This window comes from Mustela nivalis (genome assembly GCF_964662115.1).
Source record: "Mustela nivalis genome assembly, chromosome: 6".
Lineage (NCBI taxonomy): Eukaryota > Metazoa > Chordata > Mammalia > Carnivora > Mustelidae > Mustela > Mustela nivalis.
In genome coordinates, this window is record NC_139025.1 from 24,750,445 (window position 1) to 24,822,533 (window position 72,089).

The window sequence follows — 72,089 nt, forward strand, 5'->3', positions numbered from 1 at the left end:
AGGAAGCTCTAAAGATCTAAACAAAGCCATTTTATAAAAACTGTGTTAAAAATTTCAAAACAATTAGCCTTATTTTTCTTCTGGTTTCTTATGGCTTTGAATTATTTCTTCTTTCTACCATCTGTTAATTCATATCAAAGCATCTAAAACACTCAGACATATGTAGCAGTAGCCTTCTAACAAAGATGAATTAAACAAAATTTCTTTTGCAGAGGTAAAAATCTTTCCCTTGTGGACCTTATGATTGAGTATAATTATTGTCAGGTAGTTTCCATCTCACTAATTCCCTATCTTTCACATGTCATCTAAAACCAACCTTTAGCGCACAACTTATTACTTTTAATTTATATTTCCCCCAAGTAATATATTTCGCTTCACTTGTGATTTGAGTTTTATATTTGATTCTAATTTATTGAACTCAGTGTTATAAATAATATTGCCAAATAAAATGTAACCCCACTTATTTTGTTGGAATTCAAGGTGTTTGCTATTTTAGGTCATGTATGTGCAGGATTTCCTTCAAAATTTCTGTGTTTCTAGACTTTAATTTGCATTGGTCTGCTATCTCATTTAAACTTTAAATTACCTTGATAACCTTACAGTAGCTAAACATCAATTAAATTTAGCAATTTTATTTATTTATGTATTTATGTATAAATTTAAGAATTTTAATTGATAATTATCTACATTGATAAGGAGAATAGATACCTAAGGCTATATTACCTCTCAAAGAACCTGCACTCTAGATGACAAGATATTGAACTAAGGATATGTAGAAGTTAAATATTTAAATAAGAGCATTCATTGAAGTGATTTAATGTCAAGTTACTACCACTCACCAAAAGTGGGAGGAGATGGCTATAAGCTGGCAGAATTAAGGATGGAACCATGACTTTCCTGGTTGTAATTTGAGTACAAGAGCATCAGAAGAAAAAATATATGAGACATTCATTTATTGAAAAAATGGGAGATACTGAAATATACTGACTGGAAGTATTGAAAGATACTGAAATATACTGATTGCAGTCAAGTAATTGACATTATGGTCTAATAGAAAAAGAGCATTACTGGTGTTAGGCAAACCTGGATACAACAAAGAATTCTGCTCTTATTCACTATGTGACATGAAAAAAAAAACTTTTTAAAATTTTTAATGTCAGTTTTTTACATGCAACAAAAAGGAGATTTAAAAACATATATTTGGATATGGGGTCCCCGTATACTTCTGGGGGGAGCATAAATCATCACAACCATTTTAGAAAATCATTTGGCAACATCTGCGAAAGCTGATATATGCATATCACCTGAGTTATCTATATTTCCCATCAGAATACACTCAGAAGATATGCTTTTAGGGGTGCCTGTGTGGATCAGTCATTTGGGCTCTGACTTTATTTTGGCTCAGGTATGATCTCAGGATCCTGGGATCCAGCCCTGCCTTGGGCTCAGGGAGTCTGCTATGGGATTCTCTCTCTCTCTATCAAAAAAAAAAAAAAAAAAATTACTAAATCTTTATTAAGAAAAAGAAGGGCACCTGGGTGGCTCAGTGGGTTAAACCTCTGCCTTCAGCTTGGGTCATGATCCCAGGGTCTTGGGATTGAGCCCTGCATCAGGCTCTCTGTTCAGCGGGGAGCCTGCTTCCTCTTCTCTCTCTGCCTACTTGTGATCTCTCTCTGTCAAATAAATTTAAAAAAATCTTAAAAAAAAAAAGAAAAAGAAATACTTCTATATCTTCACAATGAAACACATCCAAGAATGACAATACTAGTACTATTCATAATAGCTAAAACTGGGGAACAACTGAAAGGTAACTGACAATAGAATAGGTAACTAAATTGTGATAGAGTCATACAATGATATAGTACGCAGCATTGAGAATGGATGAAATCTGTCACGAGCCACAATGTAACTGAACCATGGATTCATCTCACAAATACAATATTAAACAAAGGAAGCCAGATGCAGAAGTATGTACAATATTAAACAAAGTATGTCAATTTTAAGAGTAGACAAAAGCCCTGTGCGGTGTTTGAAATCAGGACTGTGTTTACCCCAGAAGTGTGGATTATAGGTGCAACTGGTAGGGACTTGAGGAATCCTCTAAGATTCAAGAAATACTCTGATCCCTGTTCTGGGTGCTGAAAACATGTTCATCTTGTAAATGCACATTTAACTATACTTAACGATCATGAGTATTTCAGGTTGCATTCTAATCTTCAGTAAAATTTACATTAAAGGCAATTACATCAAAATCTATTCTGACCGTGTGTAACAAGAATTTAGCTATTGTCATTTTTTTACGTCTTCCTTTTTTTTTAAAGATTCATTTATTTATTGAAAGAGAGGGAGAGAGTGAATGGAGAACATGGCAGAGGGAGACAATCTTTCAAGTAGACTCCTTGCTGTGAGCACGGAGCTTGACATGACATGATGCTTGGTACCATGACCCATGGGATCATGACCACAGTGCCACATGGCACTAAACTGACTTAGCCACCCAGCCCCCCCCCCATTTTTTAAAATATCTTTCCTAATAGGATATGTGGGTAGGATAGGATTAGTTAAAGGCAAACAGTTTGGCAAATCCTTGAAAACTAATCATGCAACCAAGCATTCTTTGGTATTTATCCCAGAAAAAATAAAGAATAAGGTTCACACCAAAACCTGTATAGAGTGTTAATGGTAGCCATATTTATTAGAGCCCAAAACAGCAAACAGAGACAATCCAGCTATCTTCTAATGGGCAAATAGGCAAGCAGTGAATAAGTAAGCAGTGGTCCAATCATTCCGTGAAATACCACCCAGCAATAAAAAGGAGAGAATCGTTGATATACACAACAACTTGGATGAAATTCAAGGGCACTATATGCTCATGGAGGTGGGGAACCAATCTCAAAAGGGCAACTACAATATGAATCTATTTATAGAACATCCTTAAAATGACAGAATTCTAAAAATAAACAGATTAATGGTTTCCAAGATTTAAAGAAGGGGGAAAGAGGTCAAAAGGGAGGTGGATGTTGTGACAGAAGGTGAATGTGAAGGATCTTTGGAGTATTAGAACCATTTCTTATTTTGATGACTGAGGTAGGTACATGAATCTATACATGTGATAAAATTGCTTAGAACCAAATACACACGCACCAATGAGTACTAGGAGAACCGACAAAATCTGAATTAGATCAGTGGATTGGATCAAAGCTGAATCTTGATTGCTGTATTATACAAGGGGGATGTTATCATTGATGTAAACTTAGTAAAGGGTACTTGAGAGCTCTTTATATTCTTTCTGAGGACAGCCTGTGGATTGGCATTTTTCACAAAGTAAAAATTTAATTAACTTGTTGATAGTAAGAGAATGACCCCAAACTTGATAATATGCTAGATCTTGTCAAAAAACAAAAAAAACAAAAACAAAAACAAAAAACAAAAACAAACAAAAAACAAAAAAAATAAATTTTAAATGGGGAAGATCCCTCATTCAATGCAAGTCTGTAAATGGGTAGCCAGTCAGGACATTGGAGAATGTATGAACATTAATATTGTACTTGCATGTTACAAGCAAACTTAAAGGAAAAATATGTGTTATTTGTGTGAGTATGGGTGTGTGTGCATTGGAGTGTCAGTTATGAAGTAAGCAGAACAGAATAAAGAATGTTTGGTGGGCTTGAAGCCTGGCCTGGGGTACACTCTTCTGCCAACATAAATCTGTCCAGGCCACCTGGTACACATATTCTTTTAGTGGGAAAATCATCTTAAAATAGTATTTCTGATTATAAAGCAATAATTACTTGTAGAGAATTTGGAAAATCAGAAGCATGAGGAAAAATGTTTAATTAGCTTTAAAAACATTTTTCCTGCAATATTTTATTATATGCTTATATTCTTTGCAATACTTCTTTCATTTTTCCTATCATGAGTACTTTCTCCCTGACACACAGTTTTGTTTTGTTTTGTTTTGTTTTTTAATGTCATTTGTAATGTTTGCATAATGACTCGTCTTACAGAAGCACCCGTGTAACCAGTTTTATATTTCTGAAAATAAGGCTATTAATTTTTTACAGAAGTTACATTCCTGATTCCATTAGCATCCTAGAGCTGCACGTTATGACTTTGGAGAAAGAGTACAGTAAATAAAAGGAGTAAATAATGTAAAAAGTGGAGAAACCTGACAAACACTGTCTCAGCCAGGTGGTCAAAGTTGACAACCAGGGGTACCTGGGTGGCTCAGTGGGTTAAGCCTCTGACTTCATCTCAGGTCATGATCTCAGGGTCCTAGGATCCAGTCCCACATTGGGCTCTCTCAGTGAGGGGCTTGCTTCCCCCCTCTCTCTCTGCCCGCTGTTCTGCCTACTTGTGATCTCTTTCTTTCTATCAAATAAATAAATAAAAACCTTTTAAAAAAAAGTTGACATCCATAGTGATAAGACATGTTAATAGTATCTGCCTTTGATATGATGAGGTGAAACTGACACTTCACTTCTGTGGTCTTCCTTACAAAACCAATAAACCCAGTATAATACTTACAAAAGCATCACACAAATCTAGTTGAGCTTCATTCTCCAAAACACCTGATCAATATTTCTCAAAACTGCGCAGGTCATCAAAAATCAAGAGGAGGCTAAGGAAGAATGAAACTATCTGTCCTGTGGCATCATGGATAGGATTCTAGACAACACAGTTCATTCACTGTGATAAATACAGAGTACTAAGTTCAGATACTAATAGGGGAATTGAACAAAGGATATATGCAAATTCTCCGTACGATCCATGGCCATTGCTATGCAAGTCTAAAGCTGTTCTAAAATCCAGAGCTTGAGTAAAAAATAATGTGATGAAAACCTTTTTTTAAAAATAAATATTTTTCAAGATTTTCATTTCCTTAATAAAATTTGTTAGAAAGAATATCGCTTGTTCTAGAGCTCTCAACTTCTCACGTCACTAGATTACACATTAACAATTAATATTAATCATGAATATTTTCTTTAGAAGTATCAACAGCAATTTTATTTTTTTCTCCCAAGTTTTTATTATTTTTCCCCCAAGTTTTTCTATTTTTCTATTTTTTTTCTCCCGTTTTTATTACTTTATTTTAAAATCTCTCCGAGTGTATTAAGGCTATTAACCTTTATTATATTTGTTGCAAATGTTTCCACATTTCACTTCTAATTTATGATAATTTTAGAAGCCCAATAATCTTAGATTTGTATATGAAGTAACTTCTCTTTTTTGACTTCTGATATTCTAATAAAACCATACTTCATCCTTGAATTGGGTAAATTTCCACCTATCTTTTTCTAGTTATTTTAATGTTGTTTCTCTGCAATTTATTTATATTTGTGTATGGCTTGTAGAACTTGTAATTAAAGGAGTTAGCAAATTAGTGTTATTTTTAAATAATGTTTTCTTACTGATTCTACCTCTTGGTTTGTTATAAGCTCATATGTTTGTCTATTTTGTGAATATTTTTTGTAGATATGTGTTTTTGTTCTAATACTAAAACACTTTAATTGTTATAGTTTATTAAAAATGTATTTAACTGATTACAAATAATGTAACTGAATACAAATTAGTTGTTATACTTAAAATGTTTCTTTGCAACCCTCAATGATTATTTTTTTCTAAATGAGTCACAAACTCATATTGTCAAGTTCAGAGAAAGTCACACTATGATTTTTCCTGGATTTGCATAAAATCTAAAAAGGGAAGAACTGGCTTATCATATTCAATTTTCCCATCTGTGGACTTGGTATTTCTCTCCACTTTTAAATCTTCTTTTGCATCTCTCAGCAAAAAAATATTCAGATTTGTTCAGTTCAGAAGAGTTCTTGTTATGAGGGCTTCCAAACATTTTTGTTTTTGTTCCTATCATGAATGGAAACTTTTCCCACATCATGTTGACTATCTGATTGTTAGTTACATAGGACATCCATCAAGTTTTATATGTTTGTTCCTTATGCGGATAAAACCAAATTTATATCTTAGGTCTAATAGTATGTTTCTGTTGGATTTTTCAGGAAGAAGTTTTTGTTAAATACAAATAATGATAGTCTTATATTTTCCCTGATATTAACCATAAATATGATTTCCATTCCCTGCTTTATTGTATTACTAGGCAGGCCATAGAAATATTAAATAATAGTGGGGATCCTTTGTTTGATTTTAATGGGATTGTTTCTATATTTTCAAAATAATGAATGATCTGTGTATTGACTTTAATTATTATAATGAAATACTTTCTGCTTTTTTCTCTGTCCTGGAAAAATGGCAAAGCATGGGAATCCCATGTGATGTTAAAATTTGGAAGTCTGTATTTCTGAAACTATCAATCTAGTGGCATCAAGGACTTTTATTTCTTGGTCGCATTTTACCTGCCTCAGTACCATTGTTCAGCTTTTTTTTTTTTTTTCCTATCTAAGATACTCTTCCCTGATTAGTTTCTGCACTTCCTTCAAAACTATCCTGTGGCTTAACTCCTCCAAATATCTCTAATAGATAGATTGTTTCCCTTACTTAACTTGAGACTGTAGCACTCCCTCCATGGGCTGAATCACCTTACAGATAGATCTAACACTACAGTTAGTACACAAGTCTGAAATTGTTTGTGCATCTGCTTCTAAACCATAGCCTCTTCAAAGGAAGACATTTCATATTATTAATGCACATATATCCAGGCAAAATATTTCTAAATTGTTCTAGAGAAAAATGGAATCCTGATATCTTCATATTTTGAGGGCAAGCCATAGATATTATGGTCCATTTGTTACGCATTTCCACTTTAATAATCAAAATTCATCACTATTTAGAACTTGTTTCCAAGTTCTCACCATAATGAAACAAGTTTCTATTAGATTAGTATTTATAACATGCTAAGAGTTTTGGAAAAACTAAAACCTCATGACAAAGCAAGCAATATGAAATTTTTATACATACATGAGATCATAATGTATTTGTCTTTCTTTGTCCAACTTATTTAACTTAGCATAACGCCCTTAAGGTCCATTCATTCTGTCACAAGTGGCAGGATTTTCTTCTTTCTTAAGGATGAATTGTATTCCACTGTGTGTGTGTGTGTGTGTGTGTGTGTGTGTGTGTAACATTTTCTTTATCCATTCATTTATCAATGGACACTTAGGTTGCATCCTTGCCTTGTGTATTGTAAATAATGTCACACTAAACATGAAGGTGCCAATACGTTTCCAAGTTAGCATTTCCATTTCCTTCGGGTAAATACCCAGAACTGGAATTACTGGATCATATGAAAGTTCAGTTTTCAATTCTTTGAGGAACTTCATAATATTTTCCATAATGGCTGCAATAATTTACATTCCTACCAACAATGAATAAGAGTTCCCTTTTTTCCACATTTTTATCAACACTTCCATTTCTTGTCTTTTTGATAACAGCCAATCAGACAGGTGATCTCTTATGGTGGTTTTGATGTGGCATTTCTGTGATGATTAGTGATTTCAATCATCCTTTCATGTACCTGTTGGTCATCTGCATGTCTTCTTTGGGAAAAAAAAAATCTATTCAGCTCTTCTGTTAAATTTTTAATCAGATTGTTTTGTTGTTGAAAAACATTATGATTTTGGTTTTATAGATATTGAAACCAGGCTCAGAAGGTATTTGTATATTAGAAAGCTTGGAGTTTAAGCCAATTTTCTTTCTGACTTCGAGGATGGTTGTAGAACCATTCTCCACTTCGGTGTACATTCTTCAACTGTAGTAGGCAGATTTTATTACCAAGAAATTAACTCTTTGGGGTTCAGAGATATCACCCCAGAGTGAAGTCTAGAGAACACCTCTTCAGGCATTGGAATCTGAGATTATACAAGTCAAGGGGGGAAAATAATCATGTTACAGATATTCTTTGAAATTGTATAAAAATTGTCATTTACTGGACTTCAAGCAAAAAGCAGAAATAACATTAAGTTGGGTTCATTTGAGATTTACTTACACAAAGACTCATTTATAAGGCTAAAATAACTTCTATTTTTAAAATTTATCTTTTTGCCTTTTTTTTTTTAAGACTATTTATTTATTTGAGAAAGAAAGAGAGAGAACATGATTGGGGGAGAGGGCAGAGGCAGAAGGACAAAGAGACTTCCCACTGAGCAAGGAGCCTGATGTGGGCCTTGATCCCAGAACTGGAGATCACAATATGAGCCAAAGTCAGATGCTTAACTGACTGAGCCACCCAGGTGCCCCTATCCTTTAACCTTATATAAAATGCATGATTATTGAAATAAATTTAATTTTATTGTCTTTCTACATGTACACTAGAAATACTTATTGGACCTTGTAAAACCACTACTCTAACTGTGAGAGATCACAAAATTGCCCTGAAGATTTTAGCATTGACATAATATTGGAGTTTGGGACTGTCATACGAAGGAAACTTGTCCCCCTAACCAATCACGCTTTGGTTTTGGTTTAAATTCTGATCTTCATATTTTTGTATTCTCAATTTAATCTCTTTTCTTTCCTGTAGCCTGTTTTCAGAACAAATTGGATTGTCTGTTGGTAAATTGATTAACTTAAGGGTCCTAAAATACCACTATTTTCCAAATTAGTTTCATCTTACTATTTTATTTTGCTACTGAATAATTTTTCCCCCTTACTCCCTCTAGCACTTCCTAAGGAAAGGACAGAACTTTGTTCAAATTTTAAATCTTTGCTCAGCAATTTTATTCCACCTACTCTTTATTTTTAAAAAAAATGCAAATAATACTGCTCATGAGACACTTCACAACATCTTAACTCTAGCATAGGATGTTCTTCTTCTGTGTTGTGGTGAGCTATCTTTTCTATACTTCCCTTCTACACTCCAAGAGTACCAAAGATTCTGTCTACGTTGTTTGTTATCCTTGACCTGGCAAAGAATCCTCACGGGAGCAAAGGATCTGTCCTGCTGGACCAGATCCCTGCTCAGTCGCAAAAACCTTTGTCTCTCTTAGTGGAGCTGAGTGATGAAGTTTATCTTGAGGGAAACAAGGCTCAGGAAATGCAGGATATCTTTAAATACGTAAAAGGCTGTCATATCATAGATAGATGGTTCATTCCATGATTCTGGAAAGTTGATCAAAATGTAACTTACAGGGAGGAAATTTTTGTTTGGTAACATGGAAGAACAATAGGAACCATAAAAATTGCCATGTGCTGCCTCTGGAAATACTGTTTGTCATCCCTGACGTTTTAAGCCCACTTGCAAAGACTGCTTTTTCAGAGATCCTTTAATTTAAGGAACAGATGAGCCTGAACATTGCTTCTGCCCAGATCTTACTTCTGTTTGTTTCTGCTTCTCTCTCATTCTCTTTAACTGCAGATCCGATCTCTCCATGTGCTAGAGAATATGGCAGCTGTATGTCCAGCGTGATAATCCTAGGGATGGAGTGTTTCTTTTGTCCCCGTCTCCCTATGTCTTTTCAGATAAAGGCCTCAGGCCCTGCTTTGTTCTTGAGCTCACTTCTTGAACCAGCTGATATTGTTAGTGAATAGGGTAGTAATGTTGGTTGAGACTGGTCCATACCTGTCACTGGGGAGGAGGGGTGAGGTCATGATTAAGAGGCTCCCAGAAGCATAGTTCATGGAAGGAGAATGCCACACAGATGAAAACACCATAGACCAAAACAGAGAGAGCAGAATCATAATACTTCCACAGAGATCTGAAAGATTGCCATTAAAAATAATGTCTACCTAAGCACTGTCCAGTACTCAATCGTTCCCTGGGATGGTCATAATAATTCAAGAGCACTATTAGCATCTGATTTCAAATTATTATAAATTTGCCCTAAACATTTCAGTCTGAGAATGAATTCTTATCTTTGTTTTATCTAAACTTCTTTTAAAAATGTTTCAAGTTTTTACTCCTGTGTGCCATGCACATGCTCTTTGCAGACCTAAAACTGAGAGTTTTTCCTCAAAACTAGGAGTTTCTGCTTTGTTCACTGCCATCAGCCCTGGACCAAAATGGGGAAAACAATATGCGAGCCATCTGATTATTTTGGTTTCCTTCACTAGGAAATATAGCACTTTGCTTTCAAATTAACGAATGATTAATCAAGACAAAACAGTATGTGTGAGAGTGTAGGATTTGGCTAACATTTACTGGATTGAAAATTGGACATGTTACAGTGTGAGAAATCTTGACTTGTAGGTCTCAGGGTTTCTGGTAAGTGGCCAGGTTGAGACAAGGGCAAAGTGGCTGAGAAAACTAGAAAGAAAACTGTGAGAAGTATCCAGCATGGCAGTTCTTGATGGATGAGGGATTTTTTTTTTTTAAATTTTAATCTAAAGGAGACTGTTAAAGGCAGGCTTTTTAATAAAGTTTCTATTAGCATTTGTTGAAATGTGCCAACGGTTGTATTTAAGGAATACAAGAGAGCTATCAAATCTGTTAATAGTTTCAAAGGTATCAAGGAAATATTAGCCATATGGAACGGGGGTGGGTTTCTTTATTTCTAATGGTTGATAATAATGTCAGCAAAACACAGAAATTTTTGTGAATATAGAAAGCCAGTTACACAAGAAACATAATTTGTTTACTGCTTTTGGATCAGTGTCCTGGTATAAGAAACTGTTACCCATTAAAATACTATCTTTTACTTGGCAATAATTAAATACATAAACCCTCTTAGTTTTTTTCTTATCTTTTCTTGCTCTTCACTAATATTTTTATATTCCTGGGTTTGTTGAAGTGGGGCCTGGATGGAATAGAATGGAATAAGTATAATGTCCATGGAGATAAACATCATTATTTATTTGTTTAACTAAAAAAAAAAAAAATCCAACAATTAGTATTTTAACATTAAAGAAAAGTAGAAATTGCAAGATGCAACTGTAATTTTGATGGAAATCATTTGGATTGTTATTATAGAAGGCACAAAAAAAATCATCTAGGATTCTGTCTATCTAAGCAATATTTTTGTAAAATTCTATTTTTTCCAAGTGAAAGAGTCAGTATCCATCAGGTACGATGAGAATCCCACAGGGGTGTCAGTGCTCCACTTTCTCGTAGAGGTGAGCCATGAAAAATGACTTTGTAATGCTTCCAAGAGAAGGCCTTACACAAAACACTATACATGGTTTGTCTCTTGATGTTTTTACTGATGTGACCTGGGTTACACAAAGCTTGGCCCTTCTATTGCAGGATAACTTGTAAATTTCTAGAGATGTGCTTTTTTAAAAAATTCGGAATATACTTTATGCCAAAGCAGCAAAACATAGTTTCAGTGATTCTAGGATTTCACTCATTTCACTCTACTGACATGCTTGTGAAGAAAAGCTTGACTCATGCCCTCTGAAATATGGAGGGTTCAGGAGTACCAATTGGCTCATGCCAGACCCTCTGACCTACAGCTGACCTTAGCTTGGGCACACAGACTGTGTATAACCAAAGGTATGATATTTGTGGATGAATGATCATGACAGGAAAATCTACATTGTTGTTGTTGTTTTATATATTCCATTGTATGTCAAGAGTTTCGATAGCCTCTACCATTATAAGGAGGCATAAAGTCACCCTTTACTGGAAATTCCTGAAAAGCTGAAAAAATATCCTTAATACTGATATACAACTTAAATGCACCTGAATATATTTTTGTGGTTTGTATAGCATACTGATTTCAGATTAGTAAACTGAGTATTTACAGCACCTTGAAAGTCTTTCTAATTTCTTAGGGTAAATACAGACACATAGACACAGAGTTTTATAGTATCTAATTTTTCGCTCTAACCTATTTCACTCAACATTATATTGGTGCATGTTGTTCATATTATTGTACGTAAATGTTAGTTCATTCTTTGTGCTGTATGTTGTGGTCCGCCAACGCTCGCCCGCGAGGAAGGAAGACCACCGACACAGGATTCTTCTCTATCACGCTTTATTGAAGTGCACTTGGTTGAGGTTTGTAGGGTGATGGAAGCAGGAAGCGCCTGGGTAGAGCCAGGGCTGCACATATATACAGGCTAGCTGGGGCGTGTCTCATTCTGGGGTACGTGGCTCACTATGGTAGGTCAGCCTTGTTGCTGGGCAGAATAAGCTTAAGGCCACGCGTCCAACCACTTGTTTACGAGGCTCTCCGGCGCCATCTTGTAATGGCGGCAACGGGTTGCCACATCTCCCCCTTTTTCTTTTATTTTGCAGTCATGGCTAAAATCAGAGGAGTGTCCCCTAGTAAACATGTCCTCCTTTGCCTAGGGACGGGAGAGAAACGGAGGTACCCGTATGCAGACACTCATGACTTTCAGGGTGGCTCACCCTGTGCACTCCTAGGTGCAAACCACCCGCGGAAAATGCAAGGTTGTCTCTATTCGGGTGCAATGGGCTACTCAAAGCCCTCCGAGTGCAAGAGCACAACCTATGTTTCATTTAACATGCTGAGCCAAGCTTGGGGAGATGTTCCAGCCTCTATAGCGGCAAAGGCACGCGCTATGGCCACCTTCTCTCTTCTGCGAGCCCTCATTACCCTCAGAATTAAGAACAAAGCCACCAGTAGTCCTGCAAACATTAGCATGCCCATGACTCCTACTCTGAGAGTGGTAAAGCACAAGGTGCCTTGAAGGTTGAAATTTGTAGTGTTATAACGCTGTACCTTATTATTGATTTGTTTACAGGGTAAATCAAAAACACATTCTGGAACATACAGATGGGGTAATGTTTTTGTCGCGTTTGTGACTGGCATGGGGATGGGCCATGTTCTTGAAACGGCCCAAAAGGTAGCTCCCTCAACTCTGGTCAGGCAGATCATCAGCACTATCAGCATCTCCAGGGTTGGAGTCCATGTCTGCTTCTTTGGTGTTGTCATCGGTTCTTTCATCCAACTTTCGCGTCAGTCGTGATGGCACCCACACCGGATCCGAGCGGTCCTGTGGAAAAACACAAACAGCTCCCCTGGATCTCCTAATCACGGGATCCGGTCCATACCATTTGTTATCCAGGATATCTTTCCACATTACACGTTCCTTTATGGCCTCAGCCTCTTCTGCGTGTCTATCTGCCGCACTTTTGCCATTGGCATCCAGAATTAAAAAATTGATAGTAAAGATTGCTAGGGATAGGCGATCTCGAGGGGTCATAACCGCCTCTATTCCCCCTTTTTGTTTTTGTATTAGTTCTTTAAGCGTGCGGTTAGCGCGCTCAAACCCAATCCCTTTCTATCATTTTTCAAGCTAGGACTGACTAGCTCTGATTCTCCCTGCAAGTATTTACCTAGGCCTTTGCCTGGCATATAGCCTTGTTTCATCATCAAATCTTTGCTCTGTTTGGAATACGTTCCCTCATTAGTCAGAATTAGATTTAATTGACTCTGGACATCTCTTCCCCAGAGATTGATGGGAAGGTCCAGTACGAACGGCTGAAAAGTCCCTTTGTTCCCTTCCATCCTCCAATGTAGAGTTTTTGCACTAATCTCAGGTGTGTTTTGATAGCCTAGCCCCTGTAATGTTTGAGAGGCCTTTTGCAGCGGCCAATTCCTTGGCCAGAATCGTTGGCTCATGACGCTTCGGTCAGCCCCCGTATCTATTAGACCGGTGAAGGCCTTTCCTTCTATCTCCAAACTACACATGGGGCGACCTGTTAGCTCCAAAGATAAGTAGGCCATATCGACTCCAGAGGATCCAAAGCCCTTATCTCCTCTGACCTTATTTTGGGCGGGGAAACGGTCATGCAAGGATGAGAGAACTACCAGCTGGGCTATTCTGTCCCCAGGGGCAATGGAGACAATGCCAAAAGGTGAGTGACACATAACCCTAATTGTACCCTGATAGTCTGGGTCAATGATCCCGGGGAGGACCAATAAGCCCCTCATGGTGCTGGATGATCGGCCTAAAACCAGCCCAGCCGAGCCTACAGGAAGAGGTCCTGACATGTCAGTAGGAACCGCTTGTATACCCATAGGAGGGGTTAAAACCAGTCCGGCGGTGGCGCAGAGGTCCAGCCCCGCGGAGCCTGTCGTGGCTCGTTGGGTGCTCTCGGCGGCTGAAGGATCCCCTCCTGAAACGCCCCATATATTTTCGGGCCCTGAGGGCGTGGGCCCTTCTGCATGTTTTTTGACTCCGGGACATATGGGTTATTTATAGGTTGTCCATTAATGTCTTTTGTGGATCTACACTCATTGGCCCAATGTTTCCTTTTCTTGCATCTTGGGCATGTCCCTGGCTGCTTGGTATTTGGTCCCTTTGCCCTGAAGCCTTCCTTGTTAGGACAGTTTCTCTTTACGTGTCCCGGCTGTCCGCAAATGAAGCAGCCATCACGTCTCCCGTGCTTAGTAGCCGCTATCATAGCTCTGGCCAGTCCTTCATTGGTGAGTGGTCCTCCTATCTCTCTGCAGGCCTTTAGCCACGCATCTAAACCTTTTCCTTTCCATGGTGTGATTGCTCGCTGGCAATCCTTAGTGCATTGCTCATAAACAAGCTGTTGCACTAGAGGCATGGCCTCCTGAGCGTCTCCAAAAATTTTTCCAGCTACCTCTATCATTCTAGCCACAAAATCTGAAAAAGGCTCATTCGGTCCTTGGATTATCTTAGTCAGGTTTCCTGATACCTCTCCCCGTTTAGGTATCATCCTCCATGCTCTTTTAAATATTTCTACGATCTGCTGATAAACAGGCACCGGGAAGGCCGTCTGGTTATCAGCCCACTGTCCCTGCCCCAGTAGCATATCAGCAGTCCAGGGTGCTGTGTTTGGTGTACGAGCATTCACTCGCGCCTGATTATGCGCGGCTTCTGTAACCACTGCTCTATAGTCTAGATACTGTCCTGTGTTTAGGCACGCTCGAGCTATCTCCCACCAATCATTTGGTGTCAGGGCTGCGGTAGTGATCCTATCCAGTAAAATTAACGTATACTGTGCATTGGGCCCCCAAGTACGGGCGGCCTCTACTAAGTCCTTCAACTGTTTGTAGGGTATGGGCTCATGATATCTTTGCTGGTTTTGGTTTTCAAAGACAGGGAACGCAACAGCGTCCAGCGGGGTGAACTCGGCAAGGCATCTGAGCGTTTTTCGAGAGAGCCTATGGGCCCCTCCGTTCTGCTTGCCTGGATAAGGCGGAGGCGGAGCTCTTGCCGGAGGCGGCAGTCCGTATCGCTCCTCCTCATATCTAGCCGCCTCTTCCTCTAACTCCTCCTCCTCGTCCTCCGTTAGTGAGTCATCTCCCGAGTCCCTCTCTTGCTTTACACTGAGAGCGGCGAATTCCTCATAGAACTCATCTAAACTCGGGTAGATGGGTGCACTGGGAGCGGTTGCCTGTTTTTTGTGCTTACTTTTATCATCTGTTTCCTTTTGTTTTTCACTTCCTCTTTTATATCCCTTTTCTGACTTCTTCATTTGTTTTTTGTTTCCCCCTTCCTTTATACTACTTGATTCCGAAAGGCTGTCCTGATGTTCCGCTAAAGCACGCCTGCCCTTTTTCAGATGCTCTACGTGTTTTCCGTCCCGTAAGCACGCATGTACAACTCTCCATAAGGGTAGGGTGCCTGATTTAAGCTGCTGATTGGCCTTGGCTGCATCCAGATCTCTTCCTAACTTTTCCCAGCAGGGAAGGTTTAAGTCCCCCGACACGGCAAACCACGGGGCACACTCATCTATGTCTTTAAGAACGGATTTGACTGTCCTCTCTGAGATCCTTAACCCCCTCTCTTTTAATAGTGCCTGTATGGGGCTCACGAAGTCTGGATATTTGCACTCACGTATCCAAAAGCAAAAAAGCAAGGCTATAACTGCAAGGACAATTATAGCTATAGCAGCTACCCAAGGCTCAAGTGTCCAAAATAACATACCGGGGAATACTTACCGGCGCCGACCACTTCGCATGTAGAGTTCTGAATCCTTTCTAGGCTCCCCGCGGTGTCCGCCGAACTATTCCCGGGTTTCGGCTCCAGCTGTGGTCCGCCAACGCTCGCCTGCGAGGAAGGAAGACCACCGACACAGGATTCTTCTCTATCACGCTTTATTGAAGTGCACTTGGTTGAGGTTTGTAGGGTGATGGAAGCAGGAAGCGCCTGGGTAGAGCCAGGGCTGCACATATATACAGGCTAGCAGGGGCGTGTCTCATTCTGGGGTACGTGGCTCACTATGGTAGGTCAGCCTTGTTGCTGGGCAGAATAAGCTTAAGGCCACGCGTCCAACCACTTGTTTACGAGGCTCTCCGGCGCCATCTTGTAATGGCGGCAACGGGTTGCCACAGTATGTTATGTCATTTTATGAAAATATACAAAAATACACATATCACATTTTACTGTTGAAGAACGTTTGAGGATTTTGTGCTCCCCATACATTTCTTTGGTGAGCATCTGTACACCTCTCTGTTGGGCATGTACTTCAGGGCAGAATTCCTGGATTGTAGCACGCAATCAGTTTGAACAGTAATGAATCTTCTGTAAACAGGCCACCAGGACCAGGCAAACTTCTGTATCAGATGGTGTCACAGAAGTCCCAGGGTAGCTAAATTATTACAGCTCCATTCCCAGTAACATACATGTCTGACAATTCCCAAAAGAGTCCCACCATCAAGAGTCACATGTTCTACTGACTGACTGGCTAGGTGTCCAGGGTTTGCTTGTGTCTTTATTATCTATTCCTCCCTATAGAAATTATTCACACACCAGTGTTTTCCCAGCACTTGCAAGTGTGCCAGGCACATAGTAGGCTCTCAGCAAACAATTTAATGAATAAATAATAAGCATTTACATATTATTGAAGTTCAGTTGAGAAACAATGTTCTATTAGTTTTAGGTGTACAACATAGTGATTCAACGAGTTTATGTCCATGCCATGCTCACCACACGTGTAGCTATCACATAACACTATGGTAATAAAATTGCCTATATTTCCTGTGCTGTACCTTTTATCACCAGAACATTTATTCCATAACTGGAAACCTGTATTTCCACTTTTCTTCACCCATTTTGCTCATCTCCCACTCCCTCTCCCCTGGCAAGCATCGAATGAGTAAATGTATGATATACCTTCATGCTTGTATTCTTGTATTCCTTACAAAGCCCTGGATTTCATCTTCAAACAAAGTTTAGGTAGGAAGGAATAAGATTTATATAGTTGACTTTTTCTAAAATAAAATGAGCAGTAGTTCCTTTCCTCCGATGGCCCTACTAAATGCTTATATTTTGATCTGATATAGGAGAGTCTTGTTTAACATTAAAATATTGATTATTAAATTGATTCTTTTTGCACAGTAGTTATTGGCATACTATTAAAGTCTATCAGGCATTCCAACTCTGATGAAATCCCTCCTTCTTATGCTGGGCATGGGCATTTCATGTGAAGACTTTGTCCTGAGGCATTAGAAGGACGAGTCAATGTAGAAAAAAACTCCATCAGCATTAACTGCTTCATGTCCTACTGTGTGTCTGCCTATTGCCCCAAATCACTGGGTAATATGAGAGGTAGAATGTGTGGCCTTCGATGAAGAGATTGAATAGACCCTAAAGGATTGACTATTTCCCCCAGGTTACCAAGGAAAGTGATGGAATAACCATTTCTTTCTTTCTTCCTTTTTTTCCCCCCCAAGTGTGTTCTACTCCTAGTGTGGGGATTGAACTCACAACCCAAGATCAAGAGTCCCATGCTCTATCAACTGAGCCATCCAGGTGTCCTCAGATAACCATTTCTTGATGGCATGGTATAATTGATCTCTCTATTGCTGGTCAACAAGCTTGATAAACAACAATAAAGAAAAGGGAGTAGACCATTAGTTTAGGGAGGATGCTGAAATCATCTGTCTGTTAAGCATTATGTAACTAGTCTGGTCTTCTTTAGAACATGGAGGGTTGCAGATAACATTTATAAATACCAATTTCAACCATATAATATTCCATTAAAATCATCTTCATTTTATAATAGAACTATATATCTTTGCGTGGCTCAGTCCTTAAGTGTCTGTCTTTGGCTCGGGTCATGATCCCAGTATCCTGGAGTGAGCCCCACATTGGGCTCCTTGCTCAATGGGAGGCCTGCTTCTCCCTCTTCCACTCTCCTGCTTGTGTTCCCTCTCTTGCTCTCTCTCTCTCTCTGTCAAATAAATAAATAAATAAATAAATAAAATCTAAAGAAAAATAAAAAAGACTATGTATCTTCAACTTCACATTCCAACCAATAAAGGCAAAATAATTTCACTTTGTTGTGTTTCTCTGAATAAAAGAACAATAAAACAAGATAAATATAGTATGAATATAATAATTCACCAAATCAACATTTGGTTGTCAAATTATTTTCAGTTTAACTTTAACATAAAATTACTTTAAATAAGTTGCCTTATTATGGTAAAGTGTTTACTCATTCTTTTTTATTTTTTTAAAATTTTATTTATGTATTTGACAGACAGAGATCACAAGTCAGCAGAGAGGCAGGCAGAGAGAGAGAGGTGTAGGCAGGCTCCCTGCTGAGCAGAGAGCAGGATACGGGGCTTAATCCCAGGACCCTAATCCCATGGGTCCTACCTGTGGCCTGAGCTAAAGGCAGAGTTTTAACCCACTAAGCCACTCAGGTGCCCCAAAGAGTTTATTCATTCTACTTCTCATCGGATTAATAATCCTTTCTCTTTTGTATTTTGAGTAATACTAAATTTGTAAGGCATCTAAATGTTTGATGGTAATACAATCTTCCATACATACTGGAAACGTTGAATATTCAAGATTTATTCAAGCATTTAACTGTCACCAAACACCTGTTAAGTGCTTGGTAATGTATTGAGATTAACAGAGATAATATCTGATTTCTACACTAAAGTGGCAAGAAAAAGACACCACATAACTTACAAGACAGTGAGAGAGACTCATGTTGAGGCGTTTATAAAGGAACATTCAAATAATTATAATGAACTGAAATGACAGAGAAGCCGTCACAAATGAGGTAATATTTGAGTGGATTCTAAAGAAAGAATATAATTTTTCTATATGATAAATGTTTAGAAGGATATTTCAAGTTGAGGGTTAAGACATGGATTCTTAAAACAGAAAGGCTTGTACTGGGAACCAAAAGTGGCCACTGTGGCTGAAAACACGTGGGTACGTAGTGGCAGATGAATGTCAAACATTAAGTAGTGACCAGGCTAGGAAGGGTCCTAAATACCACATCAATGAATTTAAATTTTGTTCAGTAGACAAGGAGAGATAGCTGATGAATTTTCAAGTAGGGGTTATATATCATTTTTCAGAGCAAAAATAAAACTTTGGGTATTAAATGAAGACTGACTTGTAGGAAGGGGAAATAACACAAAGAGAAAATTCAGTAGCTGAGTGTGGCTCTTCAGATGAGAGAGAATGAAGACCAGCCATTCTAGATGTGGGTCATATATAGGCCACAAACGTCCTTCCAGAAAACTTGCTGTCTACAGAATTAGCTGAATTTAAATTCTGAGGCAAACAGCTGAATTTTCCTGGAAAATCTACATTCTTATCTTCCCATCTCAACATTGTGGTGGGACGGACATTGCACAGGCTCATGCTGTCAGATGGACCCCCTAACCTGAGAGTTGTCTCCGACCACTGAATACCTTAGACCAACAGTGCTCACACATTACCATGTATTAGAGTCTCATGGAGGAGTTGGTATATCCTGACCACACCCACAGAATTTCTGATTCGGTAGGTCTGGAGTAGGGGCTAAGAATTTGTCTTATTAGCAATTATCCTGGTGATGGTAATTCTGGTAGTAGTCTAGAGACCAAACCTTGAGAACCACTCATTGACAAAATTTTGAAAAATGGGGAGGTATATATTAAAAAAAGAAAGAAAAAAATCATATACTTCAGCAAAAATATAGAGATGTGTTAGAAGGATATTCTTTACAGACTTTTTAATAGGAGAGCAAATAATGACCACATAAAATCCAAAAATAGAGGCTAAATTAGTAGCATAATATAGCTATAACTGGGTAATATATAATCATCAAAATTAATGTACAATGATATTTAAAGAAGGAGAAAACGATAGATTATAAACTAGGAGAGAAACCATGGTTCTTCTGAATAAAAATCTGTCTCTGCTTATATACATGTACATATATAGATACATGAACAAAAGACAAGAAAGATATCCCAAAATGTTATCAGTGGCGGTCCTCTCTGAGTGGAGGAATTTATGAATTATATTTATCTTCTTTTGATTTCATATGTATTTTCTTAGTATGTCAATAAATACAAGTCATCTTCAGCTCACACAGCTATCTTTAATATTGATGCAGCGTATGAATTTGGGTTGATAAAAACGATAAACAACTAACATTATCATCACTAACCCAGCAGGAAATAGAAAAGGCATTGTGTTGATCAAATTTTGCCCCAAATGAGAAGCTATATAGCTGTGTGCTTAGGGGCACAGAAAGACCTGATATAACATGGAACCCTTGAGTTTAACTGACCTTCCATCCAGGCAGCAGGATGAAATCCCAAGGAAAGACTTTGGACAGACTTTTATAACCGAGTATGTCCTGACCATGAGTAGCTTGCATTATTGTCCAGAGAAAATGGAAACATTCCAGGACAGGGTCGAGGCCACAGGAAACAGGAAACTAATCTCCTTGAAGGAAAAGAGATAGAGGATGGGGCAAGCAAAGAAATCCTGGGGGAGATTTAAGGTTCTTACGGCATTTCAAATTATGTTATCTTTACTTTCACACAGAATTGAATTTAGCTGCCAAAAATGAATCTACTCTTTCTTTCTTTTTTTTTTCCTTTCAAAATAGTATTAAATTTATTTCAACAGGCTGTCTGAGCTATTCAGTTTTGTTATGAGCTGATGAAAATCCATCATCAGCCAATGACAGACCCTGCCTTTCCCTCACTCCAATTTAAGGCCTGAGCACAAGCAGCTAAAACATTCATGTCAAAAGTCAAGCATGTCAAAGGCAAGTCCTCTTCCACTAAGATTAAAACTCGGTCTCCCTTCCTACAGCCCAAAGTCACCCATCAAGAAATTCACTTTCTTGTCATCTTTCCGAGCGAAGAGCCATTCATTCTATCCGAAAGGTGTATTAATGCCCCCAAAGCCAGACACACTCCAGCTCTGATCTCATCTGTCCCCACAGGCTAATCAGAGCCAGACTTGATTCGAACTTGACCAGAAGGCCACAGGGAGGAGTGATTGTTGCTGTGGCTCATCCCCTGAACAGTGCCTTTCCTTCTGTGCAGTCAAGACTTCAGCAGGGATTTTTCCCCAAACCTAGATCCTTTAATCTCCTCTCCACTTCACCATATGGCACAGTAGTCTGTGCTACAGGAATCTAACAAAATTCAGTGTTTGGTACTTGTGTCTGAAAACCTGGGGTGACTTAAATTGCTGATAATTGAGCCCCAGCTGACGCCCACGGTTTCTGAGTCGCTGGAGATAGGAACAGAAAAGTTGGAGTTTGGAAGGACGCCTCAGGTGACCCTGATGCAAATTCTGAATACCACTGACAAAATGGCTAAGTGTCTGAGTATCCAATTCAGATGGTCTACAGTTTCCTGATTTTGTGCATTTAGGAAAATCACTCTCTCAGGACCTGTTTCCTTGTCTATAAAATCAGGATAATAATAAAAAAAAAATCAGGATAATAATACCTGAATACCAATTACAAATGTGGAATTCAAACATATGTAAACCAGTCAAACAGAGCAAGTCAATAAGTGTTAATTACTATTATTTACTGTGATGATAATATGTTTACAGGAGTGGCAGCTACGTGAAGAAATGATAGATTATTAGATTAAACTGAATTCAAATTCCACCTTTTACACATGTGGCTTGCAAGAGACCAGGACAAGTCCTGGTGGAAAAGAGTCTTTCTAAAAGAGTATTGACTGAGACCTAACATACGGCAGGTACGATTCTAAAGCCTTGGCAGAGTCACTTATGGGTTGAACAAAACACACACAGATTGGGGTACCTGGGTGGCTCAGTGGTTTAAGGCCTCTGCCTTCGGCTCAGGTCATGATCCCGGGGTCCTGGGATGGAGCCCCGCATCAGGCTCTCTGCTCAGTGGGGAACCTGCTTCCTCCTCTCTCTCTGCCTGCCTCTCTGTCTACTTGTGATCTTTGTCTGTCAAATAAATAAATAAAATCTTTAAAAACAAACAAACAAACAAAAAAAAACCACACACAGATATGCATAAACATAACAGAATAATTTTGCATCTTGAAAAATCTGTAGAAAAAAAATAAAGAAGATATTTGAATTGAAATTACTAGACCTGAGGCACCTAGTTGGTTCTGTCGTTTAAGTGCCTGGCTCTTGGTTTCATCTCAGGTCGTGATAATCAGGGTTATGAGATCAAGTCCCACATTGGACTCTTTGCTCAGCCTGGAATCTGCCTGTCCCTCTCCCTCTGCTCCTACCCCAAATCACATGTTCTTTTTTTTCCTCCCTCTCTCAAATAAGTAACCCCCCCCCAAAAAAAAAGGAAAGAAAGGAAGAAGGAAGGAAGGAAGAAAGGATAAATGGACTAGAACTAGGTAGGAGATAACTTTGGATTAGATGGCCCAAAGTATTCTCTATGAAGGTCATATTCAAACAAATCCTGAATGACCAGAAGGACACAGCCATGTGGAAGAAGATATTTAGTAAATGCATTCACCATGCCTTATCACAGGTGATGTAAACATTGACCACTTGGTTAAAATAGTATTTGTCAGGTTTCTACTGTGTAAAAGTGCTATTTTCCCCTTGTCAGTATTTGATTCTATGGAATTAAGTGACTAGTTTTAGCTCACTTCTTCTAACAATATAATACTAGGAAGAAACCTCATTCCAATGGTAAACAGGCAAGAATAGTTCAACAAGAAAAGGCTTGGGTGTAAACTTATAAAACAAAATTCCCATCCTGAATTACACTTTGGATAATCTTAGATTTGTAGAAGATAAACATTTGACTGCATGATCACCATCGAGTCCTAGACAAGCTATTTCCTGATCTTGTTGAGGTTTGCTGAAGTGGAAATCCTTCTCTTTCTGAATTCTGTAAATTATGTAAAATTCATGTAAAATATTATGTACCTTCTGCTCAGCACTTACTCAGGACATAGTTGGGCAAACCACAAACGCGGTCTTTGCCACAGGAACATCCCTCAGATGAGGCACCCAGATATCACCTGAGTGTATAGCCAAAACCTGGTGAAATAGGTAAACAGCTACCAAAATTCAAGTAAAACTCGCATAAACCAAAATCTAATTCATCTATGTGCTTCCATGTGTTCATGTGTTCCAATCCATACCAAAAATTTTAAAAAATTCTGTATAGCATTTTCCCCCAACTATTGAAATATGTTTTAAAACTACCAAATCAATGGTTCTTGAACTCTAGAATATTGGAATTTTCTGGAGGTTCTGTTTAAAGCAGAGGTTGCTATTCCACACCCCAGTCATTGAATCAGAAGCTCTGGCATCGGGACCAAGAATTTGGATTTCTGGTAAGTCCCAGGTGATGTTGATAGTGCCTATTAAAAGGATTACTTTGGGGTAACCATTACCCTAGATAAATCATTGAATTCTCAGTCTTTTTATTAAAAAAAAAAAAAAGAAAGAAAGAAAAGAAAAGAAAAAAGGAAGGAAGGAAGAAAATAAAATTCTAGCTTTGGTACTTTAATGAGTTTAAAGTATCACAGGTTGTTGTTTTTTAAAGGATATACGTGGGGCTGCCTGTGTGGCATAGTTGGTTGAGTCTTAATTCCTGGCTTTGGTTCGGGTGGTGATCTCAGGGTGGTGGGATGGACTCTTGTATGGAGATCTACGTTCAGCAGAGTCTCCTTGAGATTCTCTCTTCCTCTGCTCCTCTTGTCCATGCTTTCTCTCTCTATATCTAAAATAAATAATTAAATAAATCCTTAAAAAATAAAAACAAAAAGATATATATGATCGAATGCTGTTTGGAAGTACAGGTGGTATAAAGTCAAAAGATCACTCTCAATTTGGGACAACTCTTATGGCCAACCTAGTGTCTGAGTTCACTGTGGGTTTAGCTCGGGCCCAGGTTGGTATGGGGCTCAGGACATACTACCCCCAAGGATGGCACCTTGGCATAGCGAATATTTTAAACAGAAGGAGATCAAGAAGATGGCAGAAGCAGAATGGTCCCTATGACTTCTTCCCCTTTCATCTTTTTTCCCTGAAACAGGTTATAAAACCCTCCTGTGAGAGATGCTCTCCCTCTAAAAACAAAGGGACACCACGAAGAATCCCAAACAAACAGGCCTTGCTCAGTGTCCCCCAGTTTGCTGTCATGCTCCCATCTGTCCAATCCGCCCCCATGACTGGGCACCATTCAACCAATTTAACATAAAAGTACATCAGGTTTTTTTTCTTGATTCTTTATTTCCTAATGAAGACTCCTATGTCTTGAAAAACTGAAATAAATTTGCATGCTGTTCTTCTGCAAGTCTGTGTTTGTCATTTTAAATTTCAGATCCATCCCGGGGACCCTAAGATTTCTGAGCAAAGGTTTTTCCTTCTCTCCAGTTGCAACTGCTTTGCAGTTCAACTTCTGTCTCCACACTCCCTCCTGCTTCTCTTCCCTCCTCCAAACATGTGGGTCTGCAGAGTTCTCCCCTATATGCTTTTTGCATAAACGTCTGCCTCAGCCTTGGAATGAAAACACGCCAACACTTGAATGGGTGGGTGGTGACAGTATTATGTGTGTTCGTTGCTTGGTGTTTCAGGTTGCACAAACAGGCACTGAATTCTTGCAACCTTGACAAGAAGCAATTGTTTTCAATCAAATACTACATAAATTCGTGGGCATAGATCATCCCAGTTTGACTTAAAACAGGCTAAGTCAGAATTCTTAGATGGTGGTATTATTTTCACCCGTATTATATATCATGGCAAAAACACAATAAATTTCACATATTACTACAAACCACTTCCCTCCACCACTGACTTTACTGTGTATAAAGATCTGGCCAGTTTAATAATCGTTGCTTTAATTTAAAAAAAAAAAAAGAAGAAGAAAGCTTATGGAAAACTTTCAGATGATGTAATAGGCAAATAAATGGATTGTTTCAAATATGAAAAATATTTTAATGTCCTAAACAACTGTTGCTGTGTAGATCCCTCCCCCTAGGACATATTTTGATCATTCATTTGGTTGGAGAATTTAGTTTGTGTTTTTAATCGCACTCATATTTATAATTTGCCTTTCAAAGATACTTTGGTCTATTTAAAATGCTGTTTTCTATGCCAGCTAATGTGGCCTGTGTGTGACCACAAATCTCCCTAGAGAAGGAACTGACCTCTGCTGTTCTTCTTTCTTTCTCATTTTTTCCCTGGAAGCAGGTGTCACATCTGTCACTACTTGGCCACAGTAGACTGTGCTAATTAACTTATGAATTATGTTCATGTGCATTGCTTCTCTCCTGTGAGGCATGCCTATTTGTTTATTATGTTACATCAGAACAGGGTTAAAGAGGGCCACCAATTTTGCATAAACACTGACCTAAATGTTTGGACACTGGAAAGCATGTACGGTTTCTTTGTATTCCCCACTGTGCTTTTCTGTGACTGAGTCCATGTATCCTTGTTGATTGATCTGAATAGTCAAGGGAGATATCTTTGTACACATTGGTAGTGTAGTATAGGGAAGAGAAGAGGTTGGCTGCAAAACCACACAAAACACGTTATCACTGAGAAGTTGGGGAACAAAACTTCGACCATATCTTTTCTCCCCTGCCATCAAAATGTTACGGTCTCATGGTCCATCCTTTAATGCTTTGCTTTGAATTGGCTAATGGTGAACCGGCTGAAGCAATTACCTTTCATGCGTGTTTAGGAATTGAGAATAATCACTATATTTCCTCTTCAAATGAACAGATTTGAAACATAAAAATTCCATTCTTTAGGAAACCATTGGCCATGGGATGAAGGGCTTAATACACAGTGAGAAAGAATAAACATAATACAGTTAGACTTTTGCTACACCCTAAAGAAAGCAACAACAATAGCATAGTGATCTTGATGTACCACTTGCACTAACCAAATCCAGGCAATATTGCAACAATTATCACCCAAAATGTGAAGGTTCGAAGACCTGCCTAATTCCATTTAAATTTAATTATAATTTATTGGAGAATCAACTGTTTTCCTACCCAGATATGTTTCAATGCTTATCAAATTAGTCTTTTAAGAAAGGATTAACAGATGTAAATAGAAGTATTCACCAAGGCTAATTCTGAAACACTAGTTGTCATATTCAATAAGATTTCTATCAGTTGAAGTTGTGTATCAAATATAACCTCCAAATCCAGTGATAATAAGGTATAAAAGTCATCAATGTAATTCCCCTTATTTAGCAAATTCTTATTTATGATGCACCACATCAAAAAAAAAAAAGGTTCATGCAGCATAGTAGAGTCTGAGCTGGGCCAGGAACCAGCTACATGAACAAAGATGAATCATCCAGGTTCTCTAAGCGCTAAAACTTCATTTCAAAATTGGGAATAATAGCTATTCTAAGTTCATTGACTTATTTTGAGAAATTGGTGTAATAGAGCATTTGACATATTTGGGCAAGATTTATGGAACTATACTAACACAAGTCTCAAATAATTTACTAATACGCTTTTACATAAAACTATAAACTAGAGAATTTGATCACCCACAAAAATATACATTTTGTAAATGTTTACATTAAGAAATTTCTTACATACATGAATTTTCCTTGCAATTGTACTTCTCCATCCTAAGGATTTTCCCTACTTAAGCATCAGGTATCCCTGATGTTCTTCCTGAGTTTGTGGTAAATGAGGCAAAGAAGCTTGCTCTTTAATGATAACTAAATAATTGAAATTGATCTTACTGCAGAAATTACATAAACCTGAGTGCTCTAAATATTTTTTTAACATTTTTATGACTTTGAAAGTATAATATTGAATCTATTTAGCCACCAAATAAAATGAATACATTGTTTTTCCAATGATCAGGTTCACAACAAAATGCAAGAATCTATAGAAGTTTATGTATTTTTTTGCAACTTCCTAAGAGTCTATAATTATTTCAAAAAACAAAACTTTAAAAATAAAGCAGAAATAAAAGCAAAGACTTGAGTATCTAAAAGATAGTGCCATTGTCTTCACATATTAATATTATAGTATAAACTAGTGAAACTTTAAATTATCAGATGTTTTAATTCTCTCTCTCTCTCTCTCTCTCTCTCTCTATATATATATATATATATATATATATATATATATATCCTATTCAGTAACTTGAAAAAGTGTAGAAGAATTTTGGAACTTCTTTTCATTAGAATCTTAAGAATGATGTCAAGGGACACTTCCAAAAATGAGGCATCAAATTAAACCAATTTATTCAATGGAATGTAAGCAAACTTCTTGAAAGAAGTTGTTCATGTTTATCTGGTTTAGTACTAAAAAATTTCACCTGGGTGAACCTCTGAGATTTAGAGACAAAGGAAAAAGAAGTCCTCTTGTTTATTATTTTTTTTTCTTAAAATGTCTACTCCCCTAGTTGTATCATCTTTATTCTCTCTATAGTGATTAATGTGAAAGTGACTATTATGATCTCCATGACTAAATGTGGTATCTGTGGTAATTGAGGATAGAAGAAAGCCCTAGTTCAGTAGTAATTTTGACATAACTCTTACTGCAAAAGGATGCTCAATGTGATGTTTCCTACTGTCTTGTTGTTTGGATTGAAAAATAAATACCAGTACCCACCCATTCCAAAGTATGGTGTTAGCTCATTTAGGCACAAGACTGAATTATTTTTGTTGCTATTGTATTACCACTGTTATTATTGTGAAGCTTGAATTAAACCAGGGTATATGATCACCCTACTTTGTAATCATTAAAACCTGGCTTTGCCACCCTTTGCTCATCTTCCATTTTGAAGATCTTGCAAAAGGTGCCGAGAGATGGAAAATCCAGAGAAAGAGCTACATAGGAGCCAACTGTAATCCACAAAGAGCAAGGCTAAAGGACATGTTTTCCATGAACCAGAGAGAAGACAGATCGAGACAGTTGACATCCAGTTCTAACAGAAGATAGGCAGTCACTGAGAGTGACTGAAAGAGGAGGACACTTAAAATGGACTAGCCAGAAAATGATTTTCTGTGTCAAAAGAACACCAATAAGAGGAATCCCCTGGAGGTGTATCAGCAACCCACAGCAGTGCCCACCATCCAGTATGCTTACACCATCAGTGCTAACACACATGACTTTTTCTGCTCCTTCCCTCATCTCTAGCTACCCTTGCCTAACCCTGTGGAATCCTAAAGGAGAAGAAGGGGGTAAAAAATGAGATTGAATAATGCATGTAGTATATATCTCTTCCTCTTGAATTTGGACAGGCACTTTGATTACTTTAACTGACCGAATACAACAGAAATTATGCCTGGAGGTTCCAGACCTCACCCTTAAGAAACTGGTAACGTTTACTACCTTTAAAATGTATTTTAAAATGAATTTAAAAATCCATTCTGCTTCTGGCTTTAGTAACAGAATCCTGATTTGATGTTAGTTTTCTATGTGTCCAAACAAAACCTACCTTTCCCACTTCTCTTGTAGTAACAGGAGGACAAGTAGTAAGCGAAAGCTGTTAGGTGACACTATGCAGGAAGGCTCCTCAAGAGGTGGATGAATATGACTTTTTGCCCCTCTTTCCACTCTCTTCCTGCTTTTCTGCCTAGAACTCCATTGTAATAGCTGGAGCAACAAAAGCTGTAACGTGATATTAAGGCTAAAACCATGTATTAAAAATGTTAAAATGATAATAAATTGCCTAGATTTGGGACCACTATACCTGTCCTTCAATAATTATTTTTTCAATTCATTTCATGTGATTCAGAAATAAATGTCTAGGGGTGTCTGGGTGGTGCAGTGTGTTAAGTGTCCAACTCTTGATTTCCACTCAGGTCAAGACCTGAGAGTGTGAGTTTGAGCCCCACATCAGACTCTGTGCTGAGCATGAAGTCTCCCTCTGCCTCCCCTACCCCCACTTGTGCGTGCTCTCTCTCTCTCTAAAAGAAAGAGATAGATCTCTTAATTGAAATAGATCCTTCCTTCTTTCTTTCTCTCTCTCTCTTTCTTTTTGATAGAGAGAAAGAAGGAAGGAAGAAAGGAAGGAAGGTAGGAAGGAAGGATCTATCTCAATTAAGCCACTGCTATTTCTGAACTTCATCCCCTAGCTGATTTAAGCATTTTGCCCATATACAATATATGGTGTCACAATCAAAGTTGGTTTAAATGGAAAATCTAGAGGTTTCATCATGGAAAATAGAAAGAGACTAAGGGAAAAGACTGAGCTACTGTGGCTGTTCATATAAGACACTGTATTAAGGTGTCTAATCAGTTCTGTGCAGCATACTAATCTAAGCAGTCAAGAAATATGAAGAAGACAGGCTGGAAGTAGCCATGGTTATTAAAATTGTGACTATGCATAAAACCTGGTGACAAAGAATAGAATCTTCCTCAGGTATTATGGATTAAAGAGGGTCACAAATTACTGAAGCACTTTCTTTTAAGAGGAAGGGTCTATATTTCTTCCTCTTGAATTTGGACAGGCATTTTGACTACTTTAACTGTGGAATATAACACAAATTATGCTTGTATTTCCAGTTCTCACCCTTAAGGAACTTTCACTACTGAACTCTTAGAAGGCTCATTCTCTGAAAGAGGAAAGCTAACTAGTCTACTAAAGAGACATTGTGGGATGTCCAAAATATCATATGGAAGGAGAGGAGCCCAGGCCAGCCTTCCAGCCCTTCCAGGTAACCATTCCCATTAATGTGCCAGGCAAATGAATGACATCATCTTGGACCACTTGGGCCAGCTCAGCTACAAACTGAATACTAAATAAAAACATGTGAAGCAGAATTGCTCCATCAAATTTCCACCCAAATGCCTGACCCACAAAATCATGAGCTGTGATAAAATAGTTGTTAGTTTAAACCATTAAGATTTGGTGCTTTTTCAAAGATTTATTTAGTTCATTGTTAGTTAAGAAAAAGAGAGAATGGGAGGTAGGGACAGAGGGAGAGGGAGAGGCAGAGGAAAACTCAAGCAGAAATGGACTGAGCACAGAGCCTGATGTAGGGCTCGATCATAACCCTGAGATCAGACCTGAGCTGAAACCAAGAGTCAGACTTTTAACCAACTGTGGCACCCAGGGGCCTGGGGGCTATTTTATTTTATTTTTTTTTGTTAACTTTTTATTTTTTATAAACATATATTTTTATCCCCAGGGGTACAGGTCTGTGAATCACCAGGTTTACACACTTCACAGCACTCACCAAAGCACATACCCTCCCCAATGTCCATAATCCCACCCCCTTCTCCCAACCTGCCTCCCCCCAGCAACCCTCAGTTTGTTTTGTGAGATTAAGAGTCACTTATGGTTTGTCTCCCTCCCAATTCCATCTTGTTTCATTTATTCTTCTCCTACCCACTTAAGCCTCCATGTTGCATCACCACTTCCTCATATCAGGGAGATCATATGATAGTTGTCTTTCTCTGCTTGACTTATTTCGCTAAGCATGATACGCTCTAGTTCCATCCATGTTGTCGCAAATGGCAAGATTTCATTTCTTTTGATGGCTGCATAGTATTCCATTGTGTATATATACCACATCTTCTTGATCCATTCATCTGTGGATGGACATCTAGGTTCTTTCCATAGTTTGGCTATTGTGGACATTGCTGCTATAAACATTCGGGTGCATGTGCCCCTTTGGATCACTACATTTGTATCTTTAGGGTAAATACCCAATAGTGCAATTGCTGGGTCATAGGGCAGTTCTATTTTCAACATTTTGAGGAACCTCCATGCTGTTTTCCAGAGTGGCTGCACCAGCTTGCATTCCCACCAACAGTGTAGGAGGGTTCCCCTTTCTCCGCATCCTCGCCAGCATCTGTCATTTCGTGACTTGTTGATTTTAGCCATTCTGACTGGTGTGAGGTGATCTCTCATTGTGGTTTTGATTTGTATTTCCCTGATGCCGAGTGATATGGAGCACTTTTTCATGTGTCTGTTGGCCATCTGGATGTCTTCTTTGCAGAAATGTCTGTTCATGTCCTCTGCCCATTTCTTGATTGGATTATTTGTTCTTTGGGTGTTGAGTTTGCTAAGTTCTTTATAGATTCTGGACACTAGTCCTTTATCTGATATGTCGTTTGCAAATATCTTCTCCCATTCTGTCAGTTGTCTTTTGATTTTGTTAACTGTTTCCTTTGCTGTGCAAAAGCTTTTGATCTTGATGAAATCCCAATAGTTCATTTTTTCCCTTGCTTCCCTTGCCTTTTGCGTTGTTCCTAGGAAGATGTTGCTGTGGCAGAGGTCGAAGAGGTTGCTGCCTGTGTTCTCCTCAAGGATTTTGATGGATTCCTTTCGCACATTGAGGTCCTTCATCCATTTTGAGTCTATTTTTGTGTGTGGTGTAAGGAAATGGTCCAATTTCATTTTTCTACATGTGGCTGTCCAATTTTCCCAGCACCATTTATTGAAGAGGCTGTCTTTTTTCCATTGGACATTCTTTCCTGCTTTGTCGAAGATGTGTTGACCATAGATTTGAGGGTCTATTTCTGGGCTCTCTATTCTGTTCCATTGATCTATGTGTCTGTTTTTGTGCCAGTACCATGCTGTCTTGATGATGACAGCTTTGTAATAGAGCTTGAAGTCCGGAATTGTGATGCCACCAACGTTGGCTTTCTTTTTCAATATCCCTTTGGCTATTCGGGGGCTATTTTAAATGCAGTAACAGAAAGTTGGAATATAGGGTAAGTAAACCAGTAAGAGCTAGGACTCAAAGATAGGACATTAGTTCTCACTGAGGACACCAGAGAACTAGTAAAAATAATTTGATAATATAATTCTGTTTGACCCAACCTTGTGGGAGAAAAGCATTTTAATTGTGGGATAAATGTATATTCTTTTCAGTTAATTAGCCTAGACTTTAGATCCTAGATCAAATAAAGCATATACAGATAAGTGCAAATGAAAAATATAAGAATCCAAGGTCTGAGAACATAATGATGAGTGCCACAGACCAAGAAAGTAAATTCTACAGGTAATGAATGAAGAATTGAAAGTGGAAGTTAGTAGTAGATTTAGCTGTAGGGATGCAGAAAGGGCTGAGGTAGGAAAAAAGAGGCAAGTGTCCAGGTGTAAGGGGTGGAATGTATCAACAAATTGAGCATAAATTTAGTTACAGTAGTAAGAACTGAATTTTCATGAGAAAGAATGGAGAGAGTTGAGACACCAGGCAGTAAGTGAAGAATCATGAAAGTATGAAAGTGACCAACAAAACTAATTGAGTTCCTTTACCTTATGGCCTCCACCTCACCCACTTCTTGACTATGGTAGATGTAAGGAGACTTTTTGTTTGGTTCAGATATTTTGTTATAATTTGCAAGATGAACTCTAGGAAAGCTATGATGCCATTTACCATCAGTAAAGGTGTGCCCGGTGGATAATATGAGATTCTCTAGTGTGCCACCAATAACACCATCATTTAGGAGAATTATGCCATCTTATGGGTATGAAGTATTGCATTGTCAGTTGAAATCCACAGGAATGTCAAACACAGGCTTGGCTATGTTTGGTTCATATTATTCTTTGGATTGCTTTCTATAGGTACTCAAAATATCTAAACTATCCTATCAAAATACCTTTGATGAAGGATTGTCTTGTCAAAGTCTTTGGTCTTTTGTTTTTCTTCCATCTCAACTGATTTTTTATGCTGCACTTTTTTTCTCAAATTATTTAAGAGAAAGATTAAATAAGAACACATGGAAAACAATTTCTTGCTTTATTTCAACTTTATGTACCTTTTTGTAATCCATATGCAGGATTGGGCTACTTCGTCATTTTATTTCCTACACTAGAAGGCTCATTTTTAATTTTAGCTACTTTAATATACATCCAAGAAAGGATTATAGTAGTTCATTTGTAAGAAAGTTTCTTTTCCAAAACCACTTAAACTACTGTGTGTTTTTACTGCAGTATTCATGGGAAAGACAACTTTAGAGTCATTTACTTCATCCTGATGTAGTTCTATAAATCCATACATAGGTATTACCTTTGTAACCCAAGAGGTTGTTCCAGTGAATCAGCTTTGGTCTTTTATTTTGAATAGTACCACCGCATATGTCATTTGGGCTTTCATGTGGTTCTGTTACGCCATTGTTTAAAATGCATTGCCTTTCTTTGTTCTGCCAGTTGAAGTAGAAACTAACCAAGTAAAGGTTGGACAAGATTACACAAGATGATTCATGTGTAGTGTAATGGTTTGAGATGAGGTGGGGGGAGAGGTGTTTTTGTACCTTGTGAACGCCAAAGACATATGCAACCATAATGGATGTCCTTAAGAACAGTTCATTTTTTATTCTAATGATCACTTTTAGTGTATTAAATTACCAACCTCAGCCACTTGAGGCCCTTTAGTATGTGTGAGCTGTTGGAGAATTCTAGAAAGAAAATAAGGTATGAATGAAGCACCATTTATGATTTGTTTACTGACCATCAACTGTCACATTTTTCTCTACTTGATCATACTTGAGTCTTTTTGTGTTTTCTTTCTTTCTTTCTTTCTTTCTTTCTTTCTTTCTTTCTTTCTTTTTTTTTTCTTTCCTATTCTGATTTTAGATTCCTTAGTTAGCTTATGTCTAAAGAACAGGAAGGCTGAAATGTGAAACTCCACCCAGTTCACTGTCCTTTTCCTTTTTGTGACTGTGAAAGGAAGCTGAAAATCTCAGGAACACCATGTTTCAATTATTTTTATTTTAGACCACATGGGCAGAGAGTGCTCACCACTGTTTGACAGGATGTTGCTGTGTCTTCTTGGTAGGGGTCCACTGCCCTTCAAAGAGAGAGAATTGGATTCTTTTGAGTCTTAAAAAACAATGTTAGCCACACACACTCAGACAACACCTCACAGGGATGCATCTCTGAGTGAGAACTTTTGAATGAAGCATGTTTTCTGCTATTTTCTCCTACTAAAGGGTGGGAACATATTACTTCTTGTGAGTTCTAGGAGCTCAGTTTCCTAACATTATGAACACTAGAGATCCAGAGTCCATGACGCAAAACTTCTGAGGTCAAAGGCAATTCAGAATTCAGAATTGCTCAGATTGAAAATACTGCATGTTGTATAATAATTGAGATTGTTCTGGGAAGAATTATATAATAAAACACATGAATCATTCTGCAGTAAAATATGTGGGCAGTTGTTCTAAGGAGGATAGATAAAAATTGACAGTACTCTCATGTCAATTCTGGATGGATATTCTATGAAGTAGTTCAAGCCATATCAGCTTTTGCCCTCATGTAGGTTATAAAAGTTTTTGGTGTTCAGAATTTTTGGATTTTGGAATTGCAAGGGAGGGATTCTGTACCTAAATTCATAGGGTTTAGGAGTCTTATAGGTACTCACTAAATACTTATGGAAATAATTGGGTGGTTGAATGAATGGTTGACTACTTGAATGTGTGACTGAGTGAATGGATAGTTTTTCTCTCATAAAGTAGGAGGATAATATACTTTATAGTTTAATGAGACTTTAAACATGAAACCAGGTTTCTTATTAGGTTCTATATATCATCAACTAACTTCTTCTTCTTCTTTTTTTTTTTTTTTTTCAAATGACTTAGATTTAATCGTCGGAAGCAAACTAAGTTAAATGGAAAGCTTACAACAGAGAAGAATTACATGTCAGCGCCTTTTGCAAACTGAGCTGGGGCAGAAAAGGGGCTGGGCTGCCCCTCAACCCGAACCCTTCCAAGCAAAGACATCCACAGTGTCCCTGGCGGTCTGGCTCAGGGAAGAGGGAGCCTCCGCCGGCTCCGCGTCGAGGTCTGGGTGCCGGCCACTCACTCCTGGCCAGCATCGGGAGCCCTGCCTTGCCGGCTCTGGTCATCCCCCTTCTTTTTGTGGCCCGAGACGATGTCATCAATCCGCAGCAGGAGAACTGCCATCTCCACTGCCGTCTTGTACGTCTGCAGCTTCACGGTCAACGGCTCCCAGATGCCCAGTTCCTTCATGTCCACCAAGGTGCCTGTCTCACCATTTACACCCCACGTCTCACAGTTCTCCTGGGTGTGCTTGGCCCGAAGGGAGGTAAGCAGACGAATGGTGCTGGCCCCACAGTTCTGGATAAGGGTGCGAGGGATGACTTCTAAGGCCTGGGCAACAGCCCTGTATGGCCACTGTTCCACACCGGTCATGGCCTTGGACTTTTCTGTCAAGGCATGGGCCACGGCCATTTCCGAGGCCCCACCCCCCGGAACCAGCTGGGGGTCCAGGAGGACGTTGCGGCAGACCTGCATGGCATCCTGGAGGTTGCGTTCCACTTCGGAGAGCAGCTCCTTGCTGGCCCCGCGCAGGAGAATGGTACAGGCCTTGGGGTCCTTGCAGTCGGTGATGAATGTGAAGTACTCATCTCCAATTTTCTTGATTTCCAACACGCCTGCTCCTGTCCCAACATCTTCTTCTCTCAGCTCTTCTGGCCGGCTGACTATCCGGGGCCCCGCAAGCTCTGGCGATGCGGTTGTTGTCTGTCTTCCGGACTCTGCGGATGGCTGTGATGTTGGTCCCCATGAGGTAGTGCTGAGCTAAATCTGAGATGCCCTTCTCTGTGATGACCACATCGGGCTTCAGACGGATAATGTCCTCACAGAGCTGCTGGATGGACTCCTCCTCCATCTGCAGGATCCGCGTGAAGTCCTCCTCTCTCGTGATCTCGATGTCAGTCTGGCTTTCTCCCTTCTTGTACTCCAGTGAGGAGTCCAGCAGCACGATGCGCGGGTTCTTGATGTAGCGCCGCATTCGGGGATGGGTCACGTCTTTGTTAATCATGACTCCCTGCAGGACACACGAGTCTTCAATGATGCCCCCCGGTATCTTCTCCACCCGGGCGTACTTCTTGATGTCGATCTCCTTGCGACCGTTCTCAAACTGCACCGTCCGGACGGCGTCGAGGGCGATGCTGCAGGCCAGCGAGGCCCACCGGCTGATGGCTTTGGTGGTGATAGAGCTGTTGATGATGTTCAGCATCACATCTCCGTTACTGGTGTCCACAGGGGTACTGATCTTCTTAAGGGTGCTGATCATGTCATCCAGGGCCTTGTGGTACGCACTGATCGCCACCGTCGGGTGCATCTGTTGCTCCAGGAAGTGCTCGGCCACAGACAGCATCTCCCCGGCGAGAATTATTACTGATGTGGTCCCGTCTCCAACCTCTTCATCCTGCGTCCGGCTAATTTCAATCATGGATTTGGCTGCTGGATGCTGGACTTGAATCTCTCGGAGAATGGCGTTGCCGTCATTGGTCATCACAATGCCTCCCATGGGGTCCAAAAGCATCTTCATCATGGACTTGGGTCCCAAGCACGTGCGGATGATGTCCGTGATGGTCTTAGCGGCCTTGATGTTTCCAGACTGAACTTTTCTTCCAGATTCACGCTTTGAGTTCTGGCTGAGCACGAGCACCGGACGATGGCCCATCATGGCGGCGCGATGCAGAGCCCGGTACCCAGTGCTGGGGCGACCGGCAGAACCTTCTGGAGAGCTCATCAACTAACTTCTATCTCTGATTACATTCTTAACCTTTCTTCTTAAGACTTTGTGTAACCATTAACTACAGCTACATTTTGACACAGAAAAACATGACATATAGGAAAGTAGATGTTATTCTTCTACAAAAGCAAATGTTGCTTAGTTTAAAGAGATTTTGACAGCATTTAATCTTTTTTTTTTTTAAGTTCTTTTAGTTTATTAAGTTTGTCACACCCCTTGTGATTCTTTCTGTTGAAAAGTGTTCTGCACATTTAAGAGGTTGTTATATTTTAGAGATTTATTTTATTGTGTGTTTGATACTATTCAAAGAAAGAATATGACAAAACACAAAAACACACTGAACAAATTATATATGTTATCTTCACCCTGAAGTATTCTCTCATACTTTGAAATTGCCTTTCAGCTGACTGTTGTAAATAGTGACTTTCTCTCTGCCCAATCCTCAGGTGACTTATTCCAGAGCTGCCATATCCCCAGGTTTCCCAAGGACCCTCTGGAATTATACCTGTTGTTTCAGCATATTTATCTCTGGTTCTTCTACCTATGCTCAAAAGAATCCCAGTTTGGGTGAAAATTTTTATAATTACCTTAATTAAGAAAAATTCTCATATTTTTTGTTAAAAAATGCTCACGCCTTTCCAGCAAATTCATTCTTTCTCTCAACCTTAAAATTCTATCACATAATGAACATTTCTGGTTTGAGTGACTATGTTCAACTGTTTTCTAAATAACAATTAGCCCTCAATGGAAAGGATTAACAAGTTATTTTAATTCCTTTTTAAAGTGGTTTTGGGGTGCCTGAGTGGCTCAGTGGGTTAAAGCCTCTGCCTTTGGCTCAGGTCATGATCCCAGGGTCCTGGATGGAGCCCAGCATTGGGCTCTCTGCGCAGCAGGGAGCCTGCTTCCCCTCCCCCCCCCCACCTGCCTCTCTGCCTACTTCTGATCTCTGTCTGTCAAATAAATAAAATCTTTAAAAATAAATAAATAAATACATAAATAAATAAATAAAGTGGTTTTGTTTTCTATTTCCTGGACAGGGGGAAAAAATATTTCTCTTTACCCACAGAAAGTCCTAAAATATGTTCTTACCATTTACCAAAGTTTTTCAGTAGAGCACCAATTTCCCCATGGCAACAAAGTCATTGGAGCTCCAATAAAAGGAGTTTAAGGCCAATGTGGCAGAGAAATTGAACACTCCCAAAATGTTTGCATTGCAAGGCCACATGAAAAGGCATCTTCTTTCCTACTCACCAACATGTTTCAGCATCCCCACAGTCTGCCAAGATTAACAGAGGTGCAAAAGCCATGTGTTCAACATTGAATTTGTTTATTAAAGAGGGAGGTAGAGAGAAATAAGTGCTGGGAAGGAATTGTTGAAAGTTAGGGTTTTTCTACTGCTGATAAAACAGAGAAAAATAAATATATACATATATATGTTTTCCCACACTGGGAAGAAAATAAGGATTAACTCAACAGATTGATGCTTCTACTTTTATCTGCAGCATAAACAGATATGTTTACTAGAATGGTAAATGACTAAAACTTCAACAGTGGAGGGGGGTGGGTAGAGTAACAATAGCATTGGTATTTGTTTTTTTCTAAAAAGAAAAATTATTTTGGCTCCCCAAATGTTAATAGATGGCCTCAATCACTGTGTCCATATTTCATGATTAAAACTGGAAAATGAACCTATTGACTAACCTTGTTGGTTCCCAGAAAGACATCTATTTACTATGAAACAGATTAATCCCCTTACCTGGAATAGGAGACAGGTAGATTAACTATATGGATTTTACCATTAAAACTAACAGAATGAGTCTTTGTCCAAAAGAAGGGAGTTTCCTCAACATGGATGGTGCATGGAATTTTTCCAGACCTCAACTCCATGTTTGAATCTAGTAGGATTTGCACACAAGTATTGGCTAGTAATGACTATGATCGCATTAATTTTAGAGGCACTAGAGTAATGCTATCCCAAGCCCTCTTGACAGATCCTAAAACATTTTCATGAATGCCAGCACTGCTATGCACTGAAAGTAATGATCAAACAAACAAAACAAAACAAAACAAAAAGCAATAAAACAGCACTATTCCTCAAAGAAGAGAATGCCTTCTCTTTGTTTTCAAATTAGACAAAAATAATGTCCCAACCATCTGGCCTCCCAAGAATCTCATGTCCTGAAGGTTGGCTGGAAAGATAAATTGGTGATATATTGACCATGCTTTACTAACTCAAAATTAAGATATATGGTTTGTTAACTACAAGTTCACAATCAGAATATGAAAACATAGGGCTATGCAAGAAAATTCTAGAGGTGTTATGATCTCAGACTAAGATCTTTTAGTTCAAACACATCACGTTTTTAAAGGAGAAAACTGCCATGAATCAAAAGGGGCTCATTGACTAGTCTGGAACCAAGAATCATGTTCCTCATTCTACCAAGGCCCTATCTAGTGATTTCATTCCTTTATGCTTTATTTAAAAAAAAAAAAAATTCAAGTACTAACATCATGAATACATCAAGTAATCAGGGTAATAAGGGAAAGAAAACAATGGAACAATATTCACAGCCAGAGAAAAATGCAAAGGTAGCTCCTGGCTGTAAAAACAAGAGAGGAAAACTAGAATAGGATGATTTTCTCCTCAGACACAGCAGGGACATTATCTAAGAGGAAGTCAAAAGTATGCAAATGTGATTGGGTACTGAATGTAAAGAACTTCCAAAGAGATTCTGAGCAGAACCTGGTGGCTGGGGTCTTAATGAATCTTTGCGGGATTCCAGGGAGCCAAGGGAAAAAACATTTTCAGTTCTCAGGCATTTGCTAGGGTTGATGACCTAGAGAGAAGGTCAATAGATACAGAGGTGCTTGTCTTTTATGCCCACATTTCCAATTCTGCAGAAACGAAAATCACCTCAACTGAAAAGGCATTTTTTTTTCTTTCTCTTTATAGATTATTGTAGAAAAACCTTATTTTCTTCAGCCTCAGTAACATTCAGTCTGGGAATATGCTGCTAACTTTCTTGTCATTTTGCCCAAGAGGAAAAAAAAAATTATATATATATATATATATATATATATATGAATGGGTGTTTCCAGGTGGGGTTCAGTTATTTAGAATTATAGAAACTCTGAGCTACAAGGAGGCTTAGAGACTGTTAGCCTTAGTGGTTCTCAACCAGAGGTGGTGATTTTTGTCTCTCACAGAACATTTGACAAATCTGAGAGGAGTTACCATTGAATGGGAATTATAGTAACATCAATTGGGTAGAGCCCAGGAATGTTGTTAAACACCCTATAATGCACAGGACAGCCCCCTGCAACAAAGAATTTCCCCCAGTTCACAATAGTACCTAGATTGAGACACCCTTCTGAATGATTTCGCTTAATACAGGAGAGCATGGAGACTCATTGGGGTTAAGTTGTGCTTCCTGATATTGAGCCCCATCTTAAGTTCTGGTCTCCTTGTTTTTTTTTGTTTTTTTGTTTTGTTTTGTTTTGTTTTTTGTTTTGGTTGTTGTTTTGTTTTGTTTAAAGATTTTATTTATTTATTTGACAGACAGAGATCACAAGTAGACAGAGAGGCAGGCCTTGGGGGTGTGGGGGAGTAGGCTCCCTGCTGAGCAGAAAGCCTGGTGTGGGGCTTGATCCCAGGATGCTGGGATCATGACCTGACCCAAAGGCAGAGGCTTTAACCCACTGAGCCACCAGGTACCCCAAGTATTGGTCTCTTTGATGTAGGAAAGATACAAGGGTTCAAAGCTGATAGCCATAAAAGAATTCTTGAGATGTCTTTGGTGCAATAAGATGTTTTTATTAAAACATGTGGACAGGACCTGTGGGCAGAAAGAGCTCCACTGAGGTCATGAAGACTGGCAACCTACAACTTTCAAGTTAGGAGAGGGTTAGAGAAAGCGTAGGTCTCTAAGGAATTTTGGAAGCAAGGTTTCCAGGACCTTGAGGAGGCTAGCTATTGTTAAGAAGAGGTGATTTATCATTGTCTAATAAAACCTTAGTCATAAAACTCTTTAGAGGTATATCCGTGGGTCATATGCTTGGGGGATGATTGCCAATATATACCTTGGGGGTGGGTTAGAGATAAAGGAAGTCTCCGGAGAATTTTTATATGTTAAAGTAGACGTAAGATCCTGGGGGTCGGACTTAGATTGCCTTCCACCCTTAGCAAGGTATTAACATCAATATAGCTGAGTTCCTAAAAAAAATGTCACTCTGCCTATTTTAAGGACTTATCAATGGACTGTAAGTAGTAAGAAAATTTAATAACGTTTCTTCTGCCTTTGTTTCCCACATTATCTTGCCTCCCTTTCCAGTGCTCTTTTATATTATACTTGGAACTACTATTTTGCTTTGTTATTCTTGAGGCTGGTTCATATTTTCTCTTATAACACTCAATATTTTTCAAAAGGAATGAACTCTGTTGTGTTCTCTCAGTTGGTTAAGCATCTCTAAAACTAGTACATTTGCCTGACTTTAAAAAAATAAAATAAAATAAAAAAATAACTAAGGAAGCAGTTATTCAACATACCCTTGATGGCTTCTCATGAGCATCTCATGATGGTGAACACAGAAAGGGTCATGGGCTAAGGTACAGACCTGGAGCCAGTGATACACATACAATATATACAACAAACTGATCCCAATCAGTCGATTCTCTAGATTTTTCCTAAAGAAACTCTCATAAAGCACAGTATTACTCTTTCTTTTTTTTATTATTTTTTAATTTTTTAATTTTTATTTTTTTAATTTTTTTTAATTTTTATTTTTTTTAATTTTTAATTTTTTATTTTTTATAAACATATATTTTTATCCCCAGGGGTACAGGTCTGTGAATCACCAGGTTTACGCCCTTCACAGCACTCATAAAAGCACATACCCTCCCCAATGTCCATAATCCCACCCCCTTCTCCCAACCTCCCTCCCCCTAGCAACCTTCAGTTTGTTTTGTGAGATTAAGAGTCACTTATGGTTTGTCTCCCTCCCAATTCCATCTTGTTTCATTGATTCTTCTTCTACCCACTTAAGCCCCCATGTTGCATCACCACTTCCTCATATCAGGGAGATCATATGATAGTTGTCTTTCTCTGCTTGACTTATTTCGCTAAGCATGATACGCTCTAGTTCCATCCATGTTGTCGCAAATGGCAAGATTTTATTTCTTCTGATGGCTGCATAGTATTCCATTGTGTATATATACCAGATCTTCTTGATCCATTCATCTGTTGATGGACATCTAGGTTCTTTCCATAGTTTGGCTATTGTGGACATTGCTGCTATAAACATTCGGGTGCACGTGCCCCTTTGGATCACTACATTTGTATCTTTAGGGTAAATACCCAGTAGTGCAATTGCTGGGTCATAGGGCAGTTCTATTTTCAACATTTTGAGAAACCTCCATGCTGTTTTCCAGAGTGGCTGCACCAGCTTGCATTCCCACCAACAGTGTAGGAGAATTCCCCTTTCTCCACAACCTCGCCAGCATCTGTCATTTCCTGACTTGTTGATTTTAGCCATTCTGACTGGTGTGAGGTGATACCTCATTGTGGTTTTGATTTGTATTGCCCTGATGCCGAGTGATATGGAGCACTTTTTCATGTGTCTGTTGGCCATCTGGATGTCTTCTTTGCAGAAATGTCTGTTCATGTCCTCTGCCCATTTCTTGATTGGATTATTTGTTCTTTGGGTGTTGAGTTTGCTAAGTTCTTTATAGATTTTGGACACTAGTCCTTTATCTGATAGTATTACTCTTTCTTTTTGGCTTTCTGTACAAGGAAGATAAATAGACCAACAGTCCCCATCATGTGAACCTGCAAGCCCGTTCTTACTTGGCCAACATGGAGACCCCAAAACTATGTGAATTACTTGTTGGATTAGTTGCAGCTCTACAAAATTATACTGTGAGAAGTTTCAGAAAATTTTAGCCCCTGATCTGGATTTCCTGGTTTTGGTGACCTTGTATTTTCTATTATCTTAAAATCATATGAAGGCAAAAGCCTCCTGAAGAGACAGGAAAAACATCAATTTCCTTCCTTTGCACCTTTCTGAGTCAGGCAACTTCCAGGTGAAGGAAAGCAAAATTTCACCTCAAAATTTGTCTCCTTGGGGCCCCTGGGTGGCTCAGTGGGTTAAAGCCTCTGCCTTCGGCTCAAGTCGTGATCCCAAGGTCCTGAGATCAAGCCCCACATTGGGCTCTCTGCTCAGCAGGGAGCCTGCTTCCTCCTCTCTCTCTCTGCCTGCCTCTCTGCCTACTTGTGATCTCTGTCTGTCAAATAAATAAATAAAATCTTTTTTAAAAAAAGTGTCTCTTTGGCATAGGACTATTCTAAGCTAATTATTTTTAAGAAATACCAGACACAGAAGAAGCTCAGAAAACTGAGAAGTGACTCTTGTCAGAAATATTTACACAGGAAAAGGGAATCTCCATTTGTTAAGGGTGTCTCCCTCATTCCAGGAAGAGGAGGAGGAACAAATCTCTAGAAATTTTTATCAACGAAGAAGGCAATGACTTAAACCTACATAACAACCAGACAGACCCTTAGATACTGTGCCTTTGGGTAACCTGCCAAAAGCCACAGCTGGCTTTCCCCACCCCACCCCCAATAGCTTTCTTTTATCTGTAGCTGGAGATGGTATTTAGGGTGATGGCTTGAGCCATTTCTGGGTGTTACTCGGTTCTTCTGGGTTCTCTCCCATGTATACAGGAGGTACACATGTTATTAATTTTGTTTGTTTTTCTCCTGTTAATCTGTCTTTTATCACGAGGAGGATCTACTAAGATCCTAGAAGGGTCTTTTATCACAAGGAGGATCTACTAAGATCCTAGAAGGGTAGAAGAAAAATTATTTGTCATGACCCCACACACGATTTAATTTGACAAATTAAGGAAAGAAGAGCAGAATGAATTTTCTCTTCTTTTCTGAGAGTGATTCCTGAATATCTCCAGTCTTTTTACTTAAAAGAATGTAAACCACCTGCACTTGAGCCTTATTTTGATCAGCCTTTCTACAAACATATTGATTCTTCACCTATAACACATACCCCTCATAAGTCTATTTATTTAATCTCTTTCCCAATAAGGAACCTTATTTATTTGTCCTTAATTATTTGTAAGCAGTTTTCTGCAGAAGTTACTAAATTTTTGGAAATCCAGCATTCCTATGGTTTTCAAATTTCCTAAGACCTTTTCTTTTTGAAAAGCTCTATTTAATTTAATTAATTCTGCCTCACTATATAATGAACTGAAGCTGTTCCCTATCACAATAATTCCAGGAAACGCATAAGCACTGTTACTGTGGATCTTGACCCAAAATCTTAGACTTGGCAAAACCAAAGAACTTTGTGGTATCTATCTATTTACAATCTATCTATTTACAAACATAGTTAAAAATGTATATCTTTATTGACCTATTATCTTTAAGGATGGATTAAATGCTTTCTCTTACATGAATTTTATTATGTTCTAAAACTCTACTAATGTTCAAATATATCAAAGAATTACTGTGTTAGAATTGCTCAGAGACCCTTACCAAAATAAGGATACATTGCTATGAAATGTATCAAGGGTTATTTTGACTAGAGACTATGTGACTTCATATACATACACATATGCATACACACACACACACACATAGATATATATACACATATACATATAAACATGGTTGATTTATTTATCACATGTTAACATCTGATTATATACCTGTGATACCATGATTTATCAGAAATATATATTTTGTCATTCAGATGACCAAATTATATTTCTTATATACATTTGGTCTTCATCCATAGTTCCTGGCTCACAGCTCCCAAAATCCTTGGGATTTCCTGAGTGATGAGAGCAATGGGAGCATCTTTTTGTTATAATATTTGGTCTCTTGTCCTCTATTCCTAAAAATGCTTCAGAGGCATAAAGGTAAAATATGAGTCTTGTTATTCATAACCAGCCCCTTCTCTCCACAACTGGGTTTATATTAATGAGGTGATTTTTTGTTCAGCACCTAAGGATTGGAGGCTGGTTGCCAAGGGAACAACCATGAATACAGGATTGGAACTTCAAGTCCCACCTAATTTCCGGGAAAGGGAGAGAGGCTAGAGTTTGAATCAATCATCAATGGCCAATGATTTAATGTGTGATGAAGTTGCCATTAAAAAAAAAAAGGTGGGGGGTGGCTCAGAGAACTTCCAGATTGGGAAACCAGAATACTTCCATGTGCCACCAAGACAGGCCCCAAGATCCAGGAGGACAGAAGCTTCTTAGTTCTGGACTTCGCCCTATCTTTTCACTGGTTGTTGAATCGTGGCCCTTAATATCCTTTGTAATAAATTTAGTAATCCACTGAGTAAACCATTTCCTGAGTTCTGTGAGCCATTCTAGCAAATTAATTGAACCCATAGAGGGTGTCACAGGAATCTCTGATTTATAGCCATTCAGTCAAGAGTACAAGTAATGACTTGGACTAGTGATTGGCATCTAAAGTGAAGGTGGGGGGAAACAATCTGGTGGGTCTGAGCCATTCACTGATAGAATGTGCTTCTATCTCCAGGTAGATAGTGTCAAAATTGACATCCTGCTGGTATCTGAGAATTATTTATTGGGAGGAGGAAGCCTACACACACACACACACACACACACATTGGAACTGGGTCCACAAACCCAAAAGAATATCTCAGCTCTGAATTCCTCCAGTGCCTAACACATTAAAGCACTCCAAAAAATATGTACTCAATAAATGAATCTGAATCTCCTATTTGATGTTGGGCCCTTCGAGGACAAGACTGATGTTGATTAGTTTGTGATTCTTTGATGCAAAGTACAATGTTTGGCACATATTCGGAGCACACATATATAGTCCCCGAAAAGAACTATCCCAATTAAAAATAATAATAATAATTCTTCTGAGCTTCTGGTTCAGCATAAGAACTTGCCTCACATAGAAAAAACAATTAAAAAAATGTTTACCAAGTTAAACACATTAAACAATCCTATATTTATTGCTCTCTTTTTTGTGTCCAAAATGTGACATGGTGTCTCAGCTGAAAAGCCACTTCAAGAATGTGATCTCTCTTCTTACTCATTTCCCTCATCATATCAGATTGTGCAGTGGGATCATGAAGCACCTTGAGCCCAGGGTTATGCTATCTTGGTTCAGGTCAAATCACTGTAAATATTAAAGGAATTAATAGAGCGAAAGTGCACCAAGTAATACATGACACACAATAAATGCTATATGGATTAGCCATAATTCCCGAAGCATTCTGAACAATTTTCTCACAGATGCATGAACAGATAATTACCAGACAGATCCCACATTTAGACTGTAACCTCCAGGAGGATTATTTAACGAAGGATTTCCCCTGTTTTACCTTCAGCCTCTTGTTTGGTGTCTAGAACACTGCATCATACATTCAATACAACAAACATTCATTGAGTTCTTACATGCCAGCTCTGTTCCAAGTTCTTCAGTGCAAAGAAAACTGATGCAAATTATGTGCCCTTGTAAAGTTCACAATGAATGGATGAGACAGAAAAGTAAAATGGATTAAAATAATGGGAGGTGACAAATGTTAAATGAAAATGAACATGGCACTGTGGGAGCAACAGGCTAAAAAGCTACTCTAGTTGATTGGTGTCTGTTTGTAGCTAAGCTTGTGGAGCGCTGGGGGTGAGGGTGGGGGAAAGAGGAGGGGGATGGAGAGGTCAGAAAGAGGTGGGTCTGGCACAGATTTTGCAAAGGAGGTAGCAGCTGAGTTGAATCATTAAAGATTAGCAGGAAGAGGAAAGAGCGCTCAGTGGTGCTTTATGTTATGTTTTGCTTTTAATTTTTAGCAGCGGAAGCTTCCAGTGGGGGAGGGGAAAGCAACATCTCTGGGTGGAACTAACATATGTTAAAACCCACGGATAAAAAAGAGCTTGATGCATTTCAAAAGTCATTTCAAGAAAATAACCCCCCAAAAAACAAAAGTCGTATTTCTTTACCTTTAAGTTACCAATCATGACAACAAAGTACAGTAAATTCATAATCTGCTGAGTATGTATCATTAAATGTATGTTTTTGCTTTTCATTTTTTAATACCGGACTACAGATACATTTGTCCATCCAGTCATTGTTCACTTCTTATTCAGGATCACGGTCGACATTAGAGTGTTCTCTCTCACCATACTCATAATCCAAAACCTACTTTGGGAAGCTCCAGTCATCTGCATCCTAATGATCGCACCCCACTTCCCAATCTTTTGCTTGTGACCATAACACCTTTAACACTTTTAAGATTCAGTGCATGATTTTAAGGCACTTAGAAGAATGTCAGTTCTTTTTTTTTTTTTTTTCTTTTTTTCCTGTTTGTTAAAATGTGTACTTATATTTGTTTCTTTAATTCAGTAATGTATCTGTTAGAGTTCAAGGGCTTCTCTTGAAAATCAGGTAGAAGCTTTAGACAAATGGTGATTCCATACCTGAGTGATGGTCCATTTCAGTGTATGAATTGATCATGCCAATCTTTCTCAGCTGTGAAAATGCTGATTTAAAATACTCATTCATTTAATTACATGGTTTGGCATGTGATAAGACATACCTCTAGATACCAAATAACATTTTATTTCAATGCTGTATAATCTTGCAGAGGGGCTTTATTCAACAAGGGATCCAAATTTCTGGTCCAATTTAACTGGGTGCAGTTATTTTATTTGTCATGATCCAATCAAGAGAGAGAAACCACACAGCAATTTAAACAAGAAGAGCTGAATGTAAAGAACTATCAACTGTAACAGTGGCATAAAATTATAAAGGAAAAAAAAAAAACTCAGAAGGATATGTGAAGGCTCAGGGAGAATACCCAAATGAGGAACAACTTGGAAGGCAGAAAGGGAGGTTGAGGGAAACCCCAAGGCTGAGATTTATTGCAGAAGGCAGGCTTGTAGTTGCACTGGAGGGTGAAGTAGTTCTGGAGGCCAGAACTAGTCAAATCAACAGGCAAGTAGAAAACATAATTCCAGGGTACAAGCAGACTGAGACCCACAGGTATGCATACAGGAGGACTTGGGGTGCTGGAATACTGTTCACCAGCAGGATGTTGCAAGGCCTGGTGTGACTGTGTGTGACCTGTGAGGACCACTGAGGCAATCACCAGGCTGGAGCCCCAACTACAAGCTATTTGAGGGATTGCACGATCTGGAGTGGAGGACATCTGGGAAGAGTACAGCAGAAGCAGAAGCAAGAATAAAACCAAAGAGGAGTGGGCCAGAATCCAGACGGGAATCCAGTGCCTCTACTGTAAGTTTTACCTTGTGCTCCTTGCAAAGACTGTACATGTAAAGCATCCATGCCACTATCACAGAGCAGGAAAGGAAAGGATTGATTTTGGTCTGGGGATAATAATTTGATAACCAGAACAGAACGAGAGCAGCTACCTAGTCCAATTGCTCAACTGAAGTGGAAATCTACTCCAAATGTACCTTCTCCCCATGGTTCAGTTGGCACCTGTACAAGTTATGGGCACCCACAGTCCTCTCCAATGTATTCCTCCTCTAAAACATATCCCTTATCACAGAAAATGAATAAAGGAAACAAAACCACCTGCATCATAGTATTAAGAACATGGAACAATTCCATCTGTCTGCAGCATAGCATGAATTGGGGACAATGAGCAGTTGAATCAGAAAGAAACCATCAGTGCTAGATCACAAATGGTTTCATATGCCCAACAAAAGAACTTGAATTTTACCTTTTCATATTGAGAAGATGGCAGAAACCATTGGAGATTATCAACATATGCTTGAAATTTTCCATATTCTACATAGGTAGAATCATGCAACTAACTCATGCCAAGTAGTACCATTCAAATCGGAAGCAATTAAGAGCAAGTGTGCCTCTCCAGCCATCTAACTGGAAGCACAGGCCTGCAGAGGTGGAATTGCTCAATGGAAACAATCTAGGACCCTGAGTCACTGCTTGGAGCAGGCGAGCTACAGAGGACAATTCTCGGACCATGCTAGACCATGATATTCGTGATTAATAAATCTGTATTTTGCTTGTCTAGTCACAGAGATTTAGGAACTTATTTGTTATTGAGCATAATCTAGTCTAGCATTGTAAGCAGGAGATTTGTTTATGGAAAGATGTTTTTGTCTAAATAAATGTAAGCTCACTTTAGTAAAGTCGGATTGAATTAAAATAAAAACAAGTAACCCCAACCATATGTATTGTGCATTTTATCCCTAGATGATGCTACAATATCACTGAGCTTTGGTGAGAGTAGTATCAATGAAATTATGATAATAATTGAGAAATTTTACTTCATATAAGAAAGTCAGAAATAAAAAAGTCCAAGAACTATCTTATATGTAAAATGGAAGTCATGTATGTTCATGCTTTTTTTTTTTTTTTGACATATTGACTTCTCCAATAAACACATAAACACTAAAGCACATTGACAAACACGGTGGTTGAAAGGTCCCTGGGTAGCTCTGTCCATTGAGTATCCAACTCTTGATGTCGGTTTGGGTTGTGAATCTGAGGTCTTGGGATTGAGCCCCAGGTTGGGCTTTATGCTCCACAGGGAATTCATTTAAGGATTTTTCCCTCTCCCCCTGCCCCCTGCCATTTGCACTTGTTCTCTCTCTCTCTCTCTAAAATAAATAAGTCTTAAGAAAAAAACAAAACAAAACAAAACAAAACAAAAAAGTGGTGGTTGAACAAAGCTTCCTGGTATTGCTGTGGTTTGTGATGACTGGAAAAGGTGATGACTGAGAATGATCAGTACCTCAGGGCACCATGGGTATATAAGTTGATGACTGCCTGAGAATGCCCATCTTCATCACGTATGTGCACACATGTTATGGCTACTCACTGTTACATAGAGTCATCATATAATTATTGTCCAAAACCACAATGCCTTGGCACAAACCTGATTCTGTTGTTAATGTGGTCATTAAGATCAGGAAGAAATGAAGTCTTTTCCTTTTTTTTTTTTTTTTCTTTTTTCTTCCCTTCTCTCCTTCCTTCCTTCCAAAACAAGGATCTTTTCAAAGATCAAGGAGGTACAAACACCTGAGAAAGGAATCTCATCACCAATACCTGGAAAAAAGAGAGGTAGGCAAATATTACAAATACTGTTATCATTATTTCAAATCACTCACAGATAAGATTTGTCTTTCTGCCACAAAATTATTTCAAGATATTTATTACTTTAATAAAATGGGACTTTTGTTGTATGATTGCAATGGCCATTTATTACTTGATATAATTTATAATTATAAATAAATTATTTGATATATTTGATATAATTATAAATTGATATAATTACTTGATATAATTAATTATAAATAATAAAAAAATATTTGACATAATTTTGCATCCTTTACCTTTGTTTTTCTATTTGTTAAGGCCTATTTCTCTGTCCCCATTCTAAGTTAAAATTCTGAACTAGTATTTAGAAACTTATTTTAATATTTATACATTTAGATTTATAATCTTATATGTCAATAATATAAAAATAATAACAGCAGACATTTGTACAACACTGTGCAAAAGACACATTTATAAGCATTTCACACATACTTGTTTATTTAATTTTTATAACAAGCTTATAATGGTGGGTACCACAGTTATCTGCATTGAACATGTGAAAAGGAACAGAGAGGTTAATTAATTGGTCTCAGTCACAGAGCTACTAAGCTGATGAACCAGGATTTAAGTCCAGATGACTTTGACTTAATAATCATTTCTCTTACTTATAGAATTTGGCCTGTGTGGGAGTCAAATAAGGGAAATGGTAATCACATTATTACAAAGGGAAGCCTTAAAATTCAATCAAATTATCCTACATCAAAGCCTCCATTTATTAGTAGGTCTCTCCTAAAAGTATCTGTATCATTTTGGACATGTCATCTATCCGAAAATTCAAATATAACAAAACATTAGGTCATACTTTATTCACTGGCACATGTTAATTTTTTTTTTGTGGGGGGGGGGGAGAGGGTTTTCCCTCAACTTGGCATTTCAATGAAGTCTATAAGATTTTAATGGTGTTTAAAACATCAAGTATACCATTGATTATTTAATGTTTGATTGAGGGGGGACCTGACTAGAACTTGGGAACAGATTTTCACATTAAATTATGAAATTAGAGTAGCAACTGTCAAGGTCCAATGCCTTTTCTGAAAGGATATTAGTTAAGACAGGCATTTTCTAAATGCATAATTGTATAGTAAAATGATTCGTGCGTATATATGTGTGCATATGTGTATATGTATACAACACATAAATGTTTATACATATTTCTCAAGGAAAAAAGTGGCAACTAAATTCATGCACACACACAAACAATTTGAAGAGTAGAATCATTAAGTTAAAGAGAATGAAGTGTTTCAAAGCAGCAAACATCCTGTGCCAGGATGGGGTCTGGACGGCTGGGGGTGGGGTGGGGGTGTAACGAGTGGAGACATTCTCAGTGGATGTGGGAGTGTGTGGAGAAGTGGAGCTTTTCAGTCCATATATTAAATTTTGTTCAAGAAACGCATAACTTTGTATGTTGACACTGGAAACCTGCTGTCTAAAAAAAATTAATACAGGTCAATTATTATATCCACAATTCATACAGGACATTAGACCATTAGACTTAAGCCTAATACCTTTCTTTGATATCAAACAGTGCTCTTTAATAAGTTTGAATTGCCTACTTTTAAGCAAGCAAATTAGCACTGAGTACCTATGGCCTAAAGAAAATCTTAGCTATGGAGAAGACAGATATTATTACTGAATAGCTTACCCATTTCCTTTTTAAAATGAATCTTTGTAGGCTTTTATTGGTTTAGTTTTCATTTGTTTGAAAATGCTTTCTTCTTCCTCTTTTTGGTTGGTTTGTTTGTTTTAAAGACCAGCACCATGGGGAGAGGAGTAAAGCGCAGCTTTTCTGAAAGTCTTTTGTGTCTGTTCATGTCTGCTAAGGAATTAATCCCAGACCTAGCTGTTTGTATGACAATGTTGATATCTGATTCTGTCACTCAAAGGAAAATAGGAAATTTTCCCTTGGCATCAATATTCCTGAACTTTCCTGGATTGGGTGAAATGCAGACACTATTACTCTGAATTTCATGTTTTCCTAGGAAGAATGGTTACCTTTGACAATTTAAAATTCATATATTATTAACGTATTTTTTATTATTTATTTGAAAAGGGTTCCAAACCAACTAAAATTAAACCAAAAATTTTAGTCTGGTCTTATAACTGGCATTTAAAATTTCAAGCTATTTAGCCTGTTGTTCATATTCTGTGTTTTTATTTCTATTTTTTCCCTCCTTACTGTTCCTCATCTTCTTCATCTGTGCTATTTTAAACACTTTTATTTTAAAAGGTCACTATTAACATAATATTCTCGTGAGCATTGTTGAAAAGAAGATGCAGGTAAACCATATTTTATCCTATAAAATTTTGGTGATATACTTGATTAATTGCTTTTAAAACTACAAAAATTAAGCTCCAAAATTGTCTGATTTCACTGCTATTCTGAGAAATAGCTTAATTTAAAAATTAAAACAAAGTTTAAAATACAGAAGGCTACATGTGAACTATGCAAACCCAGCTTTACCTCATGTCTCTCACTCAAGGAACTCATTCCTTTTATCTTATCTAAACCTAAGCCTCTGAAGGTTTTCTGAGAAATAATGTGAAAGAACATTTCAAGTGGTACAAGGTTAAGCAAAAAGTTTTCAAAAATGTCCTCAGTTTGGCTATGTAAGATCTCCTTGTCTATATTTAGCCTAAAAGGGGTTGAGAACTCAATTAATTAACTTTTATTTAAGACTTGTATTTTATTCCTCTGTGCATTGTGGAATTTTACTAGCTCCTTTTAATTGCAAGCTCCTTGATTTCAGTTACCAAGTTTTATTTGGTAATAAACTGTAAAAGTAATCAACAATATTTGAGAAATAAATGAAAAACTATTCTGTTAGAAAAGTTACCTATATTTCCCTCTGATTTCCTTCATATTCTGCCATGAAAATATCTACTTATGGTTCTCATGAGAAAAAAATGAATGGAGGATTAGTTTGAGGGGTTAGTCTGAACTCAAACAATGATTTAGCATCTGGTACATGGTAGACATGCAGTAGGTATTTGTGCCAAACATACTTAGTAGTGACTGCTAATAGCTTAGTGTACTTTTTTTTTTTTTTTTTTTTTTTTTTTTTTTAAGATTTTATTTATTTATTTGACAGAGAGAGATCACAAGTAGGCATAGAGGCAGGCAGAGAGAGAGGGAAGCAGGCTCCCCGCTGAGCAGAGAACCCGATGCGGGACTCGATCCCAGGACCCTGAGATCATGACCTGAGCCGAAGGCAGCGGCTTAACCCACTGAGCCACCCAGGCGCCCCAGCTTAGTGTACTTTTTAATGGCCATTGACAACTGTTCTTCATACTTCTTACCCTCGCTACTTGCGCAGACTTATTTACCTTCTATTGTAAGAGGGAAGGCCAGTGTGCATAATGTCTTAAAAACTGGCTCCTGCAACAGAAGCGGTAAGAACCTCCCAAAGAGAAACACAGTATTAGCATTTCCAACTTCTGTGGGTGTTCTCAGTGTTCAGAATGTCTCTCTTGTTTTCTGGCCTTTTTGTTAATCAAGTTTGGCTAGCTGAGCGGGGTATCCAGATCCTTTGATATTCAGACTACACGGCTGTGCTCTTCGACCCTGAACAAGTGTACATGGACTGTTGTGTGACATGTTCCTAACTTTAGGAGCTCTATAGTTAGCTATACAGACTTCACCATGCTCAAACCACAGAAGTTCCCCCGCAGAATGTTTCGGAGCTGAGACCACTGAGATTGGTTTCCGCAACCTTACACCACTTTGATTGGGTCCCTCTGGCCTTAGACTAATTTGATTGGTTCTCTCTGGCCTTAGACCACTCTAATTGGTTCTCTGACCTTACACCAATCTGATTGGATTCCTCTGAGTGTAGACCATTCTGATTGGTTCTCTCTGACCTTAGAGCACTCTAATTGATTTCCTCTGGCCATAGACTACTTTTGATTGTTCTGTTCCCCATACTAGCTCCTCTTTCTTAAGACTCCTAGGTTTATGGTTGAGACTGCTTTGCTCTTTTGGCTGAAGTGGGAGCTTGACTCATAGGCTTCACAGGGACATAGCCCTGCTCCTGTCCTGCCTTGTATCATAACTTGTGTGAATACATTCAGAGAATCATGGGGATGGTTCTCAGATTTAAAAAAAAAAAAAAAAAAAAAAAACAGGCATGTAAAGAAAGCCTAAAGAACACAAATTATCTAGCCTGGGAAAGTGAAACCTGAAAGACAGCCTAATAATGGTCTCCAATTATGCCAAAGGTTATGTTAGCATCTTAGCGCTGCAAATTGCAACCAGCTGTCTTTACTCTTTACTGGGGACAGACATCGTGGGCATGAGTGTCAATTACAACACAAGAGATCAGAGTTAGGCATTAAAAAAGAATATCCTGATGGAATTAGCTTACAGCAGTTTGCTTACAAACAGAACATATGAGATAAAATGAATTCAATCTCATACTCTTGATTTTCTTTGGGTGAATTGGAATATTGAACACTTGAGTGACTCAGGTTTTCAACTGGCTCATCACAGCCACAGTATTAAAGGTCACGTGTTCTCCAGGTGATAAGAATGAAGACTGAAGCTGACATGGACACTCTCAACTTTCACCTTTAGCTCCTCTCATTTCTCCATCATCTTACCGTACTTCCCTCAATGTATTGCTTTATTTTTCTGCTTCTAGTACTAATTTTGCACTAAGGCTATGAGAGCCAAGCAAGACAAAGTATCTGCTCTTGGTGCCAGTTAACATGGGACTTATGTTCAAGTGTATCATATCACAGAATAGCCATTTTAAAAGGAAAGCATTGTGCTGTCACACATCTTTCATTCATTTATTTGAAAGATATCCTTTATTTATTCACTTAAAACTAAAAAGAAAAAATCCCTGTGCAAAACATATGGAGTTAGGCACCGTGCTATCAGTGCTAATCAAATTGTATTAAGTCATGGTACCATTCCTTAATCACTTTAATTATATCCTGTATAAGTTTATAAGCATTTATTTGGGGCCTAATTCTTTTTTGGGTAGAACCCCAACCTCTGCCGAGAAACATTCTCTGACTCCCCAACTCACTTAGTTTTCTGCTCTCATTTTAGGGCTTTTCTCCAATTCATGTGTATTCACAAAATCTTTTTATGAGTGTATGGTGATCTAATATCTATCACCTATGGCATCTGAGAACTAGTCTGGATATATGTCCATTTCTTCTTCAAAATTATCCATAAAGATTACATCGAGCCAAGTTTCAGAAATCAGTAAAACCTATTTTCTTAAGTGACCTGAAGGAGTATCACCCATGAGGTAGATGGGGCTGTTATGCTAATATTCTTTTCTAGCATTCCTAAGGTAGATAATGGTCCCTCTCACTGAGGCAAGTCAGAGTGGTGAATAGTTCATTACCATATAGAGAGGCTGTGCTCACCTCTATCAAAAGTCCTGCTTTGTTTTGTTTTTTTTTTTTTTTTTTTTTTTTTACAAAATTCTGACTCTATTATTATCAAAAAGTATTTTCTGTATCCCTTTTAGTTCTGTGTTATACATGTTTGTGTCTGTAAGGATGGATTCTTTGTTCAAATAGTTTATAACATGACTGGGGATTGTCTAATGTGTGCCCATCTAACAGTTGCCAGGCATAACTCATTAGGGGCTTTGAGGGGGGCCATCTTCTTTACACCCTGAAAGCACCCCCCCTCTAATCGCTTTCTTCAGAGTCAGTTTCCTTTTTTCCCTTTTGTTACCATAGCTACAAAGATGCCTCTCTTCTGAGTCTTAACAACATCCATTCATTCCTGAGAATTTAGACAAATCTATGAAGATGATTCCATGTGTGTAGAGTTTTCAGTCATAAGACAATACCCAGTACCTCTTAAAAATCCCTGGATTGCATTGTTTCAGGTCTCTCCTAATTCTGGCAATCCATTAGAGCGAACCAACAATTGCAGACATGCTCCTGGAAATTTGGTGTGCTCAAGGGCTTAACAAGTGTTGTAGGCGATTCTGATGTTCACCACAATTTGAGAAACTGATGCTAAGGAACTTGTCATAGATCATGAGCCCTCCTAGACACAACTCAATAAAAACTAAATTGGAAAGTTTTATTTTAGTGTTTGAGGATGCCCTAGCATCTTATGTTGGAAATCACTGCTCTTCTGACTCAGTTGGGCATACAGAAGAGTTCATCACTCCTGAATTCCACCCTGTAAATCCCTGTTTACATCATGCTCTCATCTCTCCGTGTTATGAGACCCTAAGTCCTTGTCTGCAAACTCTTGGACTAGAAACATGTCTCTGTCTCTGACCCATATTTTTGCTGCCTTTCATTTGGACCCACTGTGAGACTTCATTCAGAATGTACACATATTCAGTGTAAAATTTGTTATTTGTAGTAACATTACAATAAACAAACATTTCTATCAGATATTTGGTCTCTGGCAAAATCAATTTTTCAAAACAATCCGATGATGATTGTGCATAGTACTTGACCGTTAAAGACCTTGACCCTCAAGAAGTTTAGAAGCCCATGTGATGAAATAAATCTGTAAACAAAAAATTAAGTGGCATTTTTTATTAAAAAAATCAATCAATCCAACAAAAAAAGTACTAGAGTAAGAAATATAATAGGCGTTTTATAAAAGTCTAGAAGTGAAAATAAGTAAAGGCATGAATGTACGAATAATTGGAAGTAAATTGGTATATCCATGGTATGGATAATGCTACAGAATTTTCGGGTAAGAAAATATTATTTTAGACTACTGTGATTGGAAAAGGCAAAACTGAAATGGGAAAAAAATGTAAAATATTTGGAAAGAATAGTTTGAAATCTTATACAACTATCCAAATTTATGGTGGGACTGGTTAAGGTTTGGCCAGTTTCTTGAACTGATTTCTCATTAAATAAATGGGAGATAACCACTCAATATTTGAATATAAGGAGACCTGAGCAGAGAGTTGGAAAATTGCAAGAAAATGTTTTTCAACCTACGTTTTCTTTTCTTAATTTTATTTTTGAGTTAACACACTGGGGCAGAATAAACTACGTTTTCTTTTCTTAATTTTGTTTTTGAGTTAACACACTGGGGCAGAATAAGCATTTTAAAAACGTCATTTGTCAAAGGTCACAACAAGACCCTTCATACATAAACCAATTGAGGGAGACAAAAAGACAGTAATGGGTCTATTGTTTCCCTAAAAATTGTACAACACTTCTAGAGAAAGTCACATCAAATTGCTTAATGACCTTTGGCAAAACAACATCTTGAGTCACTTTCACTGAATGTGTGCCTCTGAACGCCAGAACAAAACTGAAATGTTATGTTTCCCAAAATGCCAATTTTTACCTGCTAACCACACCCATAACATACACGAATAAAGTCAGGAAAAGGGAAAGCAAGAGGAAAAAAGAACCCACAGTACTCAAACAGCTGTTGCTGCTTTCTGGCTAATGGGCCTTATTTTGAGAAAAAGCAGCAATCCTGCGTTAAACTCTATGTGTACGTGTGTAGGGCAGATTAAAAAGTGTCAGAGCTCAGGAAAACACTATTATGCCCTCCCCCATCTGTTTAGTGTAAAGAAGGTTTTCTCCCCCTGCCTCCCTCTTCCCTCAAAAGGAAAAAAAAAAAGAAGAAGAAGAAGTCTGGTGGCGGGGAGAGAAATTAAACTCCTAGACTGGGTATTTATGCTTTCCTGTCCAGCATTGGGGAACTTTGATGACTTACTCCATACTACACATTTTCATCACACAAAACATCACTTACAGCACTTATGTGATTACCTAATTAAGTCATTAGACACAAAGGTGCTTATCATGAGATAATTACATCCTGGGGATATAAAGAAAGAAACAGAACACAGCTTGAAACAGGAGTCCTTGCTATTACAAGGGCTCCTTCATTAAGGAAACGGTATCCAAGCAGGCAGGTGGAGATGAGAGTTGTGTGTTTCTCTGCTGAGAGAGCTGGGGTTGGAGGTCAGCCTGAGAAACCCTTGACATCCAGATTTTACTCTATTATGCACACCCCACACTAATCTCTGCGAGGACACCCATGGGCATGTGTGCACGCTGCTCAGAAAGCCGAGGCCTGGAACGGAGCTCCTGAGGATGGGAAACGCCAGCCACAGAGCTGAATACACTTGTTGCAACTCCCCTGGAGGTCTAATTGCTGAGAAAATTAAGCATGGAAAAACGTACCTCTGTATGGCAAACTTAGAATTCAAATGTTTCTTAATGTGGTTTTAAAAACCGGCAGATCATCACTTGATGGTAAGTAAAGGGATAGAAATTTCCCAAGTGTCCCTCTCAATTGCATCATATATGCATCCACAAATTCATGGTGTGTGTTGTCTGTGTGTGTGTGTATGTGTGTATTCCCTTATACAAACACATACTGAAATACACAGGCGCATATAAGCATGAAGATACAGATGGGCCAACGTTTAACAGAGTTACCCAAGCTTGTGTATCATAGTCAGTAGATGGATGAGTTACATCACTAATCACCAAAGTATCATTAAAACAGTTTTAATTCTGGGGCGCTTGGGTGGCTCAGTGGGTTAAGCCTCTGCCTTTGGCTCAGGTCATGATCTCAGGGTCCTGGGATAGAGCCCCACATCAGGCTCTCTGCTCAGCAGGGAACCTGCTTCCCCCTCCCTCTCTGCCTCTCTCTCCGGCTACTTGTGATCTCTCTGTCAAATAAATTAACAAAATCTTAAAAAAAAAAAACTGTTTTAATTCTATAATCTACTACATAAGCATTTACAGGTACAAACACAAACATCAGACATACGTAGATATATTAGACTCTACTTGGAGAAGCCACGGACATTCTTTTTTTTTTTTTTTTTAAGATTTATTTATTTATTTATATGACAGACAGAAATCACAAGTAGGCAGAGAGGCAGTCAGAAAGAGGAGGAAGCAGGCTCCCTGCTGAGCAGAGAGCCCGATGTGGGGCTCGATCCCAGGGCCCTGGGATCATGACCTGAGCTGAAGGCAGAGGCTTTAACCCACTGAGCCACCCAGGTGCCCCCGGACATTCTTTTTTAAACAGATTTTCTGATTGTTGTGGTTTTATTTACACGAAGAGACACCATAGAAACACCATAGCAAATGCAATATATTGTCTCAAAAGAAATAACATGTTCTTTAATAGTTATTAATGATAACCCAAAGCCACATTACTTAGGTATTTAAATAAGAGTCACATTTTTCAAAGAAGGTGCTTATGAAAGAGAAAATACACAAAGAAAAAACAAGATCAATATTTATATAGAGAATTAACTTATCATTAGAGAAATGGTAAAAAATGGAAAACGTATGCAGTTTACAGTTTCTTTCTGGCTCTGATCATGTAAGGTTACTGAAATGTGTTTACTTCATTTTTGAGACTACATTATAAATTTTATAGATATTTCTGTGATACATTGTACATGAAGAAATAAAACTAAAAATACATAAATTTTAGAGGTGCCTGGGTGGCTCAGTCGGTTCAACATCCACCTCTTGATTTCCACTTGGCTCATGAGCTCAGGTTCATGGAATTGAGCCCCTTGTTAGGCTCTGAGCTGAGTGGGGAGTCTGCTTGAGATTCTCTCTCTCCCTCTCCTCTGCCCCTCTCTTATTCTTTGGTTCTCTTTCTAAAATTTGTGTTTTTTTTTTTTTTTTTTAAGAAACTCTTAATCTCACAAAACAAACTGAGGGTTGCTAGGGGGAGGGGGTTTGGGAGAAGAGGGTGGGATTATGGACATTGGGGAGGGTATGTGCTTTGGTGAGTGCTGTGAAGTGTGTAAACCTGGTGATTCACAGACCTGTACCCCTGGGGATAAAAATATATGTTTATAAAAAATAAAAATTTAAAAAAAAAAAAAAAAAAAGAAAATACATAAAATTTAAATGTGTAGTCTTAAAGGTAGTGTAACACTAGCATTGGCCAGAAAGCCCATTTAAGTTCTAGGTAAACCTTTTTCCTACCAGCTTTGGTTTATTTATGTATTTATTTATTTTTAAGTAGGCTCCATACCCAGTGTGGACCCCAATGCAGGGCTTGAATTCACAACTCTGAGATCAAGACCTGAGCTGAGATCAAGGGTCATTTGCTTAACTGACTGAGCCACCCAGGCGCCTTCCAGCTTTGGTGTAAAGCAACCCAAGTAATATTCCTTTAGCATAGCTTTTGTACAGTAAAATAAGTTACCCAGATATGTCCTTTTCTCTACCCAACTATTTCCTACCGCCTCTGCAATATAGAAGACATGCACATCATAAGTCACACCTTCCTTTTCTAAAATCATTCAGAAAGCTATCCAATTAAATATATATATAACAGTTTATGAAACATCCATAAATTATTTTCAGTCAGCTTCTATGTTTTGTTAGAATGTGAAATTAGCTAGTTAGTACAAACAGTAGGGTTATGATTTGTGCTATTCTCTGTATTTCCTGAGTACCCATTCAATGTCATGCAAGAACAAGCCCATGTTTTAGGGATGACAATGAGGACCTAATGACAGTTGTCTTTACCTTCAAGATATTGTAGCCCAAGTAAGAACAGTAAATGAGGGATGCCTGGGTGGCTCAGTTGGTTAAGCAGCTGCCTTCGACTCAGGTCATGATTCCAGCATCCTGGGATCGAGTCCCACATCGGGCTCCTTGCTCGGCGGGGAGCCTGCTTCTCCCTCAGACTCTGCCTGCCATTCTGTCTGCCTGTGCTCACTCTCGCTCTCTCTGACAAATAAATAAATAAAATCTTAAAAAAAAAAAAAGAAAAGAAAAGTAAAGTAAATGAACACCGAGTCCAAATAAGTATATAACTAAATGTTAACTTGTGTATTGAGTAACAGGTACTGAAGCTTTCAAAAATAACTAAGAAATTTACAGTTTGGACAAGGGGCAGAGAGGGAAGAAGACTGTGTGAACAATGGTACACATGGCGGTTTGAATGCGAGCACAGTAGCCAGAGCAAGGCACAAGACAAGGACCCAACCACAGAGGCTATACATGCAGAGATGTGAAAATCTGTTCTGTCAAAATAAGGGACACCTGCTCCTCTTAGTTCATTCTGGTTTTACATCTAGTTTAGAACTGGATATGAGAATGTTTGGTTTTAAAATGTGTTTATCATTCTAAGCGAACGATCTATGGAAGCCATCTTAAAATACAGATAAAATTGGGGGCAACCTGCAGACTATGGAGGTGTTGGGACATGGGCGTCTTTTAGGGTACTGGTGGAAATCTCATCAGACCTAATTTCTGGAAAACATGTGGACAAAATGTGCCACAATCCTTGAAAGTGTTCATAGCCAGTAACTCAGTTAATTTTACACTTGGAGTATGTTCCTAAAAGAAAAAAAAAAAAAAAGACAAACTACAAAAGTTTTAAGTACAAAATGTGTTTAGCATAGCAATTGTTAAAATAGATGATAATAATGATAGTAATTAAAAGTTTCCAATAATAGATATTGATTATACAAATTATAATATAGCTACATGCTGAATATTATGGCCACTATTTATACTATTTTACAAGTAGTCCAGTGGATTTCTTTATTAATGAAATGTATATTAATTTATATGTGTATATACATACACATGCATACAGAAAAGTCCTGTATGAATAAAACTGTAATGGTGACAGTTATTAACCATGGGAAGTGGGATGAAAGCATTATGTTTCTTTCTTTTTTATTTCTCATTTTTTTTTCACCCTTCCAAAGGAGGTCTGTATGATTTATGCACTAAAATTTTCTAAAAGTAAGAACACCTGTTGAAATGTTATTTATAACATATTTTATAACATGAGAAAAATATTTTAATTTTTAGCAAAAAAAAAAAATAGCAACTGCATTTTATGTTACATTATTGACATTATTTCTCAATCCTTGCTTTTTTTAATGGTCTCTCTTCCTGGACCACATGCTTCACATTCTCCTATTTTTTCTACCTCTCTACTCAGTCCTGTTTCAGAGCTGGCCCTAGGTCCTCTGCCAATCCTTTAGATACAGATATATATTGAGGGTTTGCTTTGCTCTGTATCCCTGATGGCCCCCCACTTTTCTTTCTAGAGTTGAGCCACTGCTAAGTTTGTAACTACCACCCATGTATTATTGATATTCTAAATTTTATCTTCAGCTAGACCTGCAAGATATTCCACAGAGACATCCCACTTATCAACTCAAGAGCTAGTCAGCATACCTCAGAAATCTAATCTTCCTCCTTGTCTCCATTTCTTGGCCATGGCCCCAAAATTCATAAGCTGAGCTAGAAACCTGGAAACCATCCCTGATATTCCTCTCTTTCACCCCTGCCCACTTTTAATCAATCACCCATTCTGCTGATTTTACTTCCTAAATATTTCTGGAATCTGTCACCTCTTCTTCTTAAGTACGACTGTCTTGAATCAGCTCATATCCTCACTTCCTCGAACCGTGGTAATAGTCTTCTAATTGGTTTACGTGTCTTTAGCCTTGTTCCTTCTCAAATTCATTCTACAAGGATTCGTCAGAAGACCATGCAGCAGCCATAAATCTGAGTAATTCATTCCCCTCCTTTAAATCCTTCAGCAGTCCCCTGTGGCCTGCAGAATAAATTCCAAGTCTCTTGATGTAGTTTGCAAGATGTTTCCTATCATGCCACTTGCTTTCTGAGAATTTCATCTCAACCTCAAACACAGAACTGCTTATATTTCCATCCACACATCACGTTCCCCTCATTATTATATGACTCTCGTGCCTTAACGTGTTATCTTCCTTTCCCTGTGCAAGTCCACTTGGCACTGATTCCTACTTACCTGTTAAGACTCACCTGAGGTTTCACCTTCTCCAGGAAGTGTTAGTGCCTCATAAGACAACCAGGTCTGTGCTGGCGCCAGCTCTTATGAGCTCATGAGTAATGATTGTTAAATTTTCAGGAATTTTTTGAGCCATCCATTAAACAGAGCCATTAATAAAAATTATTTTAAATTTATGATTAAAGTGTGTACATTCTCTCTCTTTTAATTACACTGACAGGAGGCTTATCAATTTTATTGATCTTTTCAAGAAATCAGCATTTGGTTTTATTGATTTCTCCTATTGATTTCCTGTTTTCAGTTTCATTGATTTGGCTCTAATTCTTATTATGTCTTTTTTTCTGTTTCCTTTGGATTTACATGACTCTTCCATTTTTAGTTTTATAAGGTGGAAACTTACATTATTGATTTTAGATCTTTCTTTCTTTTTTTTTAAGATTTTAATTATTTATTTGTTAGAGAGAGAGAGCATAGGCAGGGGCGCGACTGGCAAAGGAAGAAGCAGACTCCCCTCTGAGCAAGAAGCCAGACCGGGATTTGATCCCAGGACTCTGGTATCATGACCTGAGCCAAAAGCAGATGCTTAACTGACTGAGTCACCCAACTATCCTCTTTGTTCTTATATATTCATCCAATGCTATAAATTTCCTTCTGAGAACTGCTTTCACTGTGTCCTAGACATTTTCATAGGTTGTGTTTTGGTTTAGTTCAAAATATATATTTTTTAATTTCTCTCGACATTTCTTCTTTGGTCCATGTGTTGTTTAGAAGTATATTCTTTAATCCCCACGTACTTTGGGATTTTCCAGTTTGATCTCTTCTCTTGTCCTTTTTGTATCGTTTTGATGCATTTCTTCTCTTGTGTGATCTACTTTGGTTCCCGACATCCATCACAGAATGTGATCCACTCGAGGTTAGAGAGTGATTAATCATCTTTGTCTGCAATGTCCATCCCAGTGTTTGGTATGCAGTTAATGCTTTGTAATAATAGGTAAATGAATGAATGGACTAAGTGAAAAGAATTCATAGTGCAAATTTGTAAGGTAATATACTCAAAAAGTAAATAATGTTCATTTCTGGACTATGAATTTATGCCCGTTTGGTACTTAAAAATATTTTTATCATACTAAGATAATGCACATGGTTCTATTAAAATATTACTTTTGTTGCTTAAAAAAATAAACAAGAAATGCTTATGCTGAAAAACTAATCCATTTCTCTACTTCAACTCCCATTATGGTCCTACTGTCCAGAGACATCTACTTTCAACTCTGATAGCTGTTTCTTCTGGTATTTACTTCCATATTCCTCAATGCTATGTTTATTACACTGTTACACTGATGTTTCTTGATTTATCTCTCAAAACTATTAGAAGATATAACTATTTTTACAATACCATAGGGGTGCCTTGGTGGCCCCATCAGTTAAATGACTAACTTCAACCCAGGTCATGATCTCAGGGTCCTGGGATCCAGCCCTGTGTGGGGTTCCATGCTCAGTGAGAAGTCTGTTTCTTTCTCCCTCTGTCACTCCACTCGCTCATGCTCTCTTTCTCTCGTTCTCTCAAGTCAATAAATAAAATCTTTAAAAACAAATAAATAAATAAACACCTAAACGTGTGTGTGTGTGTGTGTGTGTGTGTGTGTGTGCGCACCTCCTACGTGAGCACACACACACCAGCCTCCTACTATTTAAATCACAATTGTTGATTAAATCAATATTTGGTGTCTGTCCCATTCTAATTACGTAAATACTGTCACTGCAGAGCCAAGTAATATACTCTAACTTTATTTCTTTTTTAGATAAATTTCTGTTTTCCCTGGAGATCCCTTTTGTCTTATTTTTTTCTGCTTGTACCAAGAGTCAGTCTTGAGGATAAAAGTCCCATACGTAAAAGATAAATAAAACTATAGAAGGAGGGTGCTTTTTGACAATGGATTATTATCTATTGTTATAGTTCTTTTACATGAAAGCATAATCCCTTCTACTCTTAAACACTGTTATTTTGGATTATCTACTATGTGCCATTGAACCTAAGCCTAAAATCCCAATCTGTACTTTCCCCCTAATTGTATTCTCTCTCTTTCTCTCTCTCTCTCTCATTCTTTCCTATAAGAACAGTTTCTTTTTTATTTTATTTTATTTTATTTTATTTATTTATTTGAGAGGGACAAAGAGAGATCATGAACTGGGGGGAGGAAGGAAGAGGCAGAGAGAGAGAGGGAGAAACAGACTCTCCCACTGAGCAGAGAGCCCCAGGAAGGGTTTGATACTAGGACCCCAAGATCATGACCTGAGCTGAAGGCAGATGTTCAACCAAATGAGCCATCCAGGCACCCCTGCTTTATTTCTTAATTTCCTTTGTCCTAAGGATCTCTCTCCATTCCCCAGAAACCTCTCTAATCAGAATATTCTTATGTGCAAATGTATTGGAGCCTGGAAAATGTGACCTTTTTCAGCTTGACTCTGATCATGAGCATATCAAAAGCAAAGTGAACAAAGTTAATATTTCTTTATTATTTGACATTAAGGTTTATTTTCAGACAGCAACCTTGTGTCTGTAAGTAATGAGCTCAAATGCTTTTAAGCAGCTTGATTATCATCTATCAAAGCAATTGTGTGAGAGTTGGCAAAGAAAAATTACATAAACATTCAAAATATGAAAGTATATAGCTTTCTGTATATTAATATTATAATGGATGAGATAGCTTTTGAACAAGTAAAGAACTGGGTTACTCTATTTATCATGGGATATTTAAATTTTCATTTCCCCCTCTACTGTAAAGTCAAATATGATACATGTGACTTAAACAGTGAATTTTGTTTGTTCCCTTTTTCTTTCCCTTCCTATAACTGAAGCCTTTTAAAGAATGTTTATTTCACTCCTAACCTCCATTTTATAGATGGATTCATTTCTAGCTCATTATTTTATGCCTCACTATATGTTATAATTCCACTGAATAGTATTGTATCTTATAGATTCGAACCTAATCCTAAGTATTGCAGAAGTTAGAATGAAACCAAAATAGAAAATAAGAGAAAGCACTTGTCTTCCCATAGAGGGGAAAATGCCTTAGGTACAGAATACCATAGTTCAGGGCAAAAGTAGATACAAACAGGGTAAAAAACGAGATCTCATTATTTATTAAACACCTTTATATATCAGTTATTGAACTAGCTTATTTACAAATATTCTCTTATATAAGCCTCCCCCAAATAAAACAAGATGTAGAAATATTGTTCTCATTTTATAGGTGTGAATTTTGAATCTCAGAATGTTTAAAGGGCCTTCAGGCACCAAAACTGTGGGAGTTTTACTTTGAATCCAAACTAGTTTAGGAACCATTTTGAAGCATATATGAAACTATTCCATAAATAAAATTTTACTTGGAAAAGATACTACCAGATACTACCATCAACAACAATAAGAGTAATGGAAATGTTGAATAAAAGAAGGAATATGATCTACAAAGCAACTATATAGCACTTTTCAAATAAACACTGACTTAGAGGATGGGGATAATTCCTATCTTGTTTTCCAAAGTATACAAACACATTGGAAGAAAATCACATCTAGGACTTAAGAAACCATTCAAGATTTTTCTAATTCCCAGACTAAACTCTCCATAAGGCTTATATGGTCCTCCCCCAAAGTGCATTATTTCTATTTATAGATGACATTATTATCATTGCTGGAATTCAATAAAGGGTTAAAAAAAAAGTCAGAAACAAAGCAACAATTAATTCATAGAAAAAGAACAGAAATATTCAGAATTTATTTGAATGCAATTCAAATTGGAAATATTTCAAGATTTGTCTTATCATAAGTTGGATTTTGGTTGTTTGACTTTTCTGCACTTCAGAAAAATCACAACTTGATGCCAATTGTTTTTAATTTCTGGTAAAACTTAAGAAAAAACTCTATATGTGTATATATAACTGAGTAGCTAATACAGAGGTTAAACTGATTTGACCCAGAGTTCACAAATTCTTTTAGGCAACTGAGAAGATGAGAAAATCATGGAATTTAAGCTGAAAATGATATATTTTAATTTTTGGAATATCGATTGATTGCAAATGAAAATGGAAGTCCCATTTTCTCTAGCTCAACTAAAATGGTTTCCCACAAAGACTCTGAGACCATATTAACATCTTCTATCTTATGTAAATTAGAAGTTAATGAACATGAAAACCATTAGTCTTCACTTATGTTCTATAATTGAATCGACGCAATTGATTTTAAAGTTCAGAAGCACTCCACATTTCAGTAAAGCATATAGAGGCTTTTAAGACTTTAACTCAGCTCCATAAACAAACCCATCAGATTGATAAGAATTCCCAGAAGAAATGAAACACAGCATTAATGTGCTCAGAATTCTACATTCACGATGACATCTTGCTTTTTTTGTAACCTTGGTCCTGACCTATTGAGGAGAAAGGGTAAATTATGCAGAACAGAATATAATGAAGTTTGCATGTTCAAATTGCATAAAGTCTCTGTTCTTCCATAAAAATCACAAACACACATGCACACACACAAAAAAAAACAAGAAACGAATGTGTAGGGACTGAAACATATTCAATACTTTGCCTAAAACAAGTTAAAGTTTCATTTGAGTCTGAAAAGAAATGTTACAGGATTGTGTTCAAGGGGACCCCATAACTCTTTCTGAATGATGGTGCTTTCTGCTCTCCCACTGGGACTTTTGGGAACTCTGCACTTACCTCACAGTAGTGTGAGCCCTGTGGTCACATCCTATAAAGTCATCACTTTCTAAGGTCATCAGATATATGGAGGAAAGGCCAAGAAGCCTTTTGACTGAAGCCTTTAACCAGAAAGTCAATAGTAACACACCATCAATTAAGAGAAGGGAAAAAAAAAAAAAGAATGACTTTAGTGTCTAATTTCTGAACAATGGTTTCCATTGAATTAAGCCTTGCTTTAATAAAAAGAGAGCATTGCTTAATTGGATTTGTAGTATTTTTTCTTTTAATAGATGCCATTGATTTTCCCAAGCAGGTATTATTTCTCTGAAGTTTAATTAATTATCAAGAAATAACAGTTCACAATTTTACCTACTACCATCATCACTGGATTGGTTTTTCAGCCTTTTTTTTTCCTCCCCCCCCCCCATGTAGCATTAAGGAGTGTAAAGAGAACAGTGAGTTAAATTTATGGAATTTGACTATCTGGTCATCTCAAAAACAACTCTAAATTCAAGAGATATTAACTTCTATATATTCCACAATTTTTGCAACAAAACCTGATAAAGGGGAGCATTAAAAAAATCAAGATATTTCTCTATGGAAAAAGATCTATGTTGGCCCATCAATTAGAATTACATATATATTTAAAAATTTTTGCCTTTAATTGAATTTATTCATTGCAAAGTTTCAGAAATACCAACATTTGAGTACTTGTTTTACAGTAGTAAGAGTCTATATTTGAAACCACTATGTATAGGTGCTTCTCCAAATTTCTAAAACCCCATCTCCCCAAAAACATAGAAGAGAAAACATACACAGTTATGTCAAATACATGTACTCAGTTTAAAAAAAAAAAAATCCACCACCTCCAAAAAACATTTCTTCTATCTGCTTGTCTATACACTTCTGACAATGATGGGCCATTCACACACACTCTGAACTTAGGTGTCTACAGACTGAGTTTCCCTCAACCCTCCCAACTGTTCAGTCCCTGTTATTCGTTATGGCAATGCAAGCCTGCCCTGTTTGGATGTAAACTACACATTGCTTTTTCCTTTCATTTCTGGCCAGCCGCCCAAAGCCACACAGCAGGTGCTGTCTCGGGAATGTCACCATCTAATAAAAGTATTGTAACATAACACAGAGACAATGGAGTTCTCTTTGGATGCACTTTGCTTTTCTTGACAGATTGCATTCCTAATAGGACAGCGTCTCAATGCTCAAAGCAGAAACAGTATACATGTTTTATCATTCAAAAAAAAAAAAAAAAAACACACACTCATATTAGTTTTGCTTGAGCAATGAACCCCAGTGCTGGGTGACAGGAGTTAAGAAACCAAGTGCCAGCTGTGCAGTGCACAATGCTGAAGGGGAAAAGTTCAGGCAAAGTTCTCCAAAAGGCAGTTTTTGGCACTCCTTTGGAGCTTCATAGAATGACACCTTAATTGCTCTTCTAAGTGGGTTATGTGGGAATGATATAAAGAAAAAATGGTTTCAAGGGAACGTGAGTGATTTAAGTGGTTCAGTTCAATTCAAGTGATTCAAGGGAGTAAGAAAGCAGGTAAGTTAAATTACACAAACTGAAGGAGCCAGAACCAAGATAGGAAGAACCTGGAGGTTAGATCCTACTGCTTTGGAATCCAAAGGCTTTAGTTTTAAGGACCAGCCCCCAGGTATGTCAATACACTCATGCTTGTGTCATGTTTTCATTGGGACTAGAATTTAAAAACAGAGTGAATGACCCAAGGAAAAAAAATAATTGATCTACTTGTCGTAGACATCATTTTCTAGCAAACTGTGTTATCTGGTATGTACCATAAACAGATAATACAGACCTAAAATTCAAAGACAGAGATTTTATTTTCAGTTAAAAAATGGCTGGAATCATTTTGACTTCCCTTAGTTGTCTTTGGGAGAAGATTCTCTTTGAGGTGTGGTTAAGAGTATAGCTAGTGATTCAGTGATATCTGTATAAGAGATGTAGTTTTCCATGGATTCAGAGTATCACAGGTCAAACCATGCCTCTCTTGAAGCACTGCTATTTCATGCAATAAAATAATTTCAGAACATTGCCTATGGGAAGTGAGTATGTAATATCCCTAATGGAAAAATATCATCATTACCCCCCAAGCTCATATGAGTAACAAGCCCAGAGTTATCTTTTCCTCTTTCAGTGGGTAAACAAGAACTTCAGTAGAAATCGCAATATGCTCTTGTAATAGCCAGACTTTTAAGCATCTGCCCTGCAGCTGTCTATCATTTTATGATCCTCACGTACAGCTAGCATTGGTGAGCAGGTCGAGCGCCTGCTATGCTATAAGACCTTATATTCAATAGCTTATGAATCCTCTCAACCTGGTAAAATAATTCATTTCCCATTTTTCGATAAGGAAACTTAAGATCAGAGTAGTTAGTATCCCTAGATCACAACTGACAGGTGTGGAAACAAGATTGGAATCTCTTATCTGACCCAAAAGTTTATGTTCTATGCATTATAAGACACTTCTTCAGTAGAAAATATGTATGCTATGGGCCCATGGGTGGCCAGTCAGTTGTGTCTGACTCTTGATCTCAGCTCAGGTCTTGATTTCAGATCATGAGTTTAAGCACTGAACTGGCCTATATTCTGTGTGTTGAACCTACTTTAAAAAAAAAAAAAAAGTATGCTAATTTTCTCTCCTTAACATACTAATTGTCATATGATAGTAACATCATTTAAACTATTCTCTTACTTAGAGTTTTTTTTTTTAATTGAACTAAATTAAGCTGAATAAAACTCAGTGTCAAATAAATCTCAGAAGGTTTGGGGATTGAATGGAAGTAGAAATCTTGCCAAGTTTAACAGCCCACTCTAAACCTTCTGGGCAGTAAGTTTACAGCACAGATTGAGTCTTTTAAGATTCAAGATTCCCTGTATTTGACAAGCTGTGATGTCCTATATAGAAGTAGAAAGTCATGTAAAAGAATTCTTTGGACGTCAAAGGGCTCATAAATAAAATCAGATCAGGTATTTTTGTACATATTACATGTAATCTATAAAGACTTTTACATTTGGTATCATTCATTCAATGCTTCCTTCCCTCATTTTTCCCTGAGAATTCCATGGCTTCAGTTGTCCACAAATATTCTCTTTAAAAAGCAATGTATCTGCAGAATAAAGATGAACAAATTAAGGAATAAAAAGGGAATTGTAGTTTATAAAGAAATAGGATACAAGTTGGTAGGGTTATTTTTTATTATTATTGTACAAGATATCTGGTAAACCCTAACTCCCAAACATCCTCCTTTTGTTCAGTATTTTTAAATTTGGATGGTAGTTTTATTTTAGCTACTTTTCTTCTTAAACTCTTTGGTTTGACAAACTGGGCTTTGTGTCCTATGACAACAGCTTTTCTCAAGAGATTTCTGGTACTTTCTGATTCTGGTTGGACTGGAAATACCACAAAAAACAACTTTCCTTATGGTATTTTGGCACTTCAACCATCAGGACCAGATGGTACACAGAAGTGCAGAGGAAGCATTGAATATGAATAATGATACATTTTTAAAAATCATCCAGTCTCCTCTAACTTTATTGCATTTCAGATGAAGGTTCATGCCAATTTACACTCAGATCTGAACATGTTCATCCATTTCCAATGGAAGCAACGTAGATAGCCGGGTTATAGGGTTTGGATTTAGAACAATTCCTATTCTTGAATTTGCCCTAAGAAACTCAATTCCCCACGATGCTTCTTTAGACAAAGAGGCAAAGCCCTAAAATGTGGTCTTCAGAAGAATGTTTAGGAAAGACAGCTGAGGAAGAACTAAGTTTGATAATCAAGTTTGAACAAAATGAAAAGGCATCATCATCATCCACTAAGAACAATGATGTGACTATAAGTGAATGTTTAGTTTGGTCACAAACGTGTGCTCAACAAATGTTCCCTATATTTGGTGGAAGGTGTGCTAAGTTCTCAAAAGAGACATGCAACTCACATCTTAAATGTGGTGTTTTGTTTTGTTTTTTTAAACAAAAATAGAAGAAATGTTGTGTCGGATGTTTCTGTATGTGGTTATTCTTCATTTTTTAAAATTATTCCTAATTATTTTTGCTTCAGGATATGGGTTCTGGGGTAGTTAAAACAAACAAACAAACAAACAAACAACAAAAACAACAACAACAAACTCCACAGGGAACTATTCTCACTTAGCCATTTATAGAAAATACTAGAGAAATATCGTTCCTTAATCTCCTGCCCTGTTCATACCACCAAGGGAAGTGCTAAAAAGAAATAAAGTAGATAGTAGTTAGGGAAAGAAATAAAGTAGATAGTAGATGCAATTAGACCAAAACAAAAATCAAGTAAAAGTATAAGAGCAGATGCTCTATACTATTTTTTTTCCCCTAAAATTTGCTACTTGGAACATTAGATTCATTAGATCTTAATAGCTTTGAGATGTGGTGAGATAAATAAAAACAAGCTAGTCTTTGTTGGTTTACTTTCCAAAGTGCATTGGGACCCTGCAAAAGAGTGATAAACGGGGTTCATTTTCCAAATATATGTCCGGAGAATCTCTCCGCCCACCCCCCACCCCACCCTGGGCTCATCTTGTAAAACTAAGCCAAGTTTTAAGGATAGAAAGGATAACTAAGTTTTAAGGATAATCAACTTTTAAGGATTCTAGGGTAGTCATCTTATTTCCACATAGCTATGTATTTAAAGACAGTCACATTTGTAAAACCCTAAGAGACCAATATTAGGAAAAGTTCTTCACTTTTGGGTTATTCAATATTGTTTCAAGGAGGCATTTTTAGAAGATCAAAATTCAGAGTTAAATCTGAGAGATGCAGTTAGAAGTCCGAGTGGAGAGGTAGAGTAAACATCAGAAATTCACCAATCCCGGGTGCCTGGGTGGCTCAGTGGGTTAAGCCGCTGCCTTCGGCTCAGGTCATGATCTCAGGGTCCTGAAATCGAGTCCCGCATCGGGCTCTCTGCTCAGTAGGG

At 37.9% G+C, this 72,089-nt stretch overlaps 1 pseudogene across 1 annotated transcript; it reads right to left on the bottom strand.

The window, feature by feature from the left end:
* Positions 1-34,560: 34,560 nt before the first annotated feature.
* LOC309866200 (T-complex protein 1 subunit gamma pseudogene) lies at positions 34,561-36,500 on the bottom strand (annotated as a pseudogene). Its single transcript has one exon. The product of its transcript is annotated as a T-complex protein 1 subunit gamma pseudogene (transcript).
* Between the last annotated feature and the right edge of the window lie 35,589 nt (positions 36,501-72,089).